The sequence below is a fragment of the Varroa jacobsoni genome, unplaced genomic scaffold (assembly GCF_002532875.2).
Source record: "Varroa jacobsoni isolate VJ856 unplaced genomic scaffold, vjacob_1.0 scaffold_586, whole genome shotgun sequence".
NCBI classification, from domain to species: domain Eukaryota; kingdom Metazoa; phylum Arthropoda; class Arachnida; order Mesostigmata; family Varroidae; genus Varroa; species Varroa jacobsoni.
This window is the reverse complement of record NW_019213488.1, coordinates 1-72,089: the sequence shown is the minus strand read 5'-3', so window position 1 is coordinate 72,089 and position 72,089 is coordinate 1. Positions and strand designations below refer to the sequence as shown.

The 72,089-nt window shown below is 40.5% G+C and overlaps 3 protein-coding genes and 1 long non-coding RNA gene across 8 annotated transcripts in view; 3 read left to right on the top strand and 1 right to left on the bottom strand.

Annotated features, from left to right (window-relative positions):
- LOC111261696 (lysosomal alpha-glucosidase) overlaps nucleotides 1–2,231 on the top strand; it is a 17,636-nt gene extending 15,405 nt beyond the window's left edge. For both annotated transcript variants that reach the window (XM_022835363.1, XM_022835364.2), the window contains exons 21-25: nucleotides 1–86; nucleotides 293–415; nucleotides 1,070–1,173; nucleotides 1,335–1,439; nucleotides 1,941–2,231. The exon at nucleotides 1–86 is cut by the window's left edge and continues 71 nt beyond it. In XM_022835363.1, the coding sequence (XP_022691098.1) occupies nucleotides 1–86; nucleotides 293–415; nucleotides 1,070–1,173; nucleotides 1,335–1,439; nucleotides 1,941–2,006 (484 nt within the window). In that variant the 3' untranslated portion in view covers nucleotides 2,007–2,231. The remainder of the gene's footprint in view (nucleotides 87–292; nucleotides 416–1,069; nucleotides 1,174–1,334; nucleotides 1,440–1,940) is intronic.
- A 112-nt stretch (nucleotides 2,232–2,343) lies between these two features.
- LOC111261697 (transmembrane protein 62) lies at nucleotides 2,344–23,937 on the top strand. Of its 4 annotated transcripts, XM_086968807.1 has the most exons (15): nucleotides 2,344–3,720; nucleotides 7,330–7,469; nucleotides 7,591–7,914; nucleotides 9,956–10,070; nucleotides 10,298–10,435; nucleotides 11,380–11,532; nucleotides 11,796–11,970; nucleotides 12,719–12,899; nucleotides 13,437–13,568; nucleotides 14,272–14,400; nucleotides 14,933–15,131; nucleotides 15,396–15,626; nucleotides 15,883–16,001; nucleotides 19,965–20,274; nucleotides 20,605–23,937. In XM_086968807.1, the coding sequence occupies exons 3-15, from the start codon at nucleotides 7,627–7,629 to the stop codon at nucleotides 20,946–20,948; spliced, it is 2,514 nt and encodes an 837-aa protein (XP_086824933.1). In that variant the 5' UTR covers nucleotides 2,344–3,720; nucleotides 7,330–7,469; nucleotides 7,591–7,626; the 3' UTR covers nucleotides 20,949–23,937. The 4 variants fall into 4 exon arrangements, with proteins under 4 accessions (XP_086824933.1, XP_022691105.1, XP_022691104.1 ...); XM_022835370.2 differs by lacking the exon at nucleotides 7,330–7,469 and having other exon boundaries at nucleotides 2,344–3,269; XM_022835369.2 differs by lacking the exon at nucleotides 7,330–7,469.
- A 12,931-nt stretch (nucleotides 23,938–36,868) lies between these two features.
- Nucleotides 36,869–59,950, bottom strand: LOC111261695 (uncharacterized). The gene is made up of 5 exons (XR_002681155.1): nucleotides 59,426–59,950; nucleotides 56,804–56,910; nucleotides 49,140–49,401; nucleotides 43,493–43,640; nucleotides 36,869–37,152 (listed from the first exon to the last, which is right to left on the bottom strand). It is a non-coding gene; the product is annotated as an uncharacterized LOC111261695 (long non-coding RNA).
- On the top strand, nucleotides 56,871–72,076 carry LOC111261694 (uncharacterized). The gene is made up of 3 exons (XM_086968808.1): nucleotides 56,871–56,917; nucleotides 65,910–66,228; nucleotides 70,130–72,076. The coding sequence occupies exons 2-3, from the start codon at nucleotides 65,918–65,920 to the stop codon at nucleotides 71,064–71,066; spliced, it is 1,248 nt and encodes a 415-aa protein (XP_086824934.1). The 5' UTR covers nucleotides 56,871–56,917; nucleotides 65,910–65,917; the 3' UTR covers nucleotides 71,067–72,076.
- The last annotated feature ends 13 nt before the right edge of the window (nucleotides 72,077–72,089 follow it).

The window sequence follows — 72,089 nt, the reverse complement described above, 5'->3', positions numbered from 1 at the left end:
CAATCCAACAAGTAAATCCAACGTGTCATTGGAAGCACCAATAACTGATATAAACCTTATTCTGCGCGGAGGACACATACTCCCAGGTTCGAATTTGAGTAATTTTCTTCAAAAAGTACTAAAATTGTCTAACATATGAGACGATCAAAGGGTCATTCAAAAGAAGATCATTTCTTTTCTTCCTTCGACGCACTTCTGAAGTGATTTTACAATTGGCTATAAGCGCACAGAAGTGATTATTATTAAATTCCTCTTCAACAGATTCATGATTTCAACGTACTCCATATTTCAGCTCAAGACACGAGTGGAGAAACTCTATCGGGTAATCGCAAGAACCCTTTCTTCCTGTTCGTAGCATTGGATGAAAACAAGAACGCGCATGGCCAGCTGTTTTGGGACGACGGTGATTCCCTTGGTCAGTTTTTTTTTTTTTCTATTCGATCTTGTTTAGCAATTAGATTTTCCAATTGTGAATTATAAAATTATCATATATAACGCCCAAAGATCATTCAAACATTTTGTAAGTAAATGCAATTTCATTGCGTACGGGAGATGGCTAAAGAACTACATCCATTCTACGTTTTTAACTTGCCTTTTCACCTTTGTGCGAGACGCGTAATAAATTGGTTAACTTCAATAGTACTATAACTCCAACATAAGAAAAGTGCTAGGTAAAAGTGATAGGAGGCAAACTTTTGGTAAAAGTTTGCCTAAGACGTTGCGTGTGTCGACTTATGCTTACGGGGTTACCATACTGTAACTAGTTCTAGCTAGAATAGGTAAGCTATCAACATTTGACTTGAATCGTAAGGCAGATGGAGGCGATCCACAATAATTTAGAAAAATTCGAAATAATCCAGAAGGAAGTCGCTCAAGACCTGCACAAGCGGGTAACGCAAAACAAGATTAGTTTTGAAAATATGAATTATGTCGACGCAAAAACCGGGGCAAAATATATAGAAAAAATAAGTTGGGTTCGTTGTATAATCTTACCCTGTATTCAACGTCCTAATACAGTTCTATTCGACCTAACGTCGTATTATCCGCTCTTTGTAAAATGGATTTTCAGACACTGTTGAAAACGGTGACTTCAGTCTGGTGGAAATGAGTGCACAAAATGGAGCTATTATCACCCGTCCAGTTCACGTCGGTTACACCGAGGAGAGCGTCACCGTATGTTAATACGTTATAATATGCTATGATCTATCAACTATAGGCGCCGCTTATGAGTGTCACAACGGTATCGAGGCGTGAATGTTTCCTGATAAAAATCACCCACATTTGCCCAAAATCATATTAAACCCAACAGACCGACGCTATTATTCAATTCACAGGTGTCGGCAATAAACATATTCGGTGTTCGGGAAAAGCCCACGACTGTAGAGGTCAATGGTGGTACACATCATCCTGCCAAGATTACATACAGCACAACAACGCAGGTACGCGCATTACTTGCGCCTAATCTTCGCGTTATCCTTTAGGCTTTCCCGTAAAATCCATCAACTCTATTGAATACTATCGCAATACAATGATGATTTTTTTAATCAAAATTAGGTATTGATGTTTATGTTTGCTCTATCTGAAATAAACACCGACAAAATACAGACCATTTATTGCGGTAGAAGCGTTTCAATTTGGCCTGAATATGGTCCTAATGAGTCGAGTCGTATTTGCTTGAGTGGAAGAATGTCTGCATATTGAGGTTTGCCCATCTTCTTAGTAATGATTACTTTAAACTGGTTAAATATGTTTTTATCATGCACCTGCATTTATCCAAATTACACCATCAGTATATACTATGTGTATTTTGTTTCAAATATATACTTCAAGTCTACCATGGTTCCATAAACAACTATGAGATACGAATGCTTTAGAAACTATTAGAGCTCTGCAGCAATAACAAAAAAAACTATATTTACTATGTTTTTCTGTTTTTACAGTTACTCCAGCTGCAAAATGTGCAGATCGATCTTCTGGCGCAACCGAATGTTGTTACGTACTTTTAACCTAACATAACCAGAATGTATTCTTTACCTCGAAGTATTTCTGTCGTTTTTTTCGTCTAAACGATTAATTCCCTTGTTTAAAATTGAACAATCGCTAGTGAAGCCTTATTTCATGACAGGCACACCTTTTCTTTTGTTTTTTTTGCCAATATAGGATAAAGAAATGAAAAAAACTCATTCTTCAATATGACAGGCCATAATAAAGTATATTGTCATAAGTGTTAATTTTTCTTTCGAAATTGTCTCTGGAATTTAAGCACTAGCTAGTATTACACAAAATAATAGCGACTTGGAAAAGTCCTTTCTGATTGTTTAGATTTTGTAGAACAAGCGAAACTTGTTCGTCAAGGATAAACTTATGCAAACTTTACGTCTGACCTATGCTATTGAAAACGTACTCGTCACTCTGCTGTGAGTGTAGTCAATTTTCTTTCGTCACTGCAGGAAATCTATATAAGATGCTGTTGCTGAGGCTGTATGTTACTGATATTGATACATACATCTAGGTGTATCTTTCAGTGTCGAAATGAAACAGTCCCGAGCTTAACAGAATTAGATATTGAAAGTATGGATCTTTAGTAATCCGTCATAGGCTACTAAACCTAGGAGCAATTGGTTCGAGATCATGCGAAAACAAACGGTCAGTTTCAATAGTTAGGAAGGCCTACCCAGCTGCCTGAAGCAGTACGGAGCGAATGTAAGCACGGGATCTGTCAGGATAGTAACAAACATAAGATTTGCACGAAGTCAACTGGGCCATCGATCATCATTTCTAAAGAAAAATTTTTCTATGTCTAATATGTATTTAGAGACACATCATTGTCCCTAACGCCAGAAAGTAACGCGAAGTCGGTTCGTTGACTGACTTTTCTTTTTTTTTGAATAATAGTCACAGGTGTGTGTGTGTGTGTGTGTATATGGCTTCTATAGTATCTAATAGATAGAACATGAAAAAGCCCTTTACTGTTATTCTGTAACGTATTGTAGTCCGTCTTTTTGCTTAGATTTGGGTCTGGCTACTTGGTCGGGGATAAACGCTGTTCAAACGTTGGCGCCAACCAGCTAAACGCTAGTCCTCCTTGCCATAAAGGGTGGCCTTCTCCCTCCGTCTCCTAGGCCAGGCCAGGCGATGCAACAAACTTCAGTATACTGTTCGCTGATCATCATCGTCGTCGTCGTCTTCGTTACCCTCGTGTGTAGTGTTGTATTGTGTCACTTTTCTGCATCCATGTCCCATTCGTGCGTCTTCTACGTACCTTTAACGTAAGCGCGTATTTGCTACAATGGCATAACAAACGTCGTTATCTGTGACATCGTGTGATGACAGAGTTCAGTCAGCTGATTCAACATATCAGTGCTTGTCTCTTTTAGGCTGTTCACTGTAGACTTTCCAGTGCAGACTAGTTAGTTTCTGATGGGGCGCACGCCCACATAGAGGCATGGTGTGATAACGTGGTTCTTTCCCAAGCAAACGTATTCCGACGTGATATAGCAAACAGTGAGTTCTACCGTCGATGAGCTAACGGCTTGTCCCAACCCAGACCCTGTCGTTTGCCCACACAGACGCAGCTTAACGTAGGCAGTAGGAGAAAGAGGGCAACTACAACAACAACAACAACAACAACAACGACAACGACAACAAAAGTGTCTAAGCCGACCTGAGAAGAGCGAATCAGCGGATCGCTTGTGCACCGTCTCAGTCCGATGTAACCACGTACGCAATCATTGATTTAAATAACAACACTTCGTAGTGAGTGGCCATCGTATATGTTTCTTCTATGCCAGTGTATTCATTTTAAAAATTTCGATAGACCTTTGCCTAAAATGGGATAAACTATGAAGGTCCGAATGAAGACCTCTAGCGTTTCATCACCGCAGGATGCGCGGTTAAGATAATTGTACGTTACAGGCAACGATGTTTTTGGCAGATATATCGCTTTCCATAGAGCTGGTGATTTTACGTGAACTCTTTTCAGGTTTCAATTGAAGAGATGCCTTCAAAATACGAAGCCACATTAAAATGTGTATGGTTACCAAATGGTATTCCATTGCGATAGGTGAAGCTTAGTACACTTCTATTGTCTATTGTGTTTTTATAAGAAAAAAGTCCTTTCACATACAACAGTAATGAATGGCATCAGATGCATCCGTACTGCACGATGAGAAAAAATAGTTTCCGATGCTTGTTTATACGTGCAACATTTTCTTCAGGCAATTTCTTCATTTTATCTGACGAGATGTTTAACCATTCAATCTATAAGGAATTGCAGTGGATAAGAAATACGAACACTGGAAGCCTTAAGTTCCTGTCGCGCATAGATAGCTTCCAGATATCAGTGAAGAACTACCTTTGCTTACCCGTAGCAATTCTCTGATCCTTTAAAACTGACAGGGTTCGCTATTACGGCGCAGTGATTGAACCTCGTTAAAGAATACTCGTTAAAAATGTGCATTTAATGTAAAATGTGTACAGTCAATGCTCGTGTTCAACAGTATATAAATAACGGGGATAGGCAACTCTGCCTGGAAACTTAAAGTTAGCACCTTCCTAATCCCTAAGCAGCAACTTAAGGATGCATACGTGGTAATATTTAAATGAAAAAAGCTTAAAGGTAAACAGGATTGTTATCAATGTGCGGAACACATAAAAATCTTAGCGACTCCATTTTAGGTAATACAGTTTCCGGACGTACGTAAATAATTCAACTGAAGTACTACCACTTTGTTTGAAATAGAAACCGCAATCGTTATGGGATTTGACCCAGTAACTCATCGACCCAGGATTGCCTATGGCCTAACTATGGCTGATAGCGGATTCAGGTTTTTTTTAGTACGAATCGTCTCAATGGCCCGTTATTTCAACTACCCTTATTGACGATCAGCTGACAGACGAAAAAGTGATCATCAGCAATTAGACGTCTTGTTTGTAGTTTGTATAAACTTATAGCAGACGAAACAAAAGTTCAACTTCGAATGACATTGATAAATAGGGAATCAAGCAGACATTATCATGTAAAGTCCGCATGACAGATATGCATCGGGCACGTAATTGAGTCGATACTAGCCAGGACAATAGTACGCCTTAGACGGACGGCGACATCCGTGACCCCACTGCACGCAACTTATAGATATAAGGAAATAAAATCTGGACTGAATGAGGATAATCTTGCAATGTCAAGAAACGATATGAACCAATATACGAAAACAGAGGCTAGCTTGTACACTTTGGGAACAAACATGTAAATCGTGGATTAACTTACCGTACACTGAACTAAAGATTACCTAATATCTTTAACTCAATGTACGATCTATCATAGAGTAGTAACAGAATAAACTAAATTGAATAAATAGAAGATTTTCATCACACCATGAGCGATATAGTGACGGGATCATGAGAGCTTGTAATAACTATCAAAGATAAATAAATTAGACAATTCTGCATGTACGAGTATGCACGAAAAACGTCTTCTCGTTGACTAGATCAATATATGTTTCTTCGAAAAATGTAGTTTTAAAAATTTGGTGAATTGACAAAAAAAAATCGTTGACGGTGGCTCGACTAATCAAGGGTTTCAGATGAGCGTGAGGCGCCAAGGGGTCTCTCTAGACTGTACTTAAAGCGTCTAGAGCTTGCGTGATTATTCAACAGTTCGTCATACAAAAACCGCAACTAACTAGTGAAATAAACATACGTATCGACCATCCTAGAATTCGTGGACGAGACATCTTGCTTAATTATTAACACCAATGCTGTTACTAGATGTAACGTTCTTCCTTAACTGTCAAAGTATACAAGTCACAGATTTTTGCCCCCCTACTGAAATACTTTACAGTAATCAAAATATATGCGTGTGGAAAGCTAATCTTTACCTATTGACAACGGGGCAAAAGAATTCGATCTGCCGACGTGCGGCACTATTAAGAGCAAATTTAAGGGCCAGATTCTAATGGAAGTACTTGAAAAAGGTCAATTATAAAAACGACAGCTTGTGTCACTTACTATAGCCCTAATGTGTCCAGAAGCATAAGTGAACTTTAACAGACAATAAAGTTATTAAATAGTGATTTGAATACACGTCAGAAATACCAAATTGATCTCTTCGATCTCGGACTGTCTACGGGCACACGAAATAATTTATTGAATATCAGTTTATATAGCATTTTATGGGAATATCAGGGAGTTCCGTAGGATTGAAACGGCTAGGTAGGTATTATGGCACCGAAATCGTGCGTCGTGTTGTGCAAAGGCTCACATTAGAGCTGTTCGATTAAGGAACAATCAGCATCAGGAAATTAATCGGAATATTCGGTGTGCAGAAACTTGTTGTAGGGCCAGCGTTTGTTAAGGGTTAAATGTTCTCGTATGGACTGGTTTTGCTGGACCTAAAGTATGTCCTTTTTTGGACAATGTTTGCATAACGTATTTTGCCCCTATGACAGATTATTCTCTGTGGACTAATATAGACATATATGTTTAATGGTATTCGAAATACTGCTTATTGTGTCCCCTGTCACATCGTTGTTCGATTGCCGTGTACGATTGTATTTAACCGCAAACAGAACGCGCATTGTTCTATTTCGTCTGTCGTAATATATTTTCTATTCGAACTATGTTTATCCAGGAATTGTTTCTCTGAAGTATAGTAATGTGGCCTGTTTCTATCTGCGAAGACTATATTTGTGTACAAGTCGGCCGCACAAAAAACGCTATCTTTTGAATACTAATTAATATATGTATAGACAGATCATACTTTGGAACCTCATCGCAACGGAAGCAAGCAGGAGGCGACCTAAAGCACTGACATGCCTATAACAAGCATGGATGATAGATAGCTCCTATCTACACTTCTGTTGTTCACAGCTGATAGTTGGCCGCTTAGTTGAAGCTTGTATTAGAGCTACGTATGACGAAACAGAAGAGATACCAGCAATTTCATCCAACTAGGTCTCGTACAAGAGTTTTAGATAGCGTAGGCTGCAAGCAGAGCCGGACTATACAAAAGTTCCACAAGCTCACATGCTTGCAGTTAGTGAAATAAACATATTTAAAATTGTCAGTTACTAGTTATTCATTAGAAACGTGTAGATTGTTCTTGCATACATTGTAAACATCTGGTTCCACTGTTTCTTTGTTTTTATGCATCGTCTGCTACTGATCATCAGATATTATTTAAATGATTGACTGGGTTCGAATAAAATAGAAATGAAAAGAGGAAGAACAGGTGCTTGCCGCGTTAGTGTGGAGCTCTAGCCGATGTTTTGTACCTGCACAAATACCCACCGAATGCACATCTTTACCTGTTTTTTTTCCCGTTCTGCGTAGGTACTTGTTTTAATGCTAGTTCAACTAGCTCATTTCATCTATGACTGAAAGAAAACTTACCAGGTCGACGGTGCATCGGATGAGCGCTCACATACACACACGACTAAGGAAAAATCTTTTCCACCAAGCTGTGCGACAATGTAAAGTTCAAAAGTCTTAAAGCTTTTTTTTTTGCTTATGTAGTCCTGTCTACATGTACGCAAACAGAATATCCTGATCTGCCGTCAAAAATCTATACATATATAGTCTTATGAATTCTAGGCCATTGTGAGCTATCTTGGAAGCTACATTATAGCCATGCTTGGAGGGGATCGAAGTATGGGCCGCATTTTGCTTCTTCTGTGTGGCCTCTTTGCATTTGGCCTGTTAGTCGTTACAAGTGGTGGAGGAGGACCTAGCGGGAGTCGAAGTAACGTACTAATAGATTCGGAAAATGGTGGGTCCGTGGTGAATAAACTGCTCGGAGATACCGCAAAAAAAAACGCTGCCATAAAAACGAAAAGAGATCACGGCCGAATACGCGGGCAGCAAACAGCTCACGTTTTCCCCGACGATCACTACCGAAGACTCATGCACTTTGTGCAGGTAAGAAGAAATTTATTCTTATAATCGTTATTCAAGTTGCATTAGAGAAAACATTTACTAGTTATTTATTAGGGGCTCCATTGGAACGTTCTTAAAATAGTTATCTAGCTAATTTATTTGTTCTATATTGATATCATCTTTTTTTATAGTGAGTAGGCGTCTCAAGCCTATTCTCAAAGATCCTCAGATTCGGTTTAGGCGAGCAAGGCTGGCGAGCTAAATTTCGATTGCAATACCATTGAATTCTCGGCTGACAGAATTAATAACAGGCAAACAAAATTCTATAAGCATCACTTACGCAGGGATTGCATCCACACCCTAAGGGTGTTTTTGTTGAACGACTTTATGGGAGATGGAAATAAGGTTCTGTTAATGGCTGCAGTATGTATCTTCTAATTCTAGTTCTGTATAGTCGAGGTGGCCTGTCCATCATTTTAAATGTGCGCTTTAGCCATTCAGAAGCGGAAAAGAAGGCCCAGTTGAAATTGTAGTGGATGTTGACTAGTAAAAATTAGTTCCTTGAGTTCCGTTACCAGCAGCAGGCTATCAAAGAGTGCTGGTCGAATTTTGTAACCGATTTCCCAACACCATACTTCTGCAGCAGCTTTTTTCGGTGATTTTCGACCTTGTTTGTATTTTTACACAACCAGTGGATAGATAAAGATACCGAAAAATGTATTCATCTTTTATTCATTGAAGCAGCCCTTCCATATTCTGTCCCGTGGGGGTATGCTAAGACGAGACATACATTTCCTAAGTGGAAATTTATCGCAAACAAAAGCACCCCGATTGCTCCTATCTCAAGTTCGTCGTCGTAATATAACTGCTTTGTAGGGCTCGCTTCATGCTCTGAGTACCCGTACATCGACCCTAACCATCACAAGGGTCAAATATCTAATACAGGGTGCTCTTTTTGTATCTGCAAGGTTAGTTATTGATATAATACTTTCTCCAGGCCTACCGCACTTGTTTAATGAAATATAAATCCTTATCCGTATTTTGTACAGGATATTGATGGCTGCTCTGTATCATTCGCTGTCGAAACTTTTATCTATTCGAAATTTTTATTTAAAGTACTTCCGTAATAAGCGGTAAGGCTTTTTCGTTTTTTACACATTTGTCTCCTATTTTGAAGGTCGACGATTTGTCAACTGTACCACTACTAAATATACGGGTGTGAAGGGTATGCATTTGCCGCGACTTATAGAAGTTAATGTTATAGAGATATAGATTCTCTGACTCAGGATCCAAACCAGATCGTGCAAATCCATAAATGGTACCATGTAGATAGATAGCAAATTGAGTATTTAATATATTTATTTAATAAATCATTAACTGTGTTTGGGTACGTGCGGTTATCGAGCATTCAAGGAGTAGGTGCAGATAATTAATCCTTGTAATAGGTTAGTCTGTAACCTGTTTGTCAGCAAATCTTAAGTGGTCTAGATTCGAACCCGGATATAGAGGCAGAATACGTTTCATGATGGCTGGGAGCCAGGCGCCTGTTTGATCGAATGCCTGACGGCTATAATATGTACAACTTGAAACAAAAATAGGTCCAACGTTTAGAATATATCGTTGAAGGTTAGTTGTCATAGTTTTTTTTCTCGAGTTTACAAGTTCAGCACCATTGGTGAAAGTATATCGGTGAACATTGAACGATGGATAAAAGGCGTCTATAGTGATAACCATCTTCTTCATCTTATATACATTACTTGTGTCTCTAGAGTCGCAGTACTATCAGCTACTTCCGTGTTTCAAGCCTGGGGCGCTATTCAAATTTTCATCTGTTACAATTACATTTTTATTTATGGGACTTAGATTATTGCCCCACCAAGAGTATGTGGATTATATAGAAACACTAAGGTCGATTATACAGCTGGGGCAGAAATCTCTTGTCACTTTGAAAGAAAGCAATTTGAAAAATATATCTTCAATATGTAATTATCGAGCACACCCGTTACTATCATTTTCTTTGCATTTTCTTGACATTTTCTTCGCCTATTCGATCATGCGGAATTGTCGTGCATGTCGTGCAAAGGTGACGGATGTGCATGTCTCAATGTATCGTGCGCACAAGCGAATATCCGATTTTGCTTCGTTCGTAAATGATACGATACTCAGAGTCATCAAGCCTCCAGTTGTCATCATGTCAGGTAAACCTCTACCTTTAGCTTGCCCTTCCTATTGCGCTCGTTAATTTATCCAAAGCGTTTGATAAAATTGGTCGTAATACAAACGTAATACAAACAAATACAAAATACATCTTCAAAGATCGACGCTGTATTCTATAGGTAGGCATTTTGAAGATAAACGATGCTATGCGCAATGTTTGTATTCGCTCATTAACGGAATGAATTATCGCCTAATCCTGCATTGATAGGTGACATCGTCGACTCTCTTGGATCATCATATATGGCTTCTGATCAAAATCTTCCAGAGTGGGTAGCTTACCGTAAAGTGCTGGACGATTCGAAGGTTACAGAAAAACTTCAGTGGCTAGATATCCGTGGAAATCATGGTAAGCTATTAAGAAATACTTGAGCTATTGAGAAGAGTCGATTATATTTTCCTTAGACATACTTTGATTGAGCATATTGGGTTGGGAAGTTCAAGCTCATGCTATTACGACGATATAATAAAACGCTAGAGGTTATTTTTCTTTTTTTCTATTGTTTTTTGATATTTGCTAAACTATATCCTAAAACTCTCTATATAGGGCCTCTGTAGTCAGAATAGTTCTGATCATGATCTATGGTGCTTCAAGTAGATTCCACTGCAGCAGAATTCTCACAAAGCTCTCATGGTAAAACAGCCATAGGACAATTTTCTTACACCCTTGTGCTCCAGCCAATAAATTTTGCATCAATTAATCAGTCGATATTTGGTAATTTAGATTACGGTTCAAGCTGGTATATGTGCAGCGTGAATGGGAACTGCCCAGCCGAGCCCAGCCCAGCCCAGCTTAGACGACTTTTAGCGACGTGAAAAAGTTTCCGACTCTCTAGAGTGAAGCTCTGCCATTTCTTCGAAATGGTAGAGCCCGGATATATTTTTAACACGTATATGAGTAGCAAACGAGTTTTTTTTTTAAATAAATAGGCACAGTATCCACTGACTTCAAACTATCAGCACGTTAAGCTTGAATAGGTTCAGGTTCGATAGTAATAGGTTATAGTTGTACAATTATGATGATAACTGAATGGAGGGTTTTTATTGAAGCCCAAAACGGAACGAAGAACATGCTAGGTAAACGAATGTGCATTTTGCGTACGAAACGTAGTTGCGAATCTAAGTACCCCATTGCGGAAAAGCTCAAGGGTAGCACTGTGAATTTTTTTTTCCACCTCTATTATTACGGTTCTGATATGTTCCGTTACTTATTGAGTGTTCCTTATGCCAGGAAATATACGCGTAGAGATAGCACACAGTTTATATTGTTTTTTGTTCTGTGTTGCCTAACAGATAACTTAAATTTGGCATCAGTTTCTTCATCTCGTAACATGTATCGGATGTACAGTGAAAAAGGGCGTACCTACGAACACTCTTATCACTACATTCATGACCAGGGGGACGAAAAGATAGCTTTCCTGGGCATCGACACCTGCATGGATCCAGGTTAGTGATATTTCTATTCAGGAATCTATAATCCATGCTTTTAATCGATTCGTAAAACCATATTCTACAGATGTCAGGTCTAAAAAACAGAGCAAGACCCGACCCTTTTTTGGATAAAATATGGCTTTCCTTAGGTTAAGCAGCATAAACGTTTGGCATTACCAATTCGTGCTGTTATCGTCAAAAATGTGGGAAATATCACTGTTTTTGTGGACGTGGTTTTGCTTTCCCTAAGTATATAATATATGTATTCTACCCTGTAGGTTCTCGACGACCATTCAACTTCTTCGGACAACTGACTTTATCTCGTTTTGATGAGTTGTTAAACTTGCGAGAGCAGACTGCGGACGCCAACTACACTATATGGTTCGGGCATCATCCTTCTGCGGTCGTGTTTGGCCGAAACAAACAAGGACTCGGAATGCGCAGTCTCTTCGCGTAAGGAACCCGTTATATATATATATATATATATATATATATATACACATAATTTTTTTTACATGAAATTTACAATTCATGTGAAACGCACTCGTAGGCGTTTTTATCACTTCCTTTCGTCCTGAAAAAAACAAAGTGGGTAGTATTAATTAAAGTTGCTCTCCAGAAAATGAAAAGCCGACTAAAACTAATTTCGAATTAACCGATGTAGCAGTTATTCCGAAATATAAATCCGATCGAAATTTATGGAAACCACGGAAAATATGTCCTTCGATTGGAAAATATTATTTCTGCAAATCGGTGTATAAGTGCTTATCGGAACCAACTCAGATTGCTTGAACCCTCTAATGTATGTTCAAATAGGGCTTTTCTTTCGGTAGAGTTTGCGCGCTTGACAGTGGACGTAACTCGCATGGTCTCAGAAGTTAGCTGCCCGTAAAATGTATAGCTTCCTCTGTGTGTGTCATCTGTTGAAACGAGAATTGTCGATAACTATTTTTGAAACAAATTGCAACGGCGGTCGCGACTTTACTTACATTTCCGCTCGTCACCGTTTTTTGTTCACAGAGGGTCTCGTGTTTCGACGATAGACGAACAAACATCCGATCCGCAAGGATAGTGGATATAATGTATAAATGAAGCATAAATTCATTAGTATATTTCATTCTAAGTGTAATTATACCTTTCTTAACGCAGCTCAGAAGGTCCTTGTCAGCTTTTTGTCTTACATCAATTTCGTTGCTTGCAGTAACTCCGGCCCATATCTTTGCGGCCATTACCATACGGTGTTCAACCTAGTTCAGCATATGTATGCGATGCACGACGATAATGCTCTCGAACTTGAGCTTGGCGACTTTAAGGAAAACAGAAAGTTTCGAGTGCTTTCTATCGATCATGGACTACTTAATTTCATCGACGTTACCTTTAAGGTATCGTATAAAAATCTTAAAGGAGAATGCTTAATGGCGCTAGGTGGTATGCGTGAAGTGGCCGTGGTACGCGCAGGCTCATCCTAAAAATCACAAGATTAAACCTGTCTTTCTAGAAAGGCGCGATTGTGCGGAACTGTTTTCCTTGTGGATGTTTTCAATGCAGAACAAGGTCGACCGCGTAGATGGCTTACCTCAGATATAACCTATGCGCCCTAGCAAATAAAATCTAAAGATCACTTCTGATTTAATATGCTATAAGTTAAATATAAATAATAAGCCATTATAATAACGACAGCATATACTATGAGTTTGGATCAGGGAACGGGGGTCTTTGTCGCCTCAACAGGGATGTTATATTCAAGAATTAATGGGCGTCTCCTTGGGGACTATCTCAGATTGTCCCCATAATATTTTATATAAGATTTATTATTAAATAAAGAAATAATAACAATAATATTATATAGTAATATTGGCACGTTTTTTTAAAGCATAGCTTTCTTTTATTATGCATTTGTTTCTACTTTGTTGTTACAGAAATATCCAATAATTCTAGTAACGAACCCTAAAAATGCTCTGTTTCATCTACCGACCTACGAGCCACTCGAACGCATCAGAGACTCTACACATATACGCGTGCTTGTTTTCTCGGATGAACCGATTATTGAGGTATGCTATCGTCGTCGTCGTCGTCGTCGTCACTCGCTACCAAGCCTCTTGTTTGGTAAATGATTTACAGACGACAATAGATTTTTTAACTTTATCTTAGATGGTCAAAGTTATTTAAACGGTGAGTGCAACGTAAACAGTATGGCCAACTCGGCTGTAATGCAAAGTTTGAGATAGAGCCCCACCTATTCCCCGGACACTGAGAGCCACTTAACGCAATCCTTATGCCTCGAAAGAATCATTCATAAGACTGTTTTGTTTCACATGGGTCTATCACAACCATTTTATAGTTTCAATATGAGGTAAGACCTGGGTCGAAGTAATGTAGCTATGGAAACAGGCCCAAATTCGCGTTGCGAACCCAGGGAGAGGTTGTCAGTATTTGTCACGAAAGTAAATAATCGATCGTTAGAAAATAGTACTTGACTGGTATTGGCAGATTTTCTTCCACCTAGTAGGTTTAAAGCTTTTTCTTAAGAAGCGACACACAACTTACGAAAGGGAACGAGAAAGAATAACAACGGATAACAGTACGCTAAAAGTTCTCTGAAAATGACAGAGTATCAGTTTGAAGATAATATTGTTATTAGCTCTGTTGTTAACTGAGTACGCTTACTGTCAATTACTGGTTGTTATTATTATCAGTTACTATGTTGAAAATATCTATCTGTACTGAAATCCTCGACTCTTTAACTTCCCTTAGGTGAAACTTAGCCTGGACGACGCTGATGAAATCTACCTAACTCAGGTAGATAAAACTCCTCTATTTGTAGTGCCGTGGAAGCCGGTAGTCTACGCTCAAGGCTTGCATAAGTTACGAGTTACTGCTGAGGTAAGTGCAAAAGATGTTGCCAGACATTGTGCACACCAGCGTATAACCACAGGGGCGTCTGCGATGCACGCTTGATGTACCGTAATTCTCTATATTGCGTAAGGCTCGAGTAATAATTCATCAACGCTGTCTACCTTCGCTTGCCTAAAGTTCTTGGAGTCAATAGGTAACACCCCACTAGACATGTATGGACCTAACCAGCGATTTCTAGGTATTAACGCATTTGTCTATTCGGAAGTGCGGGGATCCAATGCGAGAGTTTCGCCTGACGCTAAATAGAAAGGCAAGAAGTTTGCTCTCGTGTGTTCATGTGTACTGGTCTGTGTTAGGTTAGGTTAGGTTTTACGCCATCTATGTCGATGATTTTTTTCTTGTAGATTAACTTTGTCGTTGCATAATAATGAGAAAACAGCCGAGCTACTGAAGTGAAATGGCCTTCGAGCGGAATGGTCGCGCACTCAGCTATCTTGCAAAGTAACGCCATTGGAAAAAATACGTACATATTGGATTATACGTACGTGTTACATTTCAGGATGGTCAAGGTCGTTCCGGTTCAGTATCGTTCGAGTTCAGCGTTGATGGTTCGCGACCGTCGTTCGAGCTGTTGGGCCGTCTTGCGTTGCATATTTCTCGCCAGCTCTTCATTGTTGCTCTGTTGTGCATTATTGTATTTATTATTGGTGGTCCGTTAATAATACTTAGGATACGTTACACGGGGCCGTCGGGTCATGGTGAGTCTAACTTACAACAATGGGAGGCCATATAAGAACGATATAATTAGTGGCAGGGTCTACCAATATCTGTGTTTTGCATAGGTGTTTGCAAATATTGGATTAGAAGTTTGCCATGTTTTTGGTCACTTCGATTAGGCGCAATACATCAGAAAACATTTGATACTCTGTACATAAAACGTTTTATCCAAAAAAAAAAAAAAAAAAAAAGGACATTGATCTCAAGTTGAGTTGAGTTCGTTTCATTTTGAATTGAATTTACAGGTATACGTAATCTGGGCAACGGTTTACTCTGGGGCCACCCAAGAACTGTGGGCGAACGTAGCGCTGGGTCAGCTACTTCTCATGGAACTGATTCATGCACGGCTTCTTACAACGGCAAAAATTCCTGCGTCGCTTGTCCTTGTTCTCGATTTCTCTTTCAGCTAACGCTTCTTGTCTCTATCGATCGTCTTTTCTATCCACTTATAGCATTCCCGATATATATTTGCATTGGTAAGCGAATAGTTTTGTGTTTATTGACTTTTTCCTTAGGCTTTGCATGCTAAAATATTTTGTTAATACTGCTTTCTAAGGATCAATCAAGGCGCCCTGTTATTAATTACTGATGCCCGTTAAGGCCGTACGATAGCAAGAGTTCAACAATGGTGAATGTTTTCTTGCACTAATTACCATGATAGCGTTAGCTGCAATACGAACGAAATTTCTTATTCTAATAGAAGTCTGATATTGGCTAATCTCCCGGTTCCAGGTCCATGGTTTTTGGGCGCAATAGTCGAGGAGCACTTAGGCATCTGCTTTCTTTGGGGGACCTTCGTCGATGGCAGCTTTATTCCAGGCGGCATCATCTTCTTCTATGCACTCCTGCTGGTAATCCATTTTGGGTTACTTTTCAAATAGATTCTATATTCGTATATTTTAATCATATGCTCTCGAAGGAATGATCGGCGGTATAACAGCGGTGTTTGACATAGACGTACCGTACTATCTGTCAGCGTTGTTCGATTTTGCAGAAGTTGGCAGTACTCTATGTGGTTGAAGTTATGAAAAAATTGAAAGTGTCTTAAATGGGGCCTAACCTATCTTACGACTGCGTTAATCCCGGTTTTATGATCAACCATAACATGGTCATGATTGAGCGCTATTATTGATAGTTTAAATGTACCCTAGCAAATGGCCCGATAAACAGCTTTGTCGTTAAAAGCATTAATTTGTATAGAACTTTTTTATTATTAGGTAAACCATTGTAATGCGCAGGATACGCATAAGAATGAAGAAACCCACAATTTAGAATATTTGCCAAATGTTATTCTGTTGTCCTATGGTTGAGAAGATTCCTGCTAGATCAGTGAGTCGCGTTTTAACTGAGTCATCCGATCGTCGAAACGCAAATTTTGTAGTGAAAAGGCTATGCACACACAATACCAGCTGAAATCCTTAAAAATATGACGACTTCGTAGGAAACATAATTATTTGCTTTTCATAAGGTACACATTTGGTTTGTCCGTCAAGTTTCCTTTTGTAAACATTAGTCCTTTATGGCCAATTCTGCTTTTTCGCCTAGAAAGGACGCCGCTACCGGTATTAACGGTACCCTGAGAAAAGTGGCCTGCCTGCTGCAACGAATTGGCCTCCAAGCAGTCATGGTAACCTAACCTATGGCTTTCGCCTTTCCGGTTTCGTCCCCAGTTTTCTAGAATCTATTCAGTCGTTTCCACAGGCTTACTGAGCTTTTTCGTTACCGCTTTTCTATGAAGCACTAAACCGTTCGTCAAATTCTGAACGACTAGGCTTAGTGCTATATAGTAGTTACCTGTCATTTATTTATAGATATGAGGTGAGACTTATTATTTTGTCATTGTTGAGTTTTCCAGTTTTTGAATTACTCTAGAACCAGCTGTGCCGTTAAATTCATCAATGTTAGCATTTCGTGCTCCAAGATACGCGCACCATATATTGAAAGGCTATTAAAACGACGAAGTAGTAGAGATTTGTGTTTTACGGAAAATTGCTGGATGACAGAGCCGCACATTGAGACACTAATGTTATCGTTTCATTGTCATTAAACGGGTCTGATACCGAGGATTGTTGTAGTTCCTTCCTCATCAATTCCTATATTATCATATCATCCGCACGCTTTTTATGAGTTGTTCACTTCATGAAGTTAAGGATAGTCCTGCAGACAAGCAAATAATCCTTACATCACCTCATATATATCAAACTTTCCATTTATTTTATCTTAAATACGTAAATGCTTTATTCTTAAGTACGTTGACGTTTTCATTTCAAATAACTAGACCCTCCCAGCACTTAAAGCCGAGTGCGTTTTTCTACGTTTGATTGTCCACCTAAATTACTTTATTGTCTGTGAATTGAGTGAGTGTTAGTTTCACTGCATTACCTATTTACCTTTAACTTAAAATGTCGCTATGTGAGTTGACTCCATATGTAGACGAAGCAGCTGCTGCTATACACCTGAAATTTGAACAGTTCTGGGATAAAAGACAGGTCGGAGGCTGTGAGATGCCTAAGGAAAACTTTTTTTTTTTTTAATTTCGTATACTACTGGCATCGCATCATTTGTCAGATTTCGGAACGAGGTCAGGCTTTTCTCTGGACGGTCGGACTTGATCGACCGAGATTAAATACGCTGTCTGTTGGCTATCTTAAGCCTCTCACACAAAGTTCTGTTTTTCTTTAGCATTTCCAATTGCTCTTTTTCTGGGGAAATCAGCCCTGCCAAAGTTTTTTCTTCCCTTTCTTTGTCTCTTGCAGAATTTTCATATATTTCACTCCGTTTCAGCTTCGGATATTGCTCTGATAGCGAAGCTACCCTATACAGGGTTTGCTGTGATCGGCTGTCGGGTAAGACATTTCACCGGTGTACAAATAGTAATCCGAGATAAGTTCCACACGATACGAATGGCTAGTGTTCTTGCTCGATCTTATGCTCCTGAGAAATTGATCTTGTGAGCACCAAAGCAGCGGTATTGTTTCCCGTACGATACGCGTCCACCAGGTTCAGCAACTCTTCTCACTGGCCTGCCTATGTACAATGCCATCGAATCTTTACTAATTTAAATTGAAGCCCGGAAAATGGCTATCGACCAACATGACCTACTAATGACTATCGGATACAAGAAGTTTTTTTTTCTGACCATGGGCATGATCCTGCACAGATGCGCGACTACCTTCGTAGATTTGCTCGTCACTATTCCGGTGAGCGGTCTGCCTCGTGTCGCGTGATCCGGTCAGTCCATATACCTAGATATTTATCCGTCTGGTTTCATTCTCTGCTCAGGTGGGATTCCTGTGCAATGCTGAGTACCTATTAAGTACCGGTGACTCTGCAGTTCGCGAGTTTTGGCGTTACTTCACACTGCATTGCAACTGCGTCGATGCCGCTACCTTACATAGCATCTCAGTCGCGCTCATTTATGAAAGCTTTTTTGGTTTTTGGATTTTAACCAGTTATTGAAAAGCGATGAGGTCCGCTTTTACGAAAGAAAGCACCCTAGTCAGAGGCAGCTCAGAGCTGTTATTACTGCCAGACGACTCCATTTATTAGATGACTCGAAGTTATCTTGACGATTAACTTAATTTTCCAGAGAGCAGACATGGAGTGAGATAGTGCAGTGAAGGTAGCTTGTAAGCTGTTCAATAACCCTAGAAATATCTGGCGATGAAGCTATATAGGTTCAGAACGGATGTGCGAAACACGCTTCGTTTAGTATGTTAGGAGGGACCAGGCGCCTGATGATGTAAAAGTAGGATTAGATATAAGGCTCAACATAGTCATTTTGGGAGTAGAGAGCAAGCTGGATGCTGAGCGAATCTTTCATGTCCATGAATTGCTCCGCTTTTCTAGGGACTTTTGCAACCGTACGATGTATTATATATTTTTCTCGCAAAGTCATATTGTGCCTCTAATAGCAAACCGGTTTTCTCTGCATAATCAGTATAATATTACTCCATCGCGACTCCGAAATACTTGGCGAAAAATCTAGAGTCGGTGGTAGAATTGCCCTTTTAGCACCTTCCTATTTCTTCATTGCCTCAAGGGTATTTCCGTTAGCAAGATTTTAGTTGTAATTTCGGTTACCACATCAGGGTTCTCTTCTCAGGGACGAAAACACCGTATCCGCCAAACGCTGTTCCAAATTCAGTTCTCTTTCTTGCAGTATGAATCTTCTCTACTGTGACATTACTATTGTCTCCTTTGAGGTGTATCGAAAAAAATCGAAGTATAAATCATTGAAGCTTTAGACACAGTGTCCATTCGGACTCATGCGTAATAGATCTGTCCCTCGTGAGGCTGTACCCGTGTTCATCTGGTTGGTCTTTCTAAAATAATCTAGATAAGATAGCTTTCCCAAGGAATGCTATTGAGCTATCGGCCTGTAACGGTAGACGAAGTAGTTCTTATGCACTAATGCGGTTAGCGAGTCAGGAAAATACTGAAGTACGTCCCCATTTTCGTAATGCTCGGCCTGAGCTGTCGTAAAGTGTTTGCAAATAGTTGGAACGTAGAAACACGTTGAAAATGCTTAAGGGGAAAGGGCCTTATTTTCGTTTTGAGTTCATTCAGCTATAATATAGATCAAGGGGTTGGCATTCATTTGTCAGTGTCTTTGATTTGCCCGTGTTTCAGACTGCTTCTATGGTCGAGGATACATTAGAGAAGATATCATACGAATATTCCACATGTCAAACGTATATTGAAAACAAGCCCATAACGAAAAGCAGACGATTTCAAGAGCAGATATGTGTTTTGTTAATTCAAAACAAAAAAAACTCCAGCCAAGCTTTTACTACTGACATTTTGTGTTACAGCTGTTGGTGTACTATGTCCCGTTTGTAGTTCTCCTGTCATCTCGCGTTCATACCACGTATGCGTCACATTTTCACACTGTCGGAAGTGGAATCTCGATGTCGCGTGGCACTGCGCAAAACTCAGGAGCTTCTCTAAGAAACTCCACAGATCAGCGTCGAGCTCCACCTAGTACCAACGGTCGCGTTAAACCGTTGCTTAGTGCTCTGCTCCGTAACATGCGGGCCTTCAGTCTTATGGCCCTAATCGCATTTCAGCTTCTCTGGGCCTCATGGTTCTGGTTTTCGTTTAGCTGGATCTCAGTTGTGTTTGGTGAGTTTCTAGAAGTTCGAAATTTTGTTTGTTCAAGAACCCGACTCATTCCTAAGCAACATTATTATTTTAGATACGCGAAGAGGACATGATGACGATGTATATGGGCTAAACTTCCGGTCTAGAATTTGAAAAAGCAGGAAGCGTTAGGGAGAAGAGAGGTGAGAAGGAAGAATCGGATTGGTCTCATGTAACTGCCTTGCGGATTGGTCGCTACATTAACAAGGTTCCTCGATTATGGACTCTAGAGTATTAAAGAGTACCATCTCACCTTAGAAGGTCTTGGCTCCTCAGGCGATAACCTTTGCTTATCCGTACTCGGTGTTGCAGGTTTTGTACCTACCGGGGGTCTCGTATTTACGGCCGTGCTGTGGCGCATGGCGAGCGTCCTACCTAGAAGCCTTTTTTGTCGCAGTGTGGTAAACCTCACGCACCGTGAGGGCGGACAACCGTCCCAAACAACTAATCCCGCAAGCAACAATCGATCCAGAAATTCTAGCCCATTGCCACCTCTGATCGAAGCAGGAACATCAAGACGAACTTATTTTAGAGACGGTCATCACACCGTGGCAGCCGGGCCAAGCGAACAATACCATAATCGGGATCGTGACCGCGACAAAGCCCTGTTACTTCTTGCCCCCGAGCAAGTAAAGCTTACCCCAAAAAACAACTAAGTAAAACTCAAAGCCAACATGAAATCTCGCAATATGTATAGAGATTTTTAAATAAAACATAGCAACTATAAATTAACATGGCCAAATAGTGGGACTAGGTGAAAATCTGTCTTATTAAAAAAAACTTATTATGACAAAGGCAGCATAAAAAATATTTGTTCAGCTTTACCTGTAATCGAACTAATAATAATGCCGGTGATATAGTACTGTCATCATTATCGATTAGTCAACTGTCTCCCACTGGTCAATTCTCATATAGGAAGTACCAAGACAGCGGGCGTGTGTGCGATAGAAATGCTTATGGCTAAGGGCACAGTAGCTTCTGGTGCTGCTCTAGAAAAAAGAGTAAAATCATGAAATTAATTTAGTTCTTTCTCGAAGCTCGAACGCTGCAAAGCTCACCTAAAGTATTACACCTCATAAGGGCCAAGTGTTAAGGAGACCGCGTAGGCAAAAGATATCCGCTCGTATATAGTGTCGATCCCGGCGGAGGATACGGTGTAGTTGAATAGAAATTACGCAGTTATGATGGGCACTGAAGCGCGGATGAGAGTGACAATGAAGGAATGTATCGGTTTGTTATCTGGTCGCGAGACGAATGGTCGCCAGTGAAACCGTTTTTCTGTTTCAAAGTAATACGCTCAGCCCAGGAGCAGGAAGGTCCGTTCTATTTGCCAATTTCTGCACTATCTCGACGACGTTAGACCATCTTCGTCCACATCTGTTGTCACTCTGTATGTTTTTACTTGACATAAATCGAATCCTGCCCAAATCAGTCGTCCGATTGGCACGTCACTGAGAGTGGGCTCTCTGATAAAGTTGAAAATCAGTGTGCAAAGTCGCTGGGTGCCCTCACTCACAGAGTACTCTTGTACCAGTACACCAACAGTTGTAAATAAAATAACAAGCGATTGCAGAAATTCACAGGAATAGTAATAAACAAATCCTTTATTGACATTCCATATTTATCAAGCAGTTCGCGCCCGCCACAAAAGCAAAGGATGCCGTTTACGTTTATACTGTTCAAGGTTTTTGAGAGTATTACCATGTTTTGTTTATGACTGACTGTACATTTGACTGAAAATCTCAATATACGTTTCGTCTCGCATTGCTGCTTATTGTACAAGGCGCGAGCCACAATTTGCGTCGCCCGAGAAATGCCCATATTAAAACGTATTCTCAGGTTACTACTAGATAAAATTGTTTGTATTTACGTAAATCCGATGCGTCGTGGGCAAATGTTCCTTATTGCATTGAGCTGACACACTCATCTTCGAAGTGACGACGTTAAGGTATCGATAACGATGGCCTGAAGAAACAAAGCGATTGCGCTTTGTTAGATGGTCGAGTTGGACACTGTTGTATTATTTATAAAGAGAAACACCTTCAAGAATGAACAGGGTACAAACCTATATATTCCTCATGCAATATATATATATATATACATAGCGTGCTGAAAAAAGGACAACAGAGAAAAAAAATACCACTTGGGGGTTATCTTGCGCTGCGTCAGGACTGCGAAGAATTGCTCGTTTTAAACGTTTAAGAACGCCAAACATCTGTGAATAAATAACCATACCTACGCTTAGTTTGCTACTCCACAGAGACTCCCGTTAACTCAGAGCTTAATAACATCGCGTGCGTAAATGGACTGAAGTGGCGCTGTTCACCGTAACAACACAATCGAACCACTGTCATCGACTTTGGTTATTTTTTTCCGGAGTAAATAAGGACACGATGGTAATGATGAATTGTGTTTTCGGAGACCTAAACACGGGTCTTGCTGATGATGCTTATCATCTGACGAAGCGAGACAAATACTATAGCATGTAGAACCTACGAAATTCCGAATGTACGTGCCCTGCACGCCAGCATTAACTCGGATAACTAATAGTAACTGCGTGGTAAACTTCGTTTTCTGCGAAGACCACATTGATCGCCGTAGACATGTTTTTTTTATGCGAAATGGACGATTTATATTACGCAAGGTGCGAGTCTGTCCACAAACACATAACAAGTTATGACTATCACTACTGTTGACAGATCTCTGTCGTCAGATTTATGTTGCTCGTTTCGTGTGGCGACGCGACGCCATAACTATTGCGATTTGTCGCCTATCCGTGCATATTTGCTTTATAATGATGCACCTACTTCTCACAAGTTACGGCTCAGTCTGGCAATACATTTGATCTACAGACTGTTACTTTCGGCAACACCTACTAACGATCTCCGCTACAGGGGGCTCCCTGGTCGACACCCATTTCTGTGTTCCAACGGTCGCATCGGAGGAAGTGATTCGCTTGTGGAAACAGGAGCTGGGTCTGCTGTTACCAACGTTACCCTGGCAAGCGCACACCTGTTAAACCTCGTGTAAACCTAGTCATTAGGATAAAATACGCTTGCCGACCTCTATCGTGTAAGCCTTAATTTAATAGATATAGACATTAGCGATCTGCGTGTATATACACATGAAAAGAGCATGTACGGTGAAGCTTTGCGGCTATAGCAAACAGTCATATTCTTACCACCCATGAGAGCAACGGAAACTCGAATGATGCCATTTTTGAGCGGAGCTGATTAGTTAACAGTCACTTATGAGATTTTTGTTGCCGGGAGTCGGCAAACGTTTATATACAGACGGAAAACGTTACTGTAATATAGTAATTATAACGTAACGACTGACGAGCGAACAGAGCAAAAAGTGACTATGGGGAGGGAACGAAGTGTGGGTAATTCAGGATCAGGAGACGAAACGGTTCGTACTAGTATTAAAGGTGAAAGTATTTTGCTACGACTAAAAAACGGACGCGTTTCAGTGAGGACGAGTTCTAGTGAACGTCGCCGAGCTGGGGAGCGAAGACAAACGATGTTAATTAGCAGAAACGTAACGATCGTTCATGTTTAGCAATTTAGTTTACTCATGAACCATGGAGATGGGACGAGTTAATGTGACAACTCAAACAATAAAGTCATACATTTAATAAAAATACCTGTACGTTTTTCTTGCATGACAACATATTACAGTTAGTTAATTACAACAGTAGTATACAAAAAGGACAACTCTAAGGGCCATCCAAGGCCGAACAGTCACCCAGACTATTATCTATCACGAAATCTCGCTAGAAATCTCAGAAATGGTTAGTCTACAAAAGACTTCGTAGGTGAAAGCTATGAAATCGATTTGGTAACAGCGGAACAGGTAATGGACGCGTAACTTTTTACCTCTAAAACGACACAGAGGTCTGACCAGATCTAGCGGCAGTGATTACCGGTTTTGAATGACGCTTTCGGTCAGGACCTCTGGGACGAGACAACTATCGAAACGTTTGACGGAAGTAAATCAAAGAAAGGTTAGTTGCCCATCATTCGATTAAGCACGTTTTTCGCTCTCCGAAAGATTCGAACCCGAAACGTACATGGGAGGCCTTGTGGGCGGGGCAGATGAATAAGACACTAACAGCGAAACGGGCTAATGGGGCAAATTTCAAGTAAAACAAAAATGGAAAACGAACGAGCCAGCCAGCTTTCATGCGTGCACGAACACAGGGAAGCTAGCTAAATCTACCTATTTGCTTAAAATATTATGGATTCCCTTGATTGATTGAAAAAATACGCAAGTGTTTGCAGTTAGGAAGGAGTTAGGCTTACAGGTAATCGAGGCGAGTTTAGGTTTGAGGTCAAAAAGTGAGTTCACAGTTCGAAAACAGATTACCTAAGCTGAATCGTGGTCGAATTTTATGCTTTATGGTAATTTTCTTCACGTTTTCGGTTTTTTAGGGATGCGGTACAAGCAAAACCAGATAGTACACAGAGGATTACTGTAGAACCATTTTTTTAAAAATAAAATTCCATTTAACGCAGAAGAGGCACACGAATTGTCACTTCTTTTTTTTAACAATAGTGGGATAATTTTCTGCTGCTATTTGACCAAGATATGGTCTGAATACTGAAACCTGTTGCTAATTAGGCCGAGCAGCTTCGTCCTCTGTGATCGGTTCCACAGATTATGCAATTCTATGCACGTTCAATGGAACTGCACGACTTATCGTACAGATATAATATGAAAAAATTTGCTCGTAACGTACGATATCGTAAAGATGAATGGAACGTTCGTTAGAGCTGTACATGTTTAATTTTATACACTTTTAAACAAAATAATACGTTTAACTGTTGCATAATATACTTTTTCTCTACGGAGTTTCCATTAAGTGTATATATAATATTTAGCCTATATTGAACATGGCTTTGATAACTACTACTATGGCTGTACTGGCGTATACTCTTAGCCTAACATGCAGCAGTGAAAAGTATAAGTTTGAAAAAATACAACTTATGGTAAAAATGTGGATACTTCTTCTGGAATAAAAGTTTCTAAAAATTTTACTGCACCTTACTACAAAAGTTCATCGGCGTTATGTCTTCAGACGATAAACACAAAATTGAAAAGTCTATGCGTACTCGCTAAAATCAGAGGATCTTAGAACACGCTACTGGAATACCTAGATTAGGGTAATTGAATCACACCATAAAAATAACAAAATTACACTGAATAGAGCAATACGATCGAATCACCAAAACATAGTAAAGGGATAACGTAGCGACGTAGCCGAGAGTTACAGCATGTGGCAATTTTTTCAAACGGGGGGTGTGTCAACGATTGCGACGACAAAGGTTGTAAGGATAGATACGTTACGCCTTTCTGGTAAATTAAGGAGACTCTTTCTATGTTTTGAAACCTCTTAGAGTAGCAAGACAAGACAGTGGGCGAAGGAGGACTATAGAAATGTAAATATTCAACTCCCCTCTTTTCCTTACATACGGAAAAAGAGCGGCATGTTATTCCTGAATGATTTTTTGCTACATGAAAATTTCGTGATGGGTCACTTTGAAACCCCCTGTCCCGAATGCAAACATTTGTAGCATAGAGATTTTTTCACAGAAAGCAGCAATATACGCAGTGCAAAATTCGGATATAACGCACAAATCTGTCGAATCGATGTGAGCTTTTTGCCGTTCCCTGCTAGAGTGAGACAAGGGCGAAAAAAGCGCAAGAGTAATTATAATCCGCTAAAAATGCAAGTACGAAATGTACAAAAACATAAGAACCTACACATGGAAAACGCCGATCACGACCTGAGACATCAGGTCGCCACAGATGCCAGCCGGAGGGTCGTATGCAGGGGATGTGCGGCTACATGCCAAAGGGCCCTTGGTCGAGGGTCGACTAAGAGAAAAACCTATTTTAAAGGCTCTCTCCTTCGGCAGTTAAATTACTTTCAGCCTAAAGTGCTACAGATATTTTGTCCTTGATAGACATCATTACCTCTTAAGCTTTGGTATTTAGGTATATTTTTCATATAAAGTTAACTACGACAGATACAGGCTTAAACATTTGTTAGATTTGAGCCAAGAAACCTTACGCGCAACTTTTTTTCCACTCGCCTTCATGACACAGGATAATGTTCAGCGCACCTGTGCAGGCCGTTAAACACTGTAATCTATGTCTACATCAAGCAAAAAAAAAAAACCTCCTAGGAACTAAAAACTAAGCCTATGTGCAATAATGTACAATTATGTACTGTATCTGGACAAAATGGTTTGATTTTGCAAAGCAGCTATGTATGAGAATATAGAATTTACAGAAGACATGAACCCCTATAAAACAATTTGAAAATTGGCGCGCATACATTCATTGTACCTTTGTTCGCTTCGTAGCGTATGGTAGCCGGGTTTCGTTGCGTAGAGCGACTGATCTAGTAAATGATGCCACATCTATTGCTAACAATACAACCTATTGTGCTAGTTATTGCTTGCTGACTGGTTTTCCAATCGGGTTTCTAATTTGTTTGGGAGGCGCATTTATCTTCGTTTGTCTGATTTCACGTGGCTGACTTACGCTCTCTAGCCTTCTCATTGGTGATGTGCTTCAGTAAGCTGTCGGTGATAACAGAATACGAATACAGACAACCCAACGACGCGATGCCAAAAATGTTCTTCAACAGCAACATAGCCCGATCACCTGCCGATGGCACAGTTTATTTATTGCACAGTTTTTCTTTTTTTTTTTTTAATTAGGATGTCTGTTAATACTTTAGAGAGGTCGAGCTTTCTTTCCTTTTATTTAGCGCGGAATTTTACTAAGAGCGTAATCAAAATAGATATTTAATTTTACTGATAGTATACAACAATTTGGTCATCAGTATTATGTAATTCCAGAAGAAATTGCTCAACCCCAATTTTCTGGGATCGTGAAACGGTGTCGCAAAATGTACGAGTTTTATCGAGCCCAGACTAGCCAGTAATGCGAATTTACTGCGTACTGATCATAGTGAAACCACACCTTTTCCAGCTAGCTTCAATTATACGGTCTTTCGGTAACGGACGTTACTATTTCTTTCGTTACATGTAATCCTAGTACCATGGCAAACATATTGAATGTTGATGACATCCTAAGTCTACTGCTTTCTACGGATTCTACTACGGATTTCAACTAGTTCTAACAATTAATATTGCTTTAAGAGTTTTCATAATGATCCCGTGGATTCAGCATCAGCAGGCGACGCCGCATCAATGTTGCTTTGCCTGACCTGGAAAATCCGCCCTAAACTTCCCATAAAAACGTTTAAGTAAAAGTTTGTTTTTAAGATACATTAAATAGATATATATATATATATATATATATATATTAAATAATTGATCCTACTTGTATATTTTTACGCAATCAGAATCACTCGCAGAAATGTTTCTACTACAAGAAGCTGAATGGGGCTGAGTTTCTTTGTGGAACGTATATGGACTGATTTGTGCCACCAATGGCTACTTCTGAGTAGGCGGTGAAGCTATAACAACTAGACATAACACTGTAATAGTTAAAATTGTACAAAGTTCTATCGAAATATGTAGGATAACACGACGTCGCCCGTTAGCTCCTTGTGAATTCTGACAATCAAAAAATGTATGCGTCTCATATTATTGATTCTACATATTGACTCTTTATTTAGAATAGGTCTGAATACGGGATCGCGGAGAAAGCTGGCGCTTTTTAGGTCGGATATCCTTAATTGCATTTTACATGCCCTGGATTTCTTGTACCTGATGAAACGTATCGTTTCATCTAATCATTTGTTACAAAAATGAAAACTGTCTAATGGCTTTAATGGTGGTAAGTGGTGGTGTTTAATGGTGCCTGTACCCGCGTCTGCTTTTCGAAATACTGCTCAGGCTAAAGGGGTAGTACGCTTGATATGTGGGTATTGATGGTATTGAAATAATTATCTTACCTCTATAGAAATGTTTTGAATTGCACTTGATTTGTTTTGAAGCAAACACACCTCAGAAGGTCGCACGTATTTCCAAGAAACCCATTAAATCGGCAATCCACTAGGCGTGTTTCCTTAAGCGTAGAAGCAAAAATGACAATGGTCGTAATAAGTTCTTCTTTACAACAGCTCAACAGGGCTGAGATGTTAGATAGTATTAACCTGGTGTTTATGTAGCGAGGGAATCACTGAAAACGACATTATGTTGATAGGACGTATAAGGAGATGATAGGTGACAGAGATCATTAGGATAAGCGATCCAACGATGACATAAGGCGTTTACCAACATAAAGCTGTACAAGCACTGATTCAAGTTAGGGTTATAATGTACGGAATGCTCAGCTAGGAGGAAGGGTAATATAAACACACTATATGTGTGTGTTATTCGTATATATATATATTGAAGCGGACTGATTTAGATTTCTCATTGACGCACAAGAACAGGCGCTACGCTAATATATGTGGCCTTCAACCTCTATACGTTTCGACAATTATTGAAATGCTTCAGTCCACTAACTTGGTCAGAATGTCCTCATCCCGCAGCCCATCTAACATACTATGTACTCTAGTCTCATTAGGCCTGCTTTTGTTGTATTCTCTTGTTTACGCTTTCGTTCCCGACCCGACCTGGCGATCTTGGCTGTTCGCACAATGCCCGTCTCGTCGATGCGCACCACTCAGCCTTAGCCTGCCCCTGTAAGGAATCATCGGCCTTCGACACTAATGCTGTCGGCCAAGTGTCTAGTAAGCAGTGTGTTAACTTGAGCAGAACACCGATTCTGAGATGTAGTTGAACTTATCTTTACCGAAATGATGGACTCACGGGTTTACTAAATTTTGATGTCAATCGATGGCACCAGGAAAGCTCTATTGCCATCGTTCTCTTGACGGTAGAAGCCTCACTAGCGACGCGTTCCTGGAAATTCACACCCAAATTGCTCAGTCGGGAAAGTACCACTGTGTTACCTGACGCAAGATCCCCTCGAAGCCTGAATAGTTTGATGAGTTTCTTTAGACAGATCTAGGTATTCGGCACTAAAGTGTCAGATACTCGCCAGCCTCTCTAACTACAGCAGCCATTAGATTCATACCCTTCTGATGACAGGCCTGCAGTATTAGGTTTTCAGCAGATTGCAAATGTACTCGGCGTAAACCTTCTCAACCGGTTTGGAAGAGTAGAAGGGGAATCTATCGACTTTTTACTCTGCCCGTAGTTTCCAGTTGACGGCCTCGTACGGATGGCGCCAGAGGTATTTCACCGTCGGTGAAGGTGTCCTAACTAAATGTGACATAGCTCTGCAGACGAACTCCCATATGGGTACAGACATTATATGCTGTATGGTTTTGAAACGATGCCTTACTATCGGGCGATATCGGTGTTGCACACTGAAAAGGTTCGTAAAAGAGTTATTCCGTGCATATTAAATTTTTTAAGACCATACCTTCAAGGTTAGGACAGGCGAAGGGTTCTCTAAATGGGAAACAGATTTCCTACAAGGTACGGCTTTGGGTAGTGTTATTTTATCATGGCGTAGCGTCCAGTAGTGTGAATATACGCGCATAGTAATAATAGCAAGAATAATTATTATTATTGTATAAAATGATAAGGTTCAGGAGACCTTGGACAATTTTTTATCTGATCTGTTAAGATACGTTGAAGACTAGTAGCATGTACGCGTAGAGTAATGGCCCCAGGGCTCAGAGAATATAGGAGGAATCATAACAGTGGGCGCCAGTCCTGCTTAAGCTAATCAGGTATGGCACCCATTGCAAACAAACGGTCTTGCTCTCTTTGAATAAGTGTATCCTCTTCAAAATATGCGCGGTGATGGTTCTGCGGCCAGGTATGACCAGCCGAGCGAAGGCCTGCTGACTTGTATTTTGGAGCCAGACTCATCAGCTATCTAGTTCTATTTTACTTATGCCGTTGTAATTAAATTTAAAAAGTTACGGGTCTTGCCGCCCGTCAGATGTTCGCTGCAGTATACCTCAAATAGATATATTGAATATGGTGAGTATTACACTTTGAATGGAAGCGTAAGCCGTCAGCCCAGCAATTAGTCAAGCAACGCTCGCTTGACCTCAACGAACTTCACAAATCTTTCATCTTCTTTTTTTAAGGCAGCTGAAGACGCGTTTAATCCGACTTCCTTCAGCAAAAAGCACTCGTACAAGTTTTACTTGAGCGCTTCTCACGTGCCAGAAATGCGAGGCACTTCAACCCGCAGCAGAAGTGCTCAACTAATTGTGAAAACCTATCCGTCTTGCACAATATCTGCTAAATTTGACATTGTCAATTAGTCGAACGCTCGAATCCTATAATCCATCTCTTTGCCTGGCTACTTTCACTCTGTCGCTCAGACAACGAGGACGACGCGGTTCGGTTCAACACGATACATATTAACTTGGCTTTATTAGCGGATGTTGAATTCCGTATACGGATACTTATCGTTGGAACAAATTTTAACACTGAAACCATGCGTTTGATCGTTCCGTACTTACTACCGGGACTCCTTATTTACGCCCATTTAGACGTTACGGCACTCTTCAGAAATACTAAAAATCGTTGCAATTTGTATATCAAGAACGTACAATTTTTATTTCATAGAAGATGGCATACAGTCTCTCGCATCCCAAATAGATGTTAGAGAAATTGTCCAAGGCATGAACTTTGGGAGACGGCAGATTAGTCACCACTTTTACCGGGAATATTGAGTTCTTGATGGAAAAGCCTGAAGTGTATATTCCACAAGAAAAATCGTGAGTTAATGCCGGATATGAAGCATGCCGATCGAAACCTTGGGAGCCGCCTTCAAGCTGGAACTTTTAGTAGTTTTCTATTAGTTTGCATACTCGTCGGTGAGACAGGGAGTGCCGATGTATGAAAGAGTGCAATTTCTAATGATGAGTTAGAAGGCGTGGATGGCTGCGATAATTGGAAATGATATACACACCATAATGATAATTTAGTTTAACTCAACCATATTTGTATATCTAAATATATGGTAATTTCTACCAATTGTTTTTTGCTAGACTGTTAAATGTATTATTAAAGAAATTAAATTAAATTTATAGCTCTTACAGCAGGATGTTACTTCAACAAATGAAATTTTCAAGATTCAACACGATCGCCAATCTTCGAAATGGCGGTGTCTTCATGGTCATCTATTTGTGCTATAAAACAATAATAGCACAGCCCGCCACAGTACCTTCACGGGGAAAGGGCGTGTCCTATTCGCTCGGTTCGCTAAAAAGCAAATAGTTCTGTCGGCTTCTAATTTGTCAAGGTTTTATCTTGTTTCCTCCTGAGTTTTTCCTTCTTTCTGCGTTTTTTCATCACAGTGACTCGCTGACAAACGCTATAAGCTCGACGAACGCTCTAAAAAGACCTTCTTTTCAGACCACAAAGTGCTTGCATTATTAGACGCCATCAAAGATACCGGATGCAAATTTCACGGCTGCCAATAATAAAAAAAAAAACAACGCTTTTTACTTTTATAAAGGGCCCACATGTGGTTAATGTGATGAGATTATTTCCGTAACGTTTAAAACCGTAGAAGCTTTTCGCTTTATTATTGAGTTCGAGTTCAGCTACTCCATTTCAAATCGGAGCTGAGAAAACGTTGACTGAATATTTATTAAGTGAGTTTCTTTAAAAAACCGGTTTCATAAATTCAATAGATTGCAACTGGCAAATAACTATCTGCAAAGTGTTCTCGTCAGGATCTGGGTTGTCTTTTAGGACGATGGTAGCCTGGCTGCCTGGACACGTGTGAATCGACTGTAAGCCACAGTGTTAAGTTATATATTAATTCTAAGGTCAGAAAAATCGAGCCCTAATTTGCCTTCGTATTACCTGCCTCTCCTTGGTGGGTATTGCAATACAAAGCTCAAGAAAAAATGCGCGAATATAAATACATTGCTGCGTTGTGAAATATGAATGTTAAACATGTTTTTTTTTTTAAAGGCGAGATTTTCCCGACGCAGGCACTCTGATTTAATGGCGAAATTGATTACCGTATAGGTCATAGGCCCATCAGCAAATCGCAGACGTGTATCAGGGCTGATCACGGCCAATTAGACACACGATTTGTTTGTCTTTTTAAGGAATCCCGCTAAGATTGCTTGCACTCCTTGTTCAGAACTCTGATTTGAATATTTTATTACATATTCTTGTACTGTGTGGTGATATGGCTAGTAACGATCTGCTATACTTTGCAATGCACGGACCTTGTATTTAAATATATCATATTTACTGTGAACTAAGTAAAAAAAAACTTGATATCAGTTTGAGTTTTTACAGAGAGGCGGATCCTTTGAGAGCAGTTCTGAGTGCAACTTACTATGATGCATTACTCCACAAATATATTAGCTGAAAAAAATCAAACACTTTCTAAATAAATGTAAAAATAATGATAAGCAAATAATAATTATTGATGAAACAAGGTGTTTATTTCGCGTTCTGTAATCTGTGTCGGTCGCAGTCCTACTTTCTAAAATCAGTTATATCTATTTTGAAATAATTAAATTATTTTTCCATCCTTAAAATCTTCGATGGTTCCTTCCCAAATGCCTTTAGCCATAGGATATCTAATAATAGACGTCCTAGGAGAAGGTCGGATTTCTTATTTTTCTGCTCTTGGCCTCGTCACTTTTGGCATCTTTGTTTTCACATCCTCTTCCACATCAATTTTGCCGTACGAACGTTTCTGTCATTAAACAATTGTGGTTTTTAATGTTCTCTTCGTTTTCATCCTGGCAGTCATTCTTCGGCACCCAATCCTCACGCCGTTTTTTTTCTCTATGAACTGTTCCGCTTAAAAATTCGGTAGTAAGTAGACCTCGGACGGCCTGGCTTGTTTGGTCACTTTTTCAGTTCTTTCTGTTGCACTCACTTGTTTGTCGTTTCTTTCTTTGTCCTTTTTAATGTCCTGTATTATTAAGGTTTTCACTTTTGAAGGTTTACGCATTTATTCGCTGGCTGCCCGCTTCTACTAATTTGCCATGCGCCGAAAATTGTTCCAAATAGCTTGGGAAAGCTGTTTTCCGTTCTATCCTAACGTTGTGCATACATTGATTGTGAGCCTATACATAGTAGTCAGACATACGCATTCGTTCTCCTCAATGACCGTGGCGTTGGCACGCCCGCGCAGAAACTCACTGCAGAAGAAGTCCGCCTACTTAGAGAAGGGTGGGCCGAAGAGGGACAACATCTATGGGACGCACCGTTTTTTACTTTTACACATGAGAATCTTTTCCCAGACATGTCGTTTCCTACGCAGAGCTGTCCTGCTAAGCCAAGTCTACTTATAAAAATATATCTAGCTTTTGTTCGAATTTATCTGAACGTAATCAGCGTTTCGAAAAATTTGTACTTCTATGCATCCGGTCATTATATATCAATAAGAGTAGTGTCAATCTGTTCTCATCGATACGTAGAGATATATGTATAGATGCGTTATTGGGTTTCGCGAACTCGAGCAAGATTGATAATTTTTTTCTAAATTGCATAATGTCACCTGGTATACAAAGTTGCTTTACGTATATCTAAATATAAAGTAAATATAAGAGTATATACTATTGTTGTTGTTTTCGTTTAATTTCCACCACAGCATTTAATAGAATCTGAGTGTTCAGCGGTCCCAAGGGTAATCTATTATCCTTCGGTTGACTATTTGATGTGCATCTATCACAGCTCTAGGGATGGCCATTGGACGCGAAGTCTACAATAAGAAAGAGCAGAAGCAGTCCCGGCCTCTCCTTCTTGTTGCTGTTATTAATTAAATTCTGCTTTCTTGCTGGTCAACGTGATGCCCTGGTACATCGGAGGCGCGTATCTAGCTTTGTTGTTTATTACATAGGAAGAGCTACTCTCGACGAGCAAATTTCGCCATCTTTCAATAGATTAAATTATAATTAAACTTTATTGCGTCCCTTATTTTTTGTTTTTTTGCTGAAGAATCTTCTACTGACTGACGGCTGTTTTAGTACCACGACGAAGATATGAAATGCGCATCCGACATGTAAAACGTTGCAAAATGACGAAGACCTCAATCTTCGTATATGTGTGTCATGGTCTTCTGGGTTGACATCGGAAGGTCCCGGATTGAATCAATGTTAACTTACAGTACGGAAAGAATACGTTTACTTAAACAATTTTGCACTATCTTTAGTAGCCTGCTGCAATGCACGAGTCGCAGCGATTTACAATTGAAACAATGGAATTGTTGCCTCTCCCTGTTATCCCTAAAGTCAAAGTGTGAACCGCAGAATGAAACGGGAGTAGGTATGACAATTACTGCTCGTTACTGGTACGTCCGAATAACCACTACAAACATCTGGACCACCATTAACCGGTACGCAGCCTACCTGACGATCTTACTTAGTAGATTGTGAAGCGTACCAAAATGTATAAGTTCATCTGGGCTTAACTTCTGTAGCCTTCGAAGGTTCGGCACAACAAATGTCCATACTCATGTCAGCACCAAAATTGTCCCACGATCTTCAAACTTTCGAATGAATGTTTGCGTGCATGAGTATCAGCAATTCATCCCAACCCGTCTCAAACCTACAGCAGTAAACACAAATGTTTTTTCTTGGGAACAATCGTATATATATACTCCATGTTTATTTGCACGGTTTCGAAGTTTTTGTTTCAGTTGAAAAGAAAAAATTAACAAACAGATGCTCGCCTTGCGCCTAGTGTCGTGATGAGAACGCCTACATATACGTATATATATCGCTGCTTTGTTTGAGCACAATATAATGATGGTAATTATTTAATTCGTAGTTTGCATATTATGTTATTGCCTTGAAGGAAAACGTTCCGTGTTCACAGACAGACCTGAGATGGGTCTCACCAATTATAAGAAGAAATTAACTTTAACTTAGTTTAACGTTTTTAACACGACGTTGTTATCACCTCCGTTGCTGCTGCTACTGTTGTTGTTGTTGTTGTTGTTGTTATTGCTTAAGTTCCACTTGGTTTGTGAATTGCGAAATAGAATTTTTGAGCTCAAGATTAATGACTTCATTTAGCAGACGTGGCTGTAAAGATAGAAGGGGCTCTGTCGCTAAATAGAATGGCATCGTCTGGTCACCGGAAATTGCGTTTTCAAATATTCACGTGTAGACCACTTTCAACAAAGTTATTATCTCGGCCCGCTTTTCTAGCTGAATAGGGTCAGCAAATTCATTTTCAAATTAAGACTGGAGCTGTAATGCTTATTAAGCGATGTATATAAGCAGTGTAAGTAAGAACTCAAAAGCTCAAAATAACTAACAAAATTAGAAATTATTAATAATGAGAAAGACTAATTAATCAGCAGGCCTACCTTGTTAGTGATCCTGAGAGCTTTTAGGCATATAAGATATTTACGAACAAACCATAATAATGCTTATAGGGGACACGCTTGAAATAATTAAGTAAAAAGAAAAGACATATAGGTCTTCTATTGTAAATAATATAATAATAAAAATATATAAGTAATACTTTCTCTACATTTTTATTTGTGCGCGTTTTTATCATAAGCCGCAAGCATATTTGTGTTCACTCATACACCCTTCTAGAAAATAGTGTAATTGCTACGTGTCTAGGGAATTGAAGGGGTTTAGGTTTAGGTTTAGGTCTGAGCATAAATTTGTAAGTTGTACTCGATAGGGGGATACATTGGAAGGGTTAATCGAAGATTGGAGAAACACCATGCGTGTTCGACCGTTCCAAATCATACGACCGTTCGCATATCGAAAGTAAACGACCCAGTGCTTGACAAAAGAGAACGCTTAAGACATTAGTCTCTACTGTAGACGTTTCTATGTTAAATAAGTTAGTGTATTGTCAACGATTTAAAACAGAACGCTTTCTTAACACATTACGTATATGAGCGCGGCCGATAACTTTTTCAACGTACTTGATCTAGACTATGTGAGAGAAGTATTTCCCCTGACGTATCTATTTTGAGTAATTTACGAGCGTCCATATTAGCAACGTAACCTTAAAGATTTTCTATTTGCCGTACTGAAACCCAGTCCTCTGTGGCAGATGGCACCATCCCATAGCTGCGCCAGCACCGAGGACAACCAAACAAATAGTTCTCCTGCTTCTATGCAATTTTTCTTTAGCTTCAGACAGAGCAGTTATGAACTGCATAAACGAGCAGACAGATATGTACAAAGCGAAGCTTTCAAAGCATGCACAGGTTCTGGCTGAGATCTGTGCCTTTGCTCTGCGTTTTTTGCTAAATATACTGAATCGGGAAGCGGAAAATCGTTTGGATAACCATAGTATTATTAACCGCAACATTGATCATAGGACAGACTGGAAGATTACGATGAGCACTTCGAATTATCCATAAACTCAATTGTCCGGCTAAAGCAAACTGCTAAACGCTATTCGAAGTTCCGCCGAGGACACATCTACACAGCCTGTGTAAATAGCGGAACTTATAAAAACTATGCAATTTTGACAAGCTTACAAAAACAAAATTATAACAAGTAGTGCAGCCTAAATGATGTTCCTAGCCTCAGATATATAAACTTCGATCAGAAGCATCGATAATCAAACACCTCTACGAAAACAAAAATATATCGTCTTTGGTACAATACTAACGAAGATACTGAATGTATTATTTATTTAAAGATATTAATTGAAATATGAATATGTGATGGTCGTAATCAAACACACTCGTTGATAGTGATGGCAGCGATGACGATAGCGACTGTGGTGATGTTTCAATTAGATTGAGCTTTCCAGAGTCGTCGTGCGCATGCGATGTCTCGTCATATAAGGTCTCATCTCCATTCTCAAATCAAGAGCTGACCCCGTTGTCTTATCCATTCGTTCTGACAATTCGGTGTCTCGATCTCTGCTCGTTGCCGCCGCCCACCTGAAGTCGAAAATTGAGTCGTCGGCGATTAAAGCAAATAAGAGCTCGGTTCGAAACCGTGATGAGAAAAACCTGGCCAGCAAACAACTACCGCACGGACACAAATGAGACCCGCTGTGACTGCTTTAAGCGCTCTGATAGGGAGCGCTACAAGATCCTTAAGGCGTATTACTTACTATCATACAAGCGCATAGGTACCACGTTGTGTTCACTCCATAGTCCAGGTGATCAGAGTGATTAGACAATTTCAATCTAGCGGTGAAACCTTGAAAAATCAACGAGGGTATCAACTTAGCTATGATTAGGTGGCGATTGCTGATGATACAAGGACTAACTTTAGGACTTCGTAGGCTTTGGGAAGCTGCCTGCTGTCGAATGCCCGGACAACAGCAGTAGCTGAAGGAGAATTAAAAAGGGAATTAACGAAAAGAGGAGCAGCCGAAGCCAAGCTATTATGAAAGATCTTAATCAATGGATCGAGGCTTGAAAGAATTAAAGAATCTAACGACGACAGCTAAACCGTAAGTCTTTGTGCTCTGCAAAAGATTATCCGAGACGAAGGTGATGATACATTCCTGATTACGCGGGGTCTTAACATCGGTGATGTACAGATCGCTTTTTAGCAGATGTTCGAGCTTCCGTCCAGAGTTGATACGAACGCTTTATTCAGCTAGTGTATGCTATAGTATAAAAAGTCGATTTGTTTAACTCTTCGAACCGCCAAGACGTAGTATCGAAAACTTAGACATATTATTTTCCCTCGTTTAATTTCGTTGTAGCGTTCCTGCGACAAACAGAGTAGCTCGCATAGGAAAACACCCATGCGCCTGAAGCACTCTCGTCTTGACCGCGGTAAGTTAGATTTATGATGAAATGAATTTATAACAGGCCAAAAGATCTGTTTACCACCGGTATGACACCCCTCCTATCTGAAGCCATGTGTCGCTAACCGGTCAATAATTATGCAAGCTGGATTAACTGGTATGAGTTTTTCTCAATTTTTTTACAATCACTAAGAATCTGTGAAGTGCAATGGGACAGAGCGAGACGGCTATAGGTTTAAGCGGTTGTCACCTCCCATTTTTTCGGCGGGGGACCGGGGCTACATAATTTGGTAAATGATCATCTGCTCGAGGTTCAGCGATCGGTGTCGCATCTCCGCCAAACTTATTTTCCCCGTGTGAAATCTGGTCGACCATATTATCTACTATATCCGTTTGCAAGAGAAATATGTATATTGTATATTTAATGAGCGAAAAAAAAAATAACCTCATGAACTCGCCTATTCGTATAACTCTACAAAACATACAGATGCGTAAATCCATAGGGCATTTATACTGAACTCAATCGATCAACATCACAGTATTGCTGCTAACGGCAAAACTAAAGCGGCAATCACATAAAACCCACTATAAACCCACCTAAATAATAGAATGTGGCAGGAAAACTAATCATTCCGCTTGTAACTTCGTTCTAAATCTGTGCTCGAAGACAAAACAGTTAGCGAGATGTACTGGGACAAGCATCACACGTACAAACTGAATTGATCCACATTATTCAGATTGGAACGAGGCAAAGTATATTTAATATTAGAAAACTCTTATAAACAAACAGCAAATATACTGCTATTGAAACTGGTCTGCATAGCGACGAGAAGAGTACGTCGTACGTCATAGGCAGATCGACAAAAATGAAGATCTGGTCAGCCCCGTCTCATATCTGTTCCCACTGCTCACTAACAGGTCAGAATCAATACCATCCGTAGTTTTCGCTCCTTTCAAACGATCAATAAAGAACATAGCGGGGTTACAAGGAAGGCGCGCTCATGACGGAAGACAGGCAAAGCTCAAGGGATCTATTTGTAGTCGTCTACTTAGATGCTTTTGTTATGCTGTTGTGGTCATTCAGTTACATTCGGAGATCCGCTGGTTGGCATAAATATTAGGACTCAGCATAAGGAGAATATCGGCGATAGGACCAATTAGATGCAATAACGATACCAAAGCCAACCGATTAGTGCAGTTTGTGCCTCTATATAACCGCGGTCCGATTCTGATCCTCTGACATCTTTTTTGACCTAAATGACATCATCACTGAACGCTACGATGTTAAAAATAGACTGTTACTTCTATATGAGATGTGACGGTATCTTACACTGACCTCACGTATATTTTACAGTTATTGTTAAGATGTCTTAACAACCGACCTCACCACCTGAGTTTTTGTTCACTATTGATACATCTTCTACGGTTCTCAGGTAAACTGTAACGCGAGATTCGTTTGATAGACCAAGATCAGCTTGTGAGGACGCAGCGAGCAACGTTTTTCAGGCTCAGTCCTCTTCATTCCCTGAGAAAACGCCAGATAAGCAACATCTAGCAATTAACAAGCACTAATTTTATCTACTTCGTCCCACTGTGCCTAGTACGAACGCTATCATCGGCGCTCTACTCGAAAGGAATTTTCCGGCCTGTGCTTACTGCATCTCCTAGTCAGATACTAGTCGCCCTATCAGGTGCAGAATCCGCGAACGAGCGCGCCGTACTCAATCCGTACCACGTTGTGCCCACTCTCTATAGCTACGAGTGCACTTGGTGTCATTCTTAACGCAGGCTTCAATGTGCCAGTCGCTTACGAATCCGTATAGAGCCTTCAGAAATTTTGAGAAGATTCGAAAAAAGTAATAGTGATTCGAAATATAAAAACCACTGCGTTTTTCGCTTTCTCGGCCGGTTTCTACTTCTGGAGTCTTGCTGCATGTCAAGACGCGTTGGCCGTCCCCACGAGAATTATCACGAGCTGTACGTGTTCGACGTGCACTATCCTGCCAGCGCCCCCTTAAGGAATATTGATAACTGATGCTTCGTGGGCATCAAGCCCTAAGATTGTCTTTGCGCAAAAGCTTTAAGCACCACATGGGCATTAGTTTGAGCAAACATATAGAAATTAAACGTAAAATATCTATTCCGCCATTCGGAACACGTCGATCGCCTGTATCTGGTTACAGGGGTTTATTATTCTTTCCCCAGACGCTGCAAAGCCGCGAAAGCCATTTAAAAATCCCAGAAGCAACCGAACTATATCGAAATCACACCCACAGCTGCGGTGCGATACCTAATCGAGAATACCGAAAAGAGGGCATTACTAAAGGCTCGTGTGTCTGAGGAAACATAATTTTTCAACTGACGAAGCTTTTACCCACTATCCAAATGTCGCATATAGGGCTATTCCTGCTTCCATAAATAAATCCAGCTATTGGACTGACTGACTGCAAACATAATTGAGTGACTGTATATAAATTCCCTGGGTGAAAGCTTTCTATCGCTGTTAAGACGTAGGACGGTGCTGAACCGTGGTCGTTCCTAGTTATAATAATTGAGCTTCGCTAAGTTGCTGTCATTTCTAGGCGATGATGTACAAGCTTTTAGCAAAGGTGCGCAAAAACCATGTATCAGATTTGTCCAACTATTTATTTAGTACAATGAAACCCATATCTGATCGCTATCAGAAGACGTTTAAATCGAACATTCTTAAAAGACACACGCAGTTTGCCAGCTTTAAGTATTCAGTAGTTAATCATTAGAGTGATAGTGGGAGCAGTAGATAAACAAACATGAGCTCATAAACGAAAGCCAGCCCATGCAATTGCTGATATCTCTCGATATGTGGACACGCAAGCGCCTACATGCACAACGGGGATGCACAATTAACAGAGTTAGACATAAGCGAACGGGAGATGAAGAACATCATCACCTCGTCGCGATCATTGTATACCTTTGAGGAATAGAGGACAACGCAATTAAACGGCCACCCCTCTTCGAGCCTTCGGCCAAAGCAAATTCATTGTGAACAATGACTTGTTTACATGTTTTGCGCTTGACGAATGCGCGGATTGGCTGCCGCCGTGAGTGGAGAGCTGTCGCTGGGCGGGACTGAAGTCAAAGGCTCCGCCCGAAGGGCCGCTTGTGGTTCTCTTTCAAACGAAGGCAGCGGTACGTGAGCGTCCCGTGAGTGAATCTTTGTCTGTCTGTTTGTGCGCTAGCGAACGCATGCTTCGGACCTCACAGATGGAGCTTTGAATCCGTTAGTCCTTAGCAAATCGCTGCCCGATGATGAGGTCTGTTACGTGCTGAATGGAGAGTTTCGGACAACAAGTGCGTTATACGTTATCCTCATCAACTGGTACCGTAAAAGAAAGCAACAACTACTGTGTTCGATGCTGAAACGGACAAACCCATTCTCTCGACTACCCTAACTACAATAGCTTTACGAGAAACTAGAACAATGTGCTGTGGCTAACGTTCCGTTAGCGTATATGTGCGAAAGCAGACGATAGTAGAATGTTGTATATGGCAGTGTGCTTTGGTCGTTAAAACTAAATGAGGACCGTCGTATAGAGTGATTTAGGCTGGCATCCGTCAAGACTATCAGTAGTGTTTTCTGTGAATGTTCGTAGGTTTGACACTAATGGCTTTTGCGAAGTGTGGATGATTTGAAGACTGCTCAGTGTTAAGTGCCCGCTGCTTCGGCGTCTAGGAGGCTTTAATCAACATTTAAGTGTTAGTCAAAGCGTTCAATAACCGCTGAAGATCCTAGCTATTTGTTGCGATGATGGTACATTCAGGAGACAATCCGCCTAGACCAATCGTAGACGAGGTGAAAAAGGTTGCTAATCGACGACCTTGGGAGGATAACGGTACGTGACGCATCGTTGAAGATCACAGGTCGAATGGAAAGACGAATAACGCATCTCTGAAGCTCTGAGGCTTCGAGAGTAAGATGTCGTAGAGACGAAGCTTCATCGTAGCTAGAGATATTAGAACAAGTTCGGTCTTTTGCTACTATTTTACATAATAAAAAAACCTGAGTGGCTTTAGACATAGAGTGAACATCTGCAATAGTCTGTGTCCCAGGAACATAGACTATATGTAATGTGCCACAGATGTGAAGGTCTGCTTGCGGACTTAAATGAACTTTAACCGCTAAGCTCATTTTTCCAAGTCGGTGGCCTTCATTTGATTGAGAGGCACTTATCAAATTAGATAAAATGGTAAAATGGTTCTAACTAATGAAGCAGGTGACACGAGCATGTCGATAGCTTTACCTGAAAATTACATGCATCACTGCTAGAGTACCCATCGTGGATTGAAGAAGACTTATGGATAACAATCACTTGTTCCTCCTGACTTTTTAGAATAACAAATGTTTCATTGTCTGTTTATCATGAATGGGTAATTACTACGCCCATTTGTTAAAAATGACCACTCGATCCATTTGGGCGAAGACTATATCTCAGCGTGTTTTCCCATATCGCCATATGAACGTACTCCTAGTTGCTGTTGTCTCCGTAATTACGTCATATATCCAGTATTGCTAATCCACAATATTTTCATTTGCCAAATGAGCGAGGTCAATTGGTACTTCCATTGTCAATACACTCGCAGTAGCTAAGTTCCGAACCCCATCCATTAGGGTACGATTAGATATCATTTAAGCGAAGCCCTAACACGATTCAACGTTAAAGGTTTTCGTAAAGACGACCATGTTACAATAACATGATACGTGTTTTGGTTAATTGTTCTCGTTTATGTTCCACATGTGTTTTAATTTGAAAATATTTTAAACAAACTTTTCGCCTTAACCTATGAATCAGCGAAGGTGTACCCTGCCATTCGTGTTCTGTTGGCCAGTAAAACACCATGTAAAAGGTTCACAGTAGTCTATTTACCTGGCCTTACATGGAAATATACCACTTGGCCTACTGCTATTTTATTTTACGTTACTACAATACAGTGTCTTGCCTTGCCTTCCATTTTTCTTTACGACATATTTTTCGTCGTTAACGAAGACCGAACGAAGTTACAAAATTGCATACGATCGTCGCAGGTAATTATCTTTGAGACAACAAGCTGTTCTTCACCGGCCCTGTTTCTGTGTTATAAATTTCCCGACCAGATAATTGAAAATTAGCTCCGTTAGCGGGTTGACGACATTTTAGGAGTCCGCTTTTTTAACCATTAGCAGAAGGCATTTCACGAGAGCGGCTATGTTATGAGCCATCAAAATGTTTATGTAAAAAAAAAAAAAAAAAAAAGAAAACGATCTTCAAGTCCGACGCGGTCGCTATAAGACTGTCAAATACGTCATCACTTCGCTAAATGCTTTTTATCAATGGGCATGGGACAATTTCACTAAGAAGTAAACCTGTACCCTAACAGAAAGTATTATTTGCACGGCAAATTTGGCATTCCCTTCATTGAAATCGAATAGCCTATCCTGCAAACGAACCTCTATAACGAAGGTTCCGACAGCTTCCTCCAAAGGCTTCGAGAGAACGTACCTGCACCGTATAATTCGCTATCTTCTATTTCTGTGACATCGTCGGCCTGCAATCAGCCAGCAACAGTGATCCTTCGATAATGTACGGAAGTGCGTTCCGTCCAGTTTGTGACAGATCGGTCATCATATCCATGTGAGTTTGGGAGAAGCTGAAACATGGGACAAAATGAACGCCAAGATTTACTTTACGCCATTTGTAATGACTAAAGTCGTAGCAATAATTTTAATAAAGTTTAGTTTAAATAATAAATAAAGCCAGACGGTGACTCTTAGAAATGGCAAGTGCATAGATTATTAACTCAGTTCTCCAGTTCGGTATAACGTTATATAGGACTTCAATAAGCAGGGCAACAGATACCGTATAGGCCATGAATTGATCCTTTGAGCAGTTGGGTTTGTTATTTGGCTAAAGACAGGCTGATCGGACAGAGTCGGCGTTGTTAGCGTGGGTGTGGTGGCTATGCTTTCTTCTAATCATCTAAATCACCGATTGAGCCTATTTTGAAACGGTCAGAGCAGTAATTTAACGATTAGGTCACCCACTATATTAGACTTGATGCTTTTTTTTTTTTTTAATTTGATGAGCCTGCAAGCTTTGTTAATCTGAATTTGTTGAGACGCTTCTCTTTCATGTAATTATGTGACTATTTTACATGATATCGCGGTCGTTTAAAATAAACGCGCACATGTTCAATTATTCATAGCAAATCAACCGTTATTTAAGAGTGCAGCGGCTGCAAAGATGAGCATCGTCTCCGGCCAGAAATTGCCTAGGATGCAATGTTCGAAACGACAAGAATTAATGATAAAGAATATTCAAAGTCCAACATCCTGACTTTGTGTCTGTCTGAGCTTAAGAGCAGCTCTCTGCTTTGGACGACGGTGCTACGTATTCTCCTAAAGTAACGATGTAGTTGACGGCGTAGTCTATCGAAGTATCGTACGTTTTTATTAGAAGTACACAATCTCGTAGTAACAGCTCATGCGTTAGGTGAAGTTTCTAATGGCTTGAAGGCTGCTGATACGGCAACGGGGCATAACCTTAGCACTAGATGACGGTAGATGACTTGACAGTAGAAACCTGTCGTCGGGAACGCCATAATAGGTAGATTAATAATTATCAGGATTCTATGTGTGAACTTGCTTGATGGGCCTCGCTATTTCCTACCGTTGAATCGTTACCTGGGAGACTACCATCAGAGTCCAAGAGGCGCGGTGCGTCTCCTAAGCACGAAACCTCGCAATGTGTATTCGCGTGTTGGTAACGGTCGTCTTCCGTCTCTCGTCAGATTCATTACATACACTTAAGGTTTGAGATCAGGGCAGTTTCATTGTGTTAAAGAAAGACATATATTTTCTACAAATTCAAGTTAAATCTATACATAAATAAAAAAAGGTCACTTTTCTAGTAATGTATCCAGTAATCTCCATCCAATAAACACACATTATTTATACTTTTCTGTCATAGCTGTTCGTCCGTAAGTTTATTTGGACGCACGAATTAATCGTGCTCACCGATGTTTTACGTACAGGTGCCTACTTACAGAGTAATATTAGTATTGCAGCATTCTCGTCCGCATCTCAAGTAAGTTGGTTCAAAGTCTAAATAGTTTTTTCATAGAAATCTTTCTTATCCATTTCTGGAGTACCGTATGTCGAAAATCGTATAAATGGCGCATAAGATGCCTCGCTATTGCGACAGATTCTTAGCGATCAACATCAGGGGAGACTCCCGCGTGGTACTTAGATGACATAATCACCTGTTTGAAAAAGCTGCATTAGATAGCCCTATAGGCTTCAGCTTTTCTTTTGTGTTATCCATTGTTAAAATTATCTAAAGGGTTTAGGAAACTGAACAATTGAGTAAATTAAATTTTGCTATTATTTCCCCTTAGATATCACTACACGCCAAGTAACTTCCTATAAAGGACTGATTTCTAGCATGGCGCAAGCTGTGTACCCAGGCCAGAAGATTGACTGTTTTTGTTCAGGAGAGCCACGTATCCTGGTGTGGCCCAGCGTGATAACTGAAGCCATCGCTCTTCTTTTCCCTGTTGCTCTTGAGGATTTTCCTGATCAGATACGTGATCTTAAAAATATGGTTAAGGTTCTCCTCTATACAGACGATTCTGTTTATCGTGGGAGCAGTCGCTCCCGTATACAGCGGCCATGGCCACGGCCAAGTTTCTTTCTGCCGTCTTGAAATCGGGACTGGCTGCTTCTGACCTAACCGGAACCGGGCCAATGAAATTTAGAAGAAATGATAGAGTTCCAGCCTGAGACATTGAAGTTTCTCCTAGCATATAAAAATGGGGAAAATAGCTTGATAGCTTCGTTTTCGATATTTAGCCCCCGTCGAGTATCCTTCTCTACCGCTTTGCGACTTTTCAACCTCAAAGTTGCGTCGGTTGCCGCTTGCGCGGCAAGCTTACTTTGAAATGATCCCATGCCGCAAAATTTCGAGCATTGGAACCGACCAAAGGCATCCTTTCTCAAAACAGCCTTCGGACAACCCTTAACTGGCTTGTCGATTTCTTGCCGACGACGCCACTGTTCCCCGAAGGCTTCCGCCGCCATTTAGACGTATTGGCAACTCCTGAAAAGCCTAGTAAAATCGGATCGAAGGTTTGCAGAGGTCGATCCCGAATTCTATTAGACAGGGGCCATAACGGGCGAGACTTGAGAAGAATTTGCCCGTCATGGGCATGCAGTGATGCGTTATGCAGTGCATATCACTTAGATAAAATACAGAAGTGTATAAAATAACATATAAAACTTAGAACACCCATTTGTTATAAAGTTTGTTTAAAGTGCTACTTGACAAAGGTAGGTAAATTAGTACGATTAATGAAAGTTAAAATTTCAAACGCTTCTTTCACACATCATTAAAAGGGAGAGGAGAGAGAGAGAGAGAGGGGGCACAGATATACCCACGGGGCGAGAGGAGCGGCGAGGGGTGTCAAATTTGGTGCGAAAAAAGACTGAAGACGTTGGTCTGTTCCACTCCCCATTAAATAAACTTGTGACACAAAGTTCGTCGTGTTCTTATGATTTAATAAACTTGATTGCTCTTAAAAAATTTCAATTAGCTCCAAGCCATACGACCGTAAATCTGAGAGACCTCGTGCTGTTGACGCATGCTGCGTACGTACAAGTGGCCACTAACGACTTTGTCGGTGGTCACGATGAAGCGGACACCCATTTAGCGCTTTCAGAGTGTTTTATTAAGAAAACGACTAGCCTAAAAACGGGTACCCCCGTTAGTAAAGCTCTAAAGTTCTGTAAGATGAAAGGTCGTCTACTCCAGAAATGGTCATATGCAAGTTCGATTGAGTGGATAGTAATGCAAACGGTACAACTGGTGTATTCATGTGGGAGCTTCTATGCCATCGTCATTAGTTGCTATTATAACGATTGCACCGTTATGACGTCACCGAATGAAGACGCGTTGCTTTTTTTCGTAAAATTGCTTCCGCCGTTATTTGTGGTTGCTTGCCTAATAATAATAATAATAATAATTAGTTTTTATGAGCATCTAAGTGCAGAGCATTTCTTATCGAAATAACTCTATCACCACCAGCCACCGCGTCATTATCAACCGCACGGAATATACAGTTCTTCTGCTCCATTCGTTCTTGCGTTCCCCCTTTCGGCTTCTCTTTTCTGCCCCTTGCCGATATCTTTCGGTGGGTCTTGCCATGAATCGCTAGCGTGCTTGCCCATTTTTATTATATGATATTATTTGTATAAAGGACTTTACTGGTCGACCCCGTACAGCGTATTCGTGCCTGTGTGGCGTGTGTAAATGTGTAGCACATTTTCGTTTGTTTTGTGATGGTAGATTTTGTATGGGGACGCTGCTTCCGTAGCTGCTGCTGTTAGCGCCGGTCCTTTTATGTTATCCAACCAAATTACGTCGAATTAGCGCGAGTCGCGTTTACGGATAGCGGCAGCAGCAGTCTAAATATCAACAGAGGCAATGCGATGATGCCGTTTACTGATAACCGTAGAAGCGATAACGATAAGAATTGCTACATTCGAACGTGCAGCTAACAAACACAAAAGTTAAGACGACTGCGACGAGAAGGGGACGAAAAAACCGAGGATGAAGGCAAAATAGGGTGCAGAAGGAAAAGGAAACACCGGAGCCTGTTTGAGCGGCAGCGGCGAGCAGCTCTCCCGACTGACTCCGACTGTGCCAGCAATAGAACCCCAGGACTCACGAAGCATTAGAACCAGCGGTGCGGCGGCCGAACCGTCAACATTAGAAGCGGATGACTAGAACGGCGGCGACAGACGCAGAACGAAAGAGAGGCAGAGAAGGCATAACAGGAGAGACATCCGAAAGGTTGATCCTACCGAGGTTCACCGGTGACTACCCCCTTGCCAGTATAGTTATTGTCGCCGCGCCGTGAACTTGATGATGGTGTTGCTATGTAGCGATGTTGTTGGTGACCATGGCGCCAACGACGCCAACAACAACAATCTTCTTTTTTCTTCGTTTTCAGCTTCTTATCTTCGCAATGAGTTGCTGGATGGTCAGCGACGACAACAGCAGCGGCAGCGCTACAGACAAAGAAAGCTGTGGCATAAAGCACAGCTGTTACGACAGACTGTAACATAAAGAGGAACAACAAAATAAATTATAGTCGAATGATGATGGATTTTTTACTACCTGGATTATAATGATAATTAAATAAATGTTACCATACTGAAACAGAAATACAAGAAGACAAAGAGCGACTCCAGAGCTTCGTAAACAACAAACGAAGCAACGTGAGTGGAAACAGCCAAACGTCCCGACAATCTTCTCACTTGAATTCGAACCGTTGCTAACTGTTATACCGTAGAAGTATGGTATTTTTTTGAACGAACTAAAACTATGGAGAGCGCAAAAAGCCCGTAAATTTCCTCTACAGAGAACTTCAGCATCAAGAACTATCAATTATATATAATCTGAAACGTTCGCGAAGCGAACTCAGATAACGACGATATAAGTGTCAGTAATAAATCACATTTTATAATCGTTTCTTTTCAGTTGCATTATATGATGTCCTCTTTGTTTGGCCAAAGGGGTAATAGGGGTTAATTAGTAACATGCGGTGTTATGCTTGAGCCGTCTGCTATCGGATATGCTCAAAAGCTGGGTAACGTGTGGCCAATTAAACGCGTGTCCCTTAATCGAAATTATTTGTACCCATTCCGGCTGCATTTTGGGTATCCAATTAGGATTTTCTACATCCAGACAACCCTCAATCTAGTTAGTAACTCAACGCGTCTTCATAAGCAGCTGTCTGCCTAAATAATTACCCAGACGTATACGCAATGCAGACCAATCTCCGTGGTACATGGAATGTTTGCCTTCGCTGGCCTGGTCACTTGCGTTAATTTCTTTTGTGGTAAAATTTAATTAAATCGAAGTGTTTCTGTTCATGTTTAAGCTGATGCGCCTCGAAGATTACTGCGCAACCACTCCTGTGTGACCGGCGTCTTCTATGAAGCAAACAACCCGCCTGCATCTGCGCCTTCCGCACCTATAGGTCTCTCCGCTCTCGTAGATATCGTCTAAAATTAAATAAAATAGATACCACTGATAACGGAAGGAGCCAGTTTATGAGACTTTTACCTGAATGTGTCCTAATACATACATTTGGTGGTTGAAACAGTTTGGAGGGCCTTCAATAGCGGCTGCTAGTTTCATGAGCGAATGACGAAATGTATGGTTCACCGATTTGATATTTTCACGCCAGTACCATTGAGTCACCGTCTATCACGATAACACTGCCGGACGAGATGTACGCCACATGATTAGTACGACGGCCGGATGATGGATTTCTCAAGTATTAAATTTTGGCAGAAGGTGTGGGTGTGGTTGTGGAGCTGTTAACTGGCCATACACGCGTTGTGAACCTGTCAAAGGTAATAAATAATTAATTAGACAATTAAGGATGACCTGCGAGTTTAGATGTCGTCCTGTGCCTATCTATCCATGCCGGTACATGCCACCGCTCGTGCCCTAAAAGGTCTAACTTTTTCTTCTAGCACAGTTATGTCTGTTCACTAGATTGGAAATTAGCGCATTACTTTTTTTTAACGTCCTGAAGGTGTTGTACTCATTTGTACATCTTTCTCGTCCTAGTAGTATGATACAAGTAAACCTTCCCTTGGCGAATTTCGTAGCAAGAGCCCCTCGTAATTCTATGCAGCAAAAAGTCGTGCTATATGGGAACGCATACGAACAGGTATTTGAGGTACGTGAATGATCGGCGAAGCATCACCGTGTTTCATCGTCCGTGCACGTTTTTTTTTATGATCTTTGTTCAATGTTTCCCTCTATAATGGTGCTTATGGGTATTCGCATAAAGCGACGTTGCTTTTACCACCTGTTGCATTATCAATGTAAAGTCCAGCAAAGAAAGAACACTGAACAAGTTGCTACCTGTCATCAGTTTCCATCCAAGTTCACTGATATCCACACCATTGAGCCAATGAGAAGGGTTTCTAAGGGCATCGCCGCATCTATAAGTGCTGCCACAATCCTCTTCGCTCAGCGATTTTCACGCAGCCGAACAACAGCAGCGCCTGACGCTAGTCAGCGCTCCGCAACAGGAAGTACTAAGTTATCGCATAGTTATAATTAATCCGGTACAACCAAGGTGTGTAATTAGGTCTAGAATTTAAGCCCTAGCGGCACAGATGAGACTATCATATTGCCAAGGAAATTATTATCTAAATGTATTTAGAGTACTTTTTTCAATATGGATAAACCCACTCTATCGAATCGAACGACTAAACTAGACTAATATGCTGAATTGATTCGATCCGATCCGATGCTCAACCTCAATCACTGTATGATCGATAGGACGACCTCAAAATTGAAGCTATTTCGGAGCTGAAGTTGTTCGGTACAGCTTCTACGCACCTTGCGTGGTCTGATTAACTGTCGTCTGACTCTTAATTTTCAAAAGTAGAGCTTATTTATTTGCTCTTTACTTAGAGCCTTCTAAGCCCGGCTTCGAGAGTCTGACGATTCCGCCCCAATGAGCCAGTGACGAGAAATTAGTTAGCCGATCACGAAACGATAGGTCGAGTCCACTACGCCATATTCTCGTATACGATCGCTTCATCGGATAGGCGCTGTGCCGTAAAGAAAAAATAGGTTCAGAGCCGTAGAAAACAACTTGTCGTCGTCATCGTCATCATCGTTACTAGATACTTGGTTCCAGAATTAAGGAACGAACAGCCATTGCTTGCAGAGATGGCCGGGTCTTGAGATTATTGTGGATGGAAAAAACGTCAACTTATATTTATTAGTAATCTGCTTTTGTTTCAGGGCACAAAACACCTAAAAAGATGCTTTTTTTTTCCTACCTAGTAAAATAGTTAAGCTCGATAAAGAGTTATAATAAGTGTACGAAGTAATTTGTTAGCTATTCATAGAGCAACAATAGACTTTTCGATTTGTACTGATACGTATCAAGAGCTTCCTATACATCCTTTTTAAATTGATCGTAAAGATTCGCGAGCCCTCCCGGGGTTAATAAACCGACCGGCAACACACCCATGGCTCTTCCGATTTTTTATTGCGATAGTTCTGCGGATTTTTTTTAATGTTGTTTTAGTGATTTTCAATCAGGGCATCCCGGTTGTGTCTGCGGCACGCCAGCATGCCGTCTACTCAGTATCGACGTGAGCATGACCTAAGGCAGATAGTGAACCTGTTCTTAGGTGGATGGTAAGCGATTTCGGTAGCAGCGTCACTCAATGCGTGCGAAGAAATTAACTGACCTTGAACAAAAAAGAATGAAAATTTTCTCGCACACTCCGGTTAATTTCCCCTCAATTGCCCTCGGTCTATACCCCTAATTGAATTATAAGCTCCATTGTTCAATTTTTGCGGTCGATTTGACGAATACATTTGAAATTCGCATACATATCTCAATTGTTAGCAGATGTAGTGAGAGAAGCACGCTTAACAGTGATCAGCGTATGGTCCCGTGCGGCTCCGGCAGCTCCGGGTGTTGCTAGGCGCGCAATTGTTATTAAGCTCTGAAACGTCCCTATATGAATCGCACCATAACAATTCACAGATCTTCAGTATATTACACGGGTATTCAAAGCAAGTTCAGTAGGTGCGTGCTGAACCCAAGCCCACTCGACAGCCCGCTGCGCACCGTTACTCATACTGCTTAGCGTCCGCGAGCACAGGAGCATACGAAGGTACGTACTTGGCCACTTCGTGACAAATCAGCCAGCCAAAAATGAACCAACGAATGAATGAGCCTACTACCAATAAACGAACGAAGCAGGTCACCGACAGCACGCGGTCGATGGAGGCACAAAACATCGAGACGGGCACACGTCCATCCCACAGGCGAACGTTCGGACGGCTTCAGAGAAGGCAGATACATCGACACACGTGTCTGATATTCTCACCTTGTGTTTCCGCGCTCTTATTTATAGAATCCTATCGTAGGCATTAGGATCCTAGGTATGGTTATACCGACCGCACACCGCATAACCGGGCGATAGGTTCATACCGGCGTTAGCTGACTGCAATGGGCTTTAATAAACCACACATCCTACACAAGCTTTATTGAAAACAGAAAAATCAACTATGAGAATCATAGAATATTAGTGTCATGCCTAAAAAAGCAAATGAAGATGGTAAATGCTTACTTTCAACAGATGAAACTTACGGTGTTTAAGGTGAGCCCTACTGTCTGTGGTAATTTCGAACTTATTAAGTAGCTTTAGGTCGCGTTGCTACGCCGAGAAATCAATTTAGTAGCTCAGACTCTACCTGAGCTTGGCCTTTCCACTTAATATAGCGACATATTGGAATTACTAATGAAACTACAAGCACACAGCAAAATCGTCGCGATTGGATCGCTTCGATGGTGTCGCTGGTATTTAGCAGCAGCAGCAGCAGCAGCAGCAGCACTATCTAGGATATGTCTAGTATTCACTATGATAAGATATTTATTTTCCAAAAATGTACTATGACCACGAGGGGCTAATAGCCAGCTACAGATAACTTCAACTAACTTCAAGGAGATGATTTCTGTAACTCCACGTCATGGCTGCAGCGACGCACCTGTTGCTTCCAACGTTGAACACGGACGCAAATTAGGCAGGCTTAAGTAGTACAGCATATTTATTAAAATAAAACATTATAGCAATGGTACCGGTGGAGCAGGGTGTAGTCATGGAGCATGGCAGAATTGCTAAGTGATTGAAACTGAACGAAGTCTAACGATGCAAATTTTCCGTTAACAAGCCAATATCTAATTTAGTATACTGTTACTTTTTGGAAATTTTTTAATTATTCGACGAGCGGAACCTAGTTCTTGAGAAATACTTGTAGTTATATGTACTTGTAGTTATATCAAGTTATAGAACTTGATAACTGCCTGTGTTCGATAGTCAAAGTTGAATTACGCCCAGTGAACTTTTAAGGAACGACAGTCTATTTCGCGGAATAGGCTCACCTTCGACTTTGATTCGAGTTAGTAGTGCTTGTAGAAGGACCTCGACGACATTGTCACGTAGAGTTTTACGGCGGCCTGGAACGTATTTGCGCTAGTAGCACATAGCGCACGACACAGTAGTACGGCTGTTTTACAGCCAAAAACGCTAGAAAGCGTCTGTCTTCGAAATGTTTACCAGTAGACTCTAAATGTATGCCGTTCAAGTTTTAATACCTAAACTTATTTAAACTCTAAGATACGGGCTATTATATAGACGCCTGATGATGTTTGACGACTTCCGCATTTCGCCTGTTGTACCAAATGGAACTATCGCACATTCTCTGGAGCCTATCCTCATAAGTTGGAACGTGTCATATTAAAGTGTTTCAACTCTACATATCATCGACAATTTAAATGACTGTACTCCACGCTGTCCGATCATCTGAAGTCTTCTCTCCGCAAAAATCACTACTTCGTCGTGCGGAACGATGTGCGTCTATAACCAAATTCGGCTGAATCATGTCCGCTGGCTATACACACATATATTATCATTTCACACTCGGAGAACACGACGACCATTCGTGGACATATATAGATAAAGCGAACAATTAATGAACTTTGGCCTTAAATACGGCCAAGAAATAGGGAGCTGAACGAACCTATAAGCAAAGTGACTAACAGTCCAGCGAGAAATATATGAATGATGTAATCGGGAGACAATGGCCATTTAAAGCAGGCACAACTTAGTCAGTGGCACATAAGTTGTGGTTATTATAATGATGATTTCCATCAATGCAGTGACAAGAATAGGGTAAATTTACTCTAACTCAGTGATACACTTGACACGATTCAACTTTAGTCTGATATTTACAAAGTTGACTGAGTATAGCCAACATTTAGATCGATACTCAATTAACATCTCAGACGATACATTTATCTATCCGAATTTCTAGCTCTTTCACTTTAATTGTACAGTAACCTCGCTCGTTGGACGATTACCATATGATAGCCGCGTCAGCCAGATAAGTATATACTATACACATACGCATTTAGGCTCCTGATTATAAGGTTCCAAAGGACTTTTTGCAAAACTTCCACGTATTCTGACATACACACATCAAATTGTTAAACATTACCACTGTAGATAGCCTTTTTGCTACCTGACCGATATTATTTAGCTAATTACATCTGCCTAAACTGTAAACCACTGGCGAGGTCATAAACTGGTCATTAAGGAGACGAATGATTAGCTCACAAAGCGGAACGCCAAGTACCTAGGCCCTTTTGTGAAATTGCGTCCGCAAATGGAAGATTGGTAATTAACATGATTGACAAAGCGCAGTGCTGATTTGTGAGGTAAACCTTCGACAGAATATGGATGGATGGATTCATCGAATTCGTATCGTGTCTGGTCGCTCTTCGTAGTGGGTGTACTGTCCTATTTCGATCGTTCACGAGGAAGAGGTGAGTTGGCGGACAATAAAGCAGCTGACCCAACTGGGTCGAGTAATTCCGTTCTCCTGGCTGCCACTTACTCAAATGGCCAACGACATTATCACCGTAAACCGCACAAAGCGAACCTCATTACAGCATCTATTGTAATTACGATGGTTATAAATATGGCGGCCAGGTGATTTGAGGTTTGATTTTATCGTTCTGTCACTAACGCTGTCCGTTGCCGCACTATTTTAGAAAGCTTCTCTTGCGAAAGTACATATCTCATCGTTCTAGTATGCAAAATAATTCTGCTATAAATGAAAGTGCTATTTAGGTTATGGCACCCGCACATTTTCCCTATTTGCTAAATTAAGCATCTAACATTTAATTTAGGGACCAAAAAAATGCCAACTTTATAACTTTCATAAGATCTGATAAAGTTGAGTAATGTCGCCAAACGTAGTCAGAGTAGCCAAAAGGTCCCACCGGAACACCGGGCCTCGGATTTTGTGGGATCGCTCATAACCAGGAAGATGGAATTCCCGGCACGTTAATCTCGTCACTGCTGTTTGTTGTATTAAAAGAAGTTTGTTGTTCTTCAAAATGAAACTGTATGTAAATACATAGATAGCGACGACGAACGTCTAGTATAATGCGTAACAGGTGCTAGCGGAAACGCTTTAAGCTTACACTAAGGCCCTACACGAGGTAGGGCCTTATTGTGGTCCTGTAGTCTGTTGTAGTTTTTCATCTCATGTATGGCAGTTTCAACCGAAAGAATTCAGAATGTTGAATAGGGCTTAAGACCGCAGAACGATACTGTAACTTCAAGCGTCGTCCTGCTATCTAGTCACTCAATATTTCTATGTTCTTTCTTTCTCTCTCAATCAGCAAAGTATTAAAACACCATTAATCACAAAACGGTGGTAGACAGGCGAATGCGAATCGCGCAGACGCGTCGTAGCCAGTGGGCCTGCTATGGCTCTCGCCGGCTGGCACCAGCCCGGCCGAAACAAGTGCCCCCTCTCTCCCGCAGAAAACGAACATGTACGAGAATTACTACAACTGCCACCACGTCATCAGCGCCATAGAATCACCGCCGCCGCTAAAATAGAAGCTCGTTGCTTGTTTTGTCCATTAAATTGAGATTCTCCTGTGACTCCTCGGTGACTCTTTGCTCTTATGCAGTCGGTGAGTCCGTTCGCCAGTTACCTTTCTGTCCTTCTGTGTTTCTCTCTGCCGTTACGTCAGCTCCCCCTGGTCCGAGTAGCAGCGGCATGCGTCTGTTCTGCTATGCGGCGTCCAGGTTGCGCATACGAACGAACCCTGGATTCTGCCATAGTTATCTGCTAGCTTCGGGGTATTTTAGGGAGGTACTTAGTTACTGCTACGTGTTTCCTTCTGTGGGTGTCGGACATGATCGCTGTTGCCCTGCTAACAGCAGCCGCAGAACGAAGACAGTGAAATTTTCTTTTTTAGATTACCTCGTAATCGGCCTTCTTCGTTTTCACTGAGTGGCGCCCACATCGTATGCGAGCTGAACACTTCGATTTCCGTCGTCTCACTGCTGATGTGACGCACAGGATCGTCGGTGTGCCAATGAGTTTTTACTGATGATGCGAGTGCGGCGCTAGTGGTATGTACAATGCCTTGCTGCTGCTGCCGCCACCGCCGAAAATTCCGCCGAGTGTGGCGACACCAGCGACGCTGAGCGCCATCGCGTGTATGTGGACGACGCAGCGATAGATGTATTGCATGCATGTAAATATCATGTTAAAGGATAAATAATTCGAAGGCAGAACGAATGTACGATAACGAACAAAATCAATTCAAGCAAATTATACTCACTGTTACGATAATTTGTCGGGAAAGCTGTTTCATATAGGTCAATGCCTTATATAGAGCTACACATATATGTGCTGTGTATATATAATACTGAGCCATAAATTACCAGCTTGGATACTTTGCAAAGCTCAAACGAAAGTTGTCCATTTCCGCAGTAATAGCACGATACTCATTCCGAAAACCATTAAAAGCACTCTGCAATAATTTGGGTGTACGCTTTTTCTAAACCCAACATGGTGCCCATGTGTTGCACCATTTTTTTCCGACGACCTGCGAATAAAAGCCGTCGCAGTTTGCTTGACAACGGGAAGCAAACCAAGAATTTTGCTGCGTTGTCCGATGTTCAAATGCTTCGCGTTCCAATATCTGTTTGCCCTTCATTTCTACGTTACTTTGTTATATCAACTCTGATCAGGCCAGCTACACAACAACAACTCGCCATTACCGTTGCCAACACGTTTTATAAATTATTTTTTGATCATTTGCTCTTTGTAGCTACTAACGCTCCATGGCTTACCGTTACTTTGAACGATTACGACATAATTAGCTTGCGACAATACCTCAGTGTGGCTGTTTCCTGTAATTAGGTAGTTCCAAGTCGACGAGACATTCTCGGTTTACCGGACCCGCCGGCAGACGTGGTCAGCATGCTCGGCGGCAGGTATATCTATAAGGTAAAAGGAAAAATTTTAAGTACTATAATTTATTATTAAGTTATTACTTTAATTATTAGGTACTATAATTTATTATAAGTTATTTCAGTATTTCCCTAGAACATAACTGTCTCAAAGTGAACTCGCCGTTAGATTTTCTCATACGCAACCAAAAAGGGGTAATATTGCCGTATCTATTTATTCAGCTGACAACCAGTTTTTCTCAAAGTTTTGTTTAATACACACACACACATACACACATGAGCCTTCCCTATGGTTTGTAATAAATTTGCGAATAATTAGGAAAATGCTCTTCTTTTTTTTCAGAAAAAAAAGTTTTCAGAAGATGTCGAGGGAATTACTATAGCTTGCTTATTTGGCATACGAGAAACGAGTAAACTATTCAGAAAGATTTTTACCGAAAAAATTAAAGTATTTATGTCGTCGACCAAGTTCTGTCGCACGTGTGGTTAGTACTTCTTTTTTTTTGTATTTTATAGTGGCCAAATTGTTAAAGTCGAACTCTTTCTTTACTCTTGTCACTAGATGACTGTGTCTTCTATGAGTCTATTCTTCCTGAGCAACTTTCATAATCAATTTGTCTATATTATCATCAATTTCTGTGTTACATCAGTTGATGGCGCTTCGTTAGTTTTTTTCCTATCTATTTCATTAGTCTATCTAAATGCTTTGGCTTGTTTATTTACTTTCTACCCACTACCGGCCATCTCCACAAAAGAAAACAAAGACACAGACAGTGTTCTAAAAAGGCGATTATTTCATCCACGATTTAATATATGAACATGTAAATAAAATTAACTTGTGACATAACGTAGTGTTAATGCAGGTAAAACTGGTCACAAAACACAAATAGATATATGGGCATCAATAGCAGCTACAAATTGCGTATTTTTTTGGGAACACTGTCAATTGGTGGACTTTGCCCTGATAGGCATTTCAGACAAGCTACATCATATGACAATTTGCCGCATCTGAAACAATTTTGTAACGATAAAAGATTGCCTATTAAACTCGAGTACGCGTAGTAATAGTCTGGTTTCAAAACCGGACGTGGATCGAACTGGTTCTGTGCTGTGAGCCTGCCGTTTAGAGCAGTTTTTAACACCAGTGTTAGACTGAAAAGATCGATGACAATGCTATACGTATCATATCGTCTTTTGCTTCTGTCCTTCGATGCCCTTCGAGGAGAGGGCCAATAGCTCGCAAATAATCTTTCTCGAGTATTGTGCGCAACAGTGTTTTTGGCTACATATGTAGGCAATGTCGATGTGCTGCTATATCGGTGACATGGCTCGTTATGCTAGCAATCTCAGTGACAAACCAATTCTTTCGTGAAGATTTCATCTTCTTATTGCCAACCACAGAGTCCTCATACTGTATCGGTTATTCTGTGCAGACGATCTGTGCACATACAAAAAAAATGTTTAGGATCTTTCGGCCGGCACCACGACCTTATTTTTGGTAGGTGGCTTTCTACGAAGCATCTGCTTAAGGCTCATTCTCATCTTTAGCTAGAAATAATTCCAATAAAAGATTATTCAGGAGGCCCATAAACATCCTGAGCTAAACCCAATTGACATTATATGAGAAATGAGACGCATAGGCGTTCATTAGCATGGCTAGGTTTATGTTATGTGTATATATACTGTATATCCAAATAGCAAAATTTCTCCCTAACCTTCTGGGTTAAAAAAACCTATATCGGTTCCCATTGTATCTACAGCACTAAAACGTGTTGGGGGTTAAGGCATTTAGGCTTCATTTAGTGCAGAAGAAATCACAAAGCTGCCGCTAAAATGCTGTGTGAGGGTGTCGACCTCACCGGGGTTTGTGCTTATTAATTTACTAGGTGACGCGTTCTTTAATTTCGGGTCATGCAACGGCACAAACGCAAAAGGAAAAAATACACTGTCGTAGATGCGATCCGATCTAGAATTGGCCGCATCTATTTTGTTGTTGATAGAACACATCTTTGAGTCTTGCCGAATAAAATGTCATTGGGCTTACCGCGATGACACAGGACAGATTCCTCGGGCATGCAAAAAAATCTGTCGCCCAATATACCGACCCTTTGTATAATAATTACACTAATAATCGTACATATCATAATGAAAACAGTAACAAGAGCAACGGCAGCGATCAAGATAACGACAACACTATGAGAGACTATAACAAAAGTATATTCGCTTGATTGAGAGGGCAGAGGATCAATTAGTGCGAATGTATATGACAAATGATGTTCGGCCACAGTGAAGAACGATAATAAAAACAACGTGAGAGAAAAAATAGAACATCTTTTTTTAGGAATTCATCTTCTCGCTGACTCTTTGCCGGTCTGCTGGAAAGTATCGTGCCTCTTCTGAAGAAGGGACGCTATCATCAGCTATAGATATACACACAAACAAGTCTGCTTCGTCCTAACTAGTCAATCATAGGCAATTAATTTCGTATAGTTGTGCTACTTGTGTTATTATTAGCAATTTATAGATTGCTCATTTATCAACAAACTTTGAATGAATTTGCTGCGTAGCATATTCTTGAGATCCGGGCATGAAAAAGCTACTATCAGCTTCAGGAAGGTCCTGCACGACTTAGAAGCAGTTCCATGAATCACGCGACCGTAACAGCAGTCAGAAACGGAAAACGAAGAAACAAGCCAGCAGTATTAAGAGTCACAACTGTAATACGCGCGTGTAATCTTAATAAATCGAAGAATCGAATTGGACTTGTTGGTCTAGTTATTACGTAATTTGAAGCGTCGTTGCCGTTTCCGCTCTCCTCTAATCGCGTGGAGCCACCGGCTCTGTTTTGAGCCTCCCCCTGGCGGTAGTGCGACTGTTACTGTTAATGGCGCAAGCGCCATCTACACGTATTTTCTCACTGAAAGAACAGTAGCTTGGCACTTTGAGCATCAAAAACGGTTCGCAACGTACGCGCATTATTGAAGGGAATTTTTCATACTCTACTTAATTCAGGGAAGTTTGCTGGTAACGTCGGGAAAAGCGTCTGTATTTGACGAGAACAGTTACTCGCAGCGTCGGGGTAACAGCGTCGAAATATGCAGACGTGTTCCCTATAAAGCTAGCAGACAAATGTAATGACGGAAAGAAGAAGGAGGAACAAAAACAGACGGGCGTTTGTATGGAGCACGGACAGAACAGAAGATGACAACAGTTTAAATGATGACGCGACGCGAGTGAAAACGTCGACTTATCCATGTACAGCTGACCTTAAATTTATGGGGTGTAAAGCCTAGCGCCAGCTCTTTGGGAAGATATAGGATGTAAATTGAGGGCTTGATAGCCGCAATTTTTTGAAAACGAAAAACCTTTACCTTACTGGAAATTTGGGTGTCGACGAACTAGACAATCAAGGCAGTATACGAAACTTCTGTTGCATTTAGCTGACTATTTCCGTGCACGTTCTAGGAAAGACATTGGATACCACGCTATATTCATATAACAGCGAGTAATAGGACATCTGATGTCTGAAACAAAATACGCTGTTGCTCTAAATCAGTAGAAGGATTCTCGAAGGCCTCTGTTTAGGCCCGAAAAAAGGCAATGCACTAAATGAATCGTCAATTGTTGCTATTACAGGGAGTATACTGTAGTTCATATATTGTGCTTGCAAATACGAGTTTACAAGAAAAGCTGGACATTGTGGCTCTAGAATTTCTACTGTTCCTACTATTTGAATATACATTCCCACACAAGGAATCTTCATAATTCACTCTCGACAGACAGCGTCGGAGTCTGTCGGTCCTATAAAATCATATCAATTACGACTTTATAGACTACGCTTTCTTGTCGGAGCGTACCATAGTTTTATTTGCTGCAGAAAGAAGTTCCTATGTAAACACTTAAAATAAGTAAGATTAGAGATTTTTTTTTCTAAGTAAAATGCTTCTGTACGGCTTGCAAAAGTTAATGCGGAATTTTTTTTGCTATCCTAAAAATCCCTCCAGATGCTGTTTAGAAAAACCTTTACCTTACTGGAAATTTGGGTGCTTTGTAGCAATCTACCCTATTGGCGTATGTTAGCATAGAAACGATATCTGGTGACATGAATATAATGTCTATCATCTGATTTTTCACAAGCTGAATTAAAGACGACATGAAGAAAAAAAGTGGAGTAAACCTTAAAGTTGTCATCGGTCAAGTATGTATAGCAGACCGTATGGAGTCTGGACTATATAGACCACTCTGCCTTTATCTAAATATAATTGGCTTTAAAAATCAGACCTCTCTTTTTTTAGATATCTACGGGTCAGAAATTCGGTGCTATTAATTACTCCTTCTTTGACTGAATTTGAAAAAAATTGAAGACATATAACGTTTCTTTTCGCATCCTATCGAACCCTTCTAGAATTATACAGCCGCCATTTTGTAGCATACTTCTTTTGTACCAGAGCGAAATCAAATTGGGTTTTATAGAAATCGTTGCATGTATGTACGTTGTATGATTATTCTAAAGGCTATCTATATGGCCGTACCGGATCATCAAACCGGATGCCATCGATCGCTCGCTTGATATAAAAAATAAGCGAATTAACTTAATACCGTTCACTCTAACGGCAAAATGGCGGCTATTCGGAGTAGACGGGAGCGTCGTCTTCTTGGAACCAGAAGGCGCCCGCTGCTGGTCTGATTGGCCACATGCAGATTGATATGGTATTGTACTTAAGAATTTCTTAATGAAGTTTACGTCTATATATATATATATATATATATATATATACGCGTCAACGTAAACCAAAACGTCACATTTCTGATAATCATAATTTTCGGTTACTATAATTAACCATGGATTTTTTACAACGATTGGCTTCAGTGGGTCTTGGAAAATGGCGCACACATTGTGACAATGTCTTTTGATGCCTTATACAAAATGCGATTGGTGGATATACCTCTATTTGGACCATTCAAAATCTAGCTTGGCATTGTACAGCAAAACCCCATAAGGATCTCTAGTGAACGAAGCACGAACGTTAACCGAACTATTTCGGTAGTCAATGGCTATCTAGCATCGTCCTCTTTGATGATAGTACGGCGCCAACTTAAAAAGCAGGCATTTTTCCCCCAGTTTTGGTAAAGGAACCGACCCCTTCGTAATAAGTCATTAGTAGACCACATAATTCCATTTTGTGAGGCTATAGGGTCATCGACATGGACAAATCAGAGCATTGGAGCTTACAAGAAGAAAACGTAGTGCTTGAAAATTTCCCGTCAAGCCGCAAATCGCATCCGATAAAAAAAAAACGTGTGTGCCGAAGCTTAACTGTTTTTTGTGTAAAATACATTATGGAAGTATTTTTCATTAAAAGGATTACTAGCATACATAGAAAAGAAAACTTCACGCGCTTTCTGCTAGTGAGCCGTTCGTTTTTGCAATGTATATTTTTTTTTTGGGCAATTTGGAGCTCGGGTTGAAAGGTGGACAAACAGGCCGAATCTGGAAAAGAAGGAACCTTTATTTTTCGAAGGACAATATAAACTGTGTCAGTCTAGGTAAATAACGCGAAACTTACAATAAAACTGCCGTAACTATCCCACTAAGTTTATTGGCATTCCATCTATTTCATGACTAGGTAAATCACTCGTTCGCTGCAATGGATACAAAAAATTAACTTTTACAGGAAGTTTCAATTTCAGTTTTAATTTAACTTGAGCTATTTGTTTAAAGTATCGCGTGACTAGGACCACTGTCGTTTCGAACAATACCTATACCTCATGCTGTTAGTGAGCACCCAACAAATTCAACAGTCGCAGGACATTCGAGAACTACTATTACGCCGTTGTATGATCTCGACAGATCAGCCCCAAACGATGCCAATTGTTACTGTCACAATAGTAGGTAGACACCAAGTGAGCTGTCCTTTGAATCTTCCGGTATAGGCTAATGAATTTTTGCATAAATATCTCATTTATTCGAATAAATGGAGTCATTTTGTAGCGGGAACGTATTCACTGATGCGATGTTTGTCTTCAAAATGAGATACTAAACCTTATCTAACCGTTCTCTATAATACTTCTCCTAATCGTGACTATTCTGTCAGGCCATTAGGACGACCAGGACCGTTGGTCTAAGTAGGGATTTCACTTTTGGGACGGGTTCACTTTAGGCATCGGCCTGTTATTACGAGCGGAACTCAGTCAATTCCGCCTGCTAGCGAATTAGAGGTTCGTCCGATGAAAGACAAAATTTATACCTCAAAGCAGATCGCACTGTTGTTTTTTCGCAGCAAACCTTTCGTCAATGGGAAGTCTATTTCCCACTTGTGGCGCCCAATATCGACAGGGGAATTTCCGTCATAAAGATGACCTCTAAGTTAAAGTTTGTACAACATATTGAATAGTACGTATTTCTAAGCTATTGTATTGAGAATCCAAGAGGGTACGTTAAGTATTACATGATATAACAAATGCGCACTCGTTTATCATTCGAAAACCGGTTTGTACGTACGTGCATTTAACAAGGCGGCCTTTTAGTTTATATATAACCTAGGGAAAAATTGCCCTCGTTTTATTTAGTCTTTATTGTGGCCTTCTAATAAGTGGCCTTCTTATTCTTAAGAGCTTCTAATCCTAGGTGAGATCAATAGTAATAATAAGACGAAAAAGGAAAAGACATAGAAAACTGAATTTCGGCAAGAGGCATGGATCAAGCATAAAGAACAGGACCAACGAGATGTATGAATTAGGCATCACTGCAAGAAGCACCCCGCATAAGCCTGATTCGAGCAGATAACGTATTCGAAATGGGTTTCACATGAGCCCAACTTCAACGTGTATATGTTATTTTGCTTGTCGTATAAAAGACGACATACAGAAAGTGTGCTCGTAAACGGGTGCCTTCAATGAGAATGAATACAATGATAACATTGATCAGTCATCATAAAAATGTGTAACAATTAACTTGTTACTTGTCCCAGGTTCTATTAATTGCGTCGTCGCAGGGCATGAAGTTTTGAAAGAAGTAACTTAATGTTACGCAACTATAATATTTGATAATATCCAATACCTATTACGGCATTTAGATAAAAGCGTCAACATTTTAATGTTAAGATGAAGCGTTCGATTTGGCAAGCCATCTATATGGCTTGTCCATGCGATTCGGACGAAAACTTCAACGTCATAAAGCTTAAATTATGATGAAATAGGGAACGTACATAAAGCTTTATCGCATATAGCGCTGCTCATAGGACAACACTGGTTACTAGAAGATCTCACGCACGTATGTCGACAATTATGAAACACCTTAGAATCAACACAGCCTTTTGGTAAACATAGATAGACCTTTGAGGCTTCGAGTAAATATGCACTGGGTGCGACAGAACTATGGCGTAACGATTAAGGTAAAACACAGTCATAGTTAAAAGATGGATTTCGGTGACAGGTAAAAAGGCCTCTGCAAACTGAACGTAAAACAGTCACCAAAAGTTAATCCTCGAAACGTATCAATTTCCGTAGCTTCAGGCAACCTGTAGCCATGTGATATATATTTGTTATTATGAGTTTTTCTTATATAGGGCTTAGCTGAGTAGATATCTCTTGAATTATATAAACATCGTTTTACTTCACGGAGAGATATTTACATATGCTACCTTGCCTACCCATTGAGAAGATGTCTAAGATGTTTAATATCTCCAAATGCGGTCTTGCCTGAATCAAAACTCTAATAAAGAGCTATGACTAGTCAAACGATACAAAAAAGATTGCAAGTGTTAATTGTGATCATTTAGGGCACCCGGCTGCTCTTTACGCAGCTACTTATACCTAGTAACCTCTAAAACAATCAATAATAATCAACAAAGAGTACTATAAATGTCTTTCAACGCGCCGCGTAGCTTTTACGGCAAGCGTATTCCGAGAGAAGTGCTGGTGCCGGATCGAGCGTTGATTGATCAAACCTAACTGCATTATAAATTGATATGACGAGCTGATTTCAAATAAATTGGGTGGGTCAAACCACAGGGATTCACTTTAGCAGCTCACGATCGTCGGTCTGTTTTTTCAAAATGGTGGCAGTCTCGTTAGATGTGTTGCCATTGGCATTATCTCGCACAGAAACAAGGCAAACATTCAGTAACTGCTGATAATTGCGGAACGGGAACCCAGAGTTCAATTCACTGAGTGAGTTCTTATCTAGATTAATAAGCGTTGGCTGACTAACAGCGACAACTACTATTTTGTTTACTAGTGATTATAACGATAAAGATCGAGGTAGTGTTATCATTACCAAAATGTAAGTACTTTTGGTCCTCAGCAGTGATCGATCTCGCTTGATCCTCTTCAGTTGACGCCAGATGAATACTACCAGCTTGATTTAGTCGAAATTTATCGAAGGCAAAAAAAAAAACAAATCTTTAGTCTTGTCAACACCTCTCCGATGAGACAAGTACCGATTATATAATCGTGCACGTTCACTGAGGTTCTTTCTAAAATTTACAGTAGTACACATAGACGATTGCCTCACGAAATATCTTTACGAAATATTTATTTGCTTAATTAATAAACTGCAGTGCGCCACATTGTAGGCGGCGCAACGGTGTGATGCAAAGTATGACATAACCTTTGTAGATCAAAATAGGCTTGTTTTTTAGAGTTTCCTTCACTTGTGAAGTTTAGTTATATTGTTTTTTCATAATGTATAACCTAACTGCTTTTATGACGACTACCAATTGTTTCCCTTATTTATCAGTATTCTCCTTTTAGGTTTGGAACACGATGCTAATAAATATCGTTATTCAAAGTTAGGCAGCTTCCTTCATTTGAAGCCCTCCAATTCGAAACGACCAAAACGCTTGTACACGTGTACAACTGTACGTCTTGTGCTCCTTAAACAGCTCTCTACTGTAAAAGGATCATGGCCGTTTACTTTTTATTCCGATTTTTAAAAATTCTTTTATCGAAATTAGAAAAGCGCAAAGAAATTAAGCTGTATTTTGAGTTGATTCTATTATATTTTTGTGAATTTTATTACACTTCAGCCGATGTTATGGTCGCCTCCGTGAGTGCTCTGATACGTCCCGCTACGGTTCTTAACGACGAAGTGGAAGTTGAGTGCAGAAGTGACGGAACTTCCAGTTGTCCTAAGGGCACACCTGAAACCGGATGCTTTATCGAGTCAGATCGTTGCGGTTCGGGATCTCCAACAAGCCAAGACTTCGGCCTACTACAGGATAACCGAGAGCTGCGCGACTATCCTCGAAGAAAACAAAGACGCTACAGGACAACGTTTACAAGTTTCCAGCTTGAAGAACTAGAAAAGGCGTTTGCTAGAACACACTACCCTGACGTATTCACAAGGTACAGTAGAAAATTACATTGCTACGGTAAATATATACGTTTGTATAGCCTGAAAACAGGGCTTCCAAGTAGACTAGGCTAACATGAAAAAAGTTTCCCGGTTCGTTAAGTAAGTTAATGTCTACGTGACGTTATAATATACCCTCGAAATTTCTATGGTTCTCTTTGCAGAAACACCTTCATGTGTTTAACATGCCTCGAATGGGCCTCGTACATAGGATCAGTACTAGTGTGATTCTCCAAATACAAGCCAGTATTACTACTTAAGCACTTCTATTAATGAGTTTCATTGAACTGTTAATACTATTCTACCGTTTTATAAATTAGTTAGGATGTGACGGAACGATTTCGAATTACTGGCCATACAGTGGCAAAAACGTAAACGCAACCTAGATAACCCATCCCAGGCATATTACACTAAAATTTTTCCTTGTTCATAAATTAATAATAATGTGATCTGCACACGTTTTGACTGGTGACTTCGTTGTTTTTCTTGACTAATAATCAGTTGGCTCAGTGATGATAACAGAAGAGAGTACTAAATAAAGAAAAATTCTAGTTCAAAACTAAAAATATTTTTCTATCCAGCATAAAGCCCACTTGTGCTGCAAGTAAACCGCTGTTATAGTGCGTGCAACAAGACCAGGATCCAGCCCGATGCTTTTCCTTTCTTTGAAGTTCGTTTCTGATCTGGGGGCCTGCGACGGCTCTGAATATCAAAGAATCCAATAAGGAAAATACTGCTGCATTGATTTATATTTACCTTATTCGCTATAGGCCGCCTTATCTAAATTCATTATGAAATTTAGCGTGATTTTAAATCTGAATAGATAGTATGTTAACATCCATCTTTTTTGTCATGATATAATCAGCCCATTTATCACTAAATATCCAAAATGATAACACATTTTACTGTTCGTATAAGTTTTAAACTGCTTTCGGCACGTCGCTGAATCAAGATACTTGCAAAGATATTGGTTTTTTTTTTTCAATTTTCCTGCCATAAATACAACTAGATTTAATAAACATGTCAAAGATTTTTTTAATTTACAAACTCTGAAGTTGAAATGAACTTTAAGGTCAAGTGAAACGGCTTTTGTAGCTGGTAGTAAAACCAAGAAATAAAATCGTTAATTACGTGCCATCGTAGCGTTATTACTATCGCTAGCAAAGCCAACACAGTGTTATTAGGTATGTGTGACCCATGTGGGCATAATTTAATTTTGACTCGGCATTGCTCTCCGTAGTTAGCAGCGTTTTCTAGCCCAGATTCGGTACATTGGGCAACTGATACCTTAACCTTACCGAAGCTTCAAATCTAAAATCCGTAAACAGCGTATCGTATTTTTACATGCAAATGTTAACTATAGTCCAGACTTCGACACGAATGATTTAATAAAGTTACTTGGGTTCGCCATAAAACATATGAGCATGGCGTTCCTGCCGAAAGAACAGATATATGTTGATTGTTGCCCATGACCGTTGTTAGAGGGCGTAGTGGTTTGCTTGAGTATAATTTCGCATAAAGAACGTTTCTTAAAAAAAAATCAGTTTTAGAAAAACGGCCTTTGATAAAATAAGATGGAATAGGCGATTTTGTACGCACGCTCCTTGTTCATCTTAGGTTCAGGCACGTGTCTGAACCTGAATAAGCGTTCTGGATGAGCAAATAGCGTCCTCACTTGAAGACCTACGTCGAACTTGGAATCAATCCCCTTTACCTGACCCTTGCATATGACTGTTTGGTTTTTAAAATCGTACAAAATGACCGGTACCAACCCGTTTTCCAATAAATTTCTGTGCTTCATCTTCATCTGATGCCACTAGAGTTTTGGTTACTGATATTCATCTAAACTACTGTAGATAGCTGTATGTATAATGCATGTCAGACTTCGTCCTCCATCAATCAGCCCACAACCGCAAAATTGCCACCACAGGTAAAAAAAAAAAGCAGAGTCGACCACATTCGGAGCTATCTACAGGGCAAAGAATATTCATATTGGTAAAAACGATTGAAAAAAGCACAACGATGCTATGATATGCCTAATATCAGTTGAAAAAATTGCAAAACAATGAAAACGCGCACTGCCTAATTATTATTTTCTCTCTATTATTTATATAGCGATAACCTATTAGGAAGGGCGGTGCACGCAAAAACCTGAGCTAAAGAATTAGATGGCTTGGTTTTTTTAGAAGAAGAAGAAGAAGATTATTTCTTTTATTTTGGCAAATGGTTCAGCTTGCCTTGGTTGAAAATGTACGAAATTGCTAATTTGAAGACTTGCTTTTAACCGAGACACGATGCGGCTTGAGGAACATAAATTCGGGTAAATATTTACTGACTACGACGCAGTTATGTTGGTAAAAATAACAATAACAGTAGTAACATACTTAATTTCAGGTATAAAAATGCATTCATCCGTGCAGAACCCTGGATATTTGCCGCACGTTCGTTGGGCCTGCACGTTTTTCTATAGGCCGTTCACCGGCTATTCAAATTATTTCTCTAAAAGTTAATTATTGTCGTGGATAATTTTTGTTAGTTGGGTCACACGGTAATTGACACTTAATATATTGCCTGGCAGATAGGATCGTCGATCTAATAGGCCACGAAGAGCTGTGGCCGAGTGCGTCTATCGATTAATTTGTGATATTATCTTCGCAAAAAGTTGTCTACATAGAGCGAGCGAATTGGCACCTCATTCTGGTGTTCGATATAAAGGGACTAAATTTACGCTGTCCTTCAGAAGTAGCGAGTCCTTGCGAGCTGAACCTCGTTTGCTGGGGTTTCACACCAGATGAAGTGAGAAAAAGCGTGACCGAGCCATTAGTGTACCCCTCCTTTCTTAACTAAAAATCACCAGCGCTCCTTCAAGGTGTTCAACTGTCATGCGTTAAAGATTCATTGAACTATGAATTCTGTTTTGTATAATCTCATACAATGGGTAAATGAGCATAGATGTGTTGACGAAATTTGCCGAGCAGAGGCTATTGTAAAAGATTTTAGGGACCTGAATAGGACCAAACGTGCCATAGGTATAAATTTTGTCTAGACTTAAGAAGAAAATCTCAGCAATGACAAATTCGTGGATCGTAAATGCATATAAGTATGATCATTTTGGCTTTGGAAGGCTGTACTTTGCTTCTCTCTTGATCGTAGCTTTATTGTACCACTCTGGCAGCGCTTCCCTGCGAAATCTATGAAGCCAATCTTTAAAAACATTTGTCTTGATTCTAGATTTAGTTCCGTGATCTGCGACGCGTCCTACAATGATGCATGGCCCTTTATCTGAAAATCTCCGCCTATATTCCGAACACGTGAAGGCTGAAAGGGCTAAGATATAATCAGAATATTAGTGAAAAAAGCATTTCCTAATGGACGCCAAAAAGTATTGAGTACCATGAATCATCACAGTTACCTTTTAGTCCACAGAACTTCTTTATGACCCTACTACTCCCACGGTACAGTATGCATCATGCAATCCGCTCAAGCCAAGAACGCGACTATAGGGCTGTATTGTACGTTCGATGCCAGCCTCATGGATAGCAACATGACGCATCAGTGTTTATTAAATAATGTCAGATAAATTTAACCTTCGGTGAAAACTGCGGGGATTAAAGGTAATAATCCCAGGTGTTCGAATCATAAAGCAGGAAAAGTATTTCTATTTCTTGACGTTTTGTTCATTGAGTTTATAGGACGAGACAGGAGTAGAAATCGGAGAAAAATGAACGTTGTTTTTATGTTTTCCTAGTAAATAAAAAAGCTTTAATTTGAACACTCTTTAATTAATTGAAAAAGCTTTAATTAGGTCTGAGTGTGATTTTAGTAGGCTGTAATATAGATATATGTCCGTGAATTTCGCCTGCGTTCACGTACCGATTTTTGTTGTCATTTTAGGGAGGAGCTGGCGATGCGTGTAGACCTCACCGAAGCTCGAGTTCAGGTCTGGTTCCAGAATCGCCGAGCCAAATGGCGAAAACAGGAGAAATCATCTGGAAGCAGGTCCTCACCTCCGTCAGTTGCGGCAAACGATTTCCCATTGGCTCAAAGCTTAGCGCCAACAGGGCCGAGTGTGCCGGCAACCCCCGTATTCACAAGACCATCCTTTCATCATCAGCTTTCATCGACCGCTGGAGCCCAACCTGGGGTACCTGTTTCGGATTCTAGCCTGCCTAATATAGCAGGCAAACTTAGCGGTCACGGAGTCTCTACACTGACAGCAGCCTCGAGTGATCGGAAGCCTGAGAAACAGAATCAATTAACATTTCGGCCGTATCTTCAGACAACACCCATTACCGCTATGACAATTCCGGCCGGCATGACAATCCCACCGACTGTGTCTCCGATGTCTTCCGTATCGGGAATCCCTGCGATTTCGGTGCCTTCAGCTATGCCAACGCTGCTGCCATCTACCTCTATATTGTCTAGTCTTTCTACTGTATATTCTGGCCTCAATGGTCTTCCAGGCCTTCACTCAGCGTTTAATCCGTTCTTACCTCCGACACTACCTACTCTTTATACCAATTCAGGTCTACAATCGTGGCTTCAGGCCATGCAGGCAACTACGGCATTTCCTATATCTGCAACAAGAACAATAAAAAGTCCTCGTCAAAACTCGTCACCGCCTACCAACATTCAAAAGTCGGAAAACTTACGGAGAGACCTGGAAACGGAAAATGACGCCAAAGAGGCAAAAAATACGTTAGCGTCACGTGATAGCCGATCTTCAAGTCCTCTACAAGTTGATCTAGAAGAAGATGGTTCTAGTCAAAATGCTACAGGAACACGATGCTCCGAGGGGGTTACAGAGCTACCAACCACCACGAAGCCCTAGAGCAGTTAGCTGACTCACACTAGTACTAGAAATTATGCAGAATTGCTCCTCAATACTAGGCAATTAGTAATTTAACTAGCGACAAGCGATATTTTAACGTGATGCATCTTAACTATTCACACAAATAGGAAACTCATAGTGCAGAAAACTCGAATCCGCAAGTTCTGTAAATAACTGGTGCCAAACAATCGTTAGAACATTTTCTGCTAGTCAGACCGTTCACAATGTAAACAGACATTCGGTATAGCTAACAATTTCTGAGGGAACAGGTCCAGATATTTAGCCATGCCCTCCTATGGCGATACCATGGCTTTGGAAGTTCTACGTGTTCTTCGGGTATGGTTGGAGGGAACACATTGCTTTTGTTTTCTTATCGCGTACCGACGAGGAGAAAAACTTCTTGGAAGTTGTTATGTTTGCCCAATTTAATATCTAGAATTGAGAATCGCGTTCAACAAAATGTACTTTGGTTGGCTTTTTATGGAAGGAAACTTGCTATGCAGCCTGCTCATCGGATTACATGAATGTCCATTGGATCTCCGCTGACGACGTGCCCCTTGTAATAACTAGCTACTGAATAAATGTTCCAATACATATTACTGTATAGGTTTTTACTTGCAGTTTGCGTACGGTTCGCCTAATTGGCGTGTGGGGTAGCCGATAAGTCTGCTGTGTTAACCGAGTTCAATGTTTGCCTCTTCGGTTAAAGTGGTGGTGTCCATCCTCCGGAACCGCTATAGAGGATTTAAGTAGCTGAACTGAGCGTAGGTTTTGCCTTGAAACACTGTTTTTAGTACTATGTAACTGGACGTAATGTAGCCTTTTGTGGAAAACTTAACAGCCGGTACCTAAGTTTTTTAATTGCGAAGTGGAGACAGCTGGCCTATAGTATTAGTTACTGAGTTACTGAACAAGATGCGGGTCTCTGCCGCGGACGTAAAAATGCGTGGAAGACAAGTTCCAATCTCAACGCATTTACAGTGATAAAGTTCAGACGAACGTGAACAGGATGAGATTCGTGAA

Coding starts and splice junctions, on each gene's coding strand:
- LOC111261694 (XM_086968808.1), top strand. CDS start 65,918: ATGGTCGCCTCCGTGAGTGCTCTGATACGTCCCGCTACGGTTCTTAAC. Junction 66,229..70,129: donor TACCCTGACGTATTCACAAG/GTACAGTAGAAA, acceptor TTGTCATTTTAG/GGAGGAGCTGGCGATGCGTG.
- LOC111261697 (XM_022835370.2), top strand. CDS start 7,627: ATGCTTGGAGGGGATCGAAGTATGGGCCGCATTTTGCTTCTTCTGTGT. Junction 10,436..11,379: donor AGATATCCGTGGAAATCATG/GTAAGCTATTAA, acceptor GTTGCCTAACAG/ATAACTTAAATTTGGCATCA. Junction 13,569..14,271: donor CGGATGAACCGATTATTGAG/GTATGCTATCGT, acceptor AACTTCCCTTAG/GTGAAACTTAGCCTGGACGA.